The sequence below is a fragment of the Dipteris shenzhenensis genome, chromosome 24 (genome assembly GCF_047967505.1).
Source record: "Dipteris shenzhenensis isolate YYH24624 ecotype China chromosome 24, Dip_SZ_1.0, whole genome shotgun sequence".
Lineage (NCBI taxonomy): Eukaryota > Viridiplantae > Streptophyta > Polypodiopsida > Gleicheniales > Dipteridaceae > Dipteris > Dipteris shenzhenensis.
In genome coordinates this window covers 50,441,006-50,513,094 of record NC_141619.1, presented here as the reverse complement: position 1 = coordinate 50,513,094, position 72,089 = coordinate 50,441,006, and the positions used below count along the sequence as shown (strand labels likewise).

Here is a 72,089-nt window from a genome sequence, read left to right as displayed (position 1 = left end):
TGAGACTAGATGTATCCTTGACACAGCTTGAGGCATTTCCTTGAGGGGGGGTTTGTTGGGATATCTCAAGGTGTATGCCTCAGGCACACCTTATGTTTCTATGTGTGAGTGCTAGAGGCACAGTTAGGTGCCCACAAGCACAGTTAGGTGGTGGAAAAGCCACATAGGATGATTGAGTGAATCTAGGAGCAGATTGAGGAGATGATTGTGGAGCTTTGAGGTCATCAGTGATGTCAGTGACCTTGTATGAGGTGCCTACTTAAGGACCTCTTTCTTCTTCATTCTATAAGCAAGTATTCTGATTTTGTGTCAACTCTACTCTTTCCTTTCAGTGTTCCAACATTAGATAGATTTCAGAAAAAATTGGATAAGTGAAGAAGCTTCTAGGCAAACTTAGCAAGGAGGAGATTGGTACTCAACCCACTGTCTATAGCCTATACCTATTTTTTATCTTTCTTGTTGGTCTCCCTCTAAAACTGGGCTAGTTAAATTTATCAGAATGTGTAGATCATTTTTGTGGGGAGGAAACACAAAATCTCCAAGGTAAGGTGGAGCTACTACATTAAGCCAGGGAAGAAGGGGGGCTAGGTGTTATAGACATTTTAGCTGCTACCAAAAAGCTTTCTGCCACGTGGATAATCAAAGCCTTACTAAATCCAAAAGATGACTGGGCTCAGCTCTTATTGAGAAACATGAATCACATCAGACCTTGCAGGGCTCCTAAATGGAGAAATTATCCTCATGTTTCAGCTAAATTCAATCTTGAACCCTGCAAGACCAAAGGAAGCTCACTATGGAAATCTGTTTGGGGTGCATTTGAAGAGATAAAGCCTTTCTTCAATTCTTTGGTAAAGGTTCCTTCATGGCCATTGACTCGGTTTGGGTTTCAATTATATTCAGAAGTCCTATACTGACAAAGGAACAATTTACTTTGGCATCTTGTCTTTTTAAAAAGGGGTTATAATCTTGGGGGCAGTTATGGAACAGAGAGCTTTTCAGATGAAATACATGGGGCAAGAAATTAGAAGGGAATTCTCTCTCACCAACCAGAGTTAGGGACTTGTCATGGGGAGGCTGGAATTATGGAAGGGAGAAATAATTTGGAAATTAGAACCCTTAATGTCAGATGGAAACTAAAGAATATTATGAGGCAAAGTAGAAATTTTGGTGCATCTACCAAAGCTGCTTGTATGAAGAACCTACATGTCGAAAGTGGCCCCAAACTTGGAGAATCTTGATTTTTTTGTGTGAAAGTGAGTGCATACACATTTGTCAAATCCAAGAGAGTGCCCATGAGTGGATCAAACACAAGAAAAGCACTAAAAATGCTAGACCCACACCCACATCTATGGGAAGGGGAGGGAGGAAGAGCATAAGAGTAACATTTTGGGACTTCTCACTCATTTTTAGTAAGTTTAAGGAGCAAAAATGTGTGACTAGGTCATTTGTAAATGATTGGTCACTATGATTTAATGAAGGCTAGTTGCTAGGGTACACTAGGTCTAACCTTAGTAAAGGTTCCATAGAGGGCCTAAAAGGCATAGTCCAAAGATGGACACATGGCACCACAAGATTAAAGGTGGTATGCAGTGGGTCTAGGGGAGCTACAAAAGACTCTAGACTATGAAAAGGCTCGAAAGAGATATTTTGACATATGTTACTTTGAAGCCAACGGTAGCTAGAGTTGAAAGGTGTATTTGAAGAGCCTTTGAGCCTTCGAATAGTTTACAGGAGAATATTACATTGGACTTGAGAGGAGCTACTCTGGGAGCCTTTGAAATGATACGTGCCATTGTGCATTGCATTGATGGTATGATAGCATGTATGGGTAAAGACCTTGAATGACTATTGTGTAGTCATGGTAGCTATAGCGTGCAAATAGCCAACAACCTCCTCGTTCAAGCTACCCCCTGTATTCACACCCCTTTTCAAGGCTAGTGTAGTCCTTTTGGGTGATGCTAGGATGCCATGAAAATGCATTTGCCATGTGGCCAACAAGAGTCTACACGAGCTTCATATTCCAAAGTGTGAGGCTAATTATGTGATGAAGCTTATGAGATTTTTTTTGGGGTGACATAAACATACTATATATATAAATAGAAGTTGAGACACCTACAAAGGTATCCTACACTCATCGACTTTGCAGCTTACAACCAGAGTATTGTCCGACCTCAAGAGTATTTTCCAAGAGTTGGAAGTCTCGTTGAGATTAATGGCTTTTAAGTGCATGAACTGTGTGAGTTTCCCTCCCATTTGGGCACTAGCACAAACCATAGGTTGCAAGCCATAGTCTACATGAACCATAGTTGAGAAGTATGGATGCAAATGCAGATAAGCCTCCAAAGGTGGCGGACGAAGAGAGAGAGAGAACGATTTGACTGGGGATAGAAATGGAAGCTCAGGAAGGAGGGGCAACAATTGGATGAGAGACGGGGAAGGAAATCAATCTAGCAAGCGATCTCCAGGAGCTCTTTGATGAGGAGGAGGCAAAGAAAGGGAGAGAGAGAGAAAGAGACGACGTAGCACATCGCAAGCGAGCTTGACGACAGAGCGAGAGCGAGAGCGAGAGAGAGAAAGAGAGAGAGAGAGGATCAGCAGCACATAGCAAGACTCGAGTGAATCTTAAGGAGCACCCATTGTAGATAGGAAAGCGAAGAAGCAGCTCACTGAGAGTGAGAGTGTGCGAGAAACACAATTGAACATGGAGTGAAGACACCGACCGCAGCATCACAGCATGGCCCTCTCCACTCTCGATGTACGCCTCCCATTGCCCCTTTCCTCGAGTCGTCAGCTCCCCCGCTCGCACGTCATTGCACCCAACCTATCCAGGTTTCTGCTTCCCGTAAAGTCCGTGGCTCTCAGCAGTAATTCACTTCGGGGGGGTAAACGGGCGATTGTAGTCTGCGGCCTGGAGGACTTCATCGGTGGCGATCTTCTAGGATTCGACCTTGGCAAATGGGAGGACGATGTCGAGAAGTATGGAGCTCTAGCGATGTATGCTCCTGCCGAAGGTGGATACGAGGGTCGCTATGCTACACGTCTCAAGGCGAGGGGATACCGATTCCTCAACATGACAGCAAGGGGCTTGGGCGATGTGGAGTCTACGCTCTCGAAAATTCATGCTGTTAGACCTGTAAGAATTGTTTTCCATAGAAATTTGCAGTCTCTTTTGCATCATCGATGGATTTGTTTGTGGAGTATGCTTGCATTCGATGGGGCTCCTGTTCTCGATCTTGTAGGAATCCCTGCTTGCCTAGTTTGAAGTCGTAAGTTTGGTGATGCGCAGCCCCATTTGGGAAAGCAGAGCATTTCTCGATGGTATTTTCCCCCCGAGGTAGACTACAGGCTCTCTATCCTTCCTGAAAAAAGCAAAGGGTTGGTGTTGTGGCTCATCGAAGCGAAGGTTAGTCTCTCTTTCCTCGCCGGGGATCATTTGGTGGATCAAGTGAGGGCAACCAATTACAATGTAGGATGGTCGATTTACAATGTAGGATGGTCGATTTGGGAAGAAGGAAGCTAAGACAAGTAGTGTTCTTCTCGGCAGGTACTCTCCAAAAGTGAGCTGCAGTATCTAGCTCTTCTACCCACTTTACAACCGAGACTAAAAGTGGTCGCAGAATGTGGAACATGGTAAACTTTGGCCTGGCGTTTGATTTCAGAATAGAATTTCACTATACAGTACAACTATGTCTATCTGGCTTTGATTGGCTATGCTGAATTTTGGGAACGGAGTTCTGAGTATTGGAATATGTACATTGTACTTCAGTTTACTTATGCCTGCAACTTCTCTTCTATGTACATTTTACCTAGCTTACTTATGCCTTCGAGTTCTCTTCTGAACAGGAGGAAAGTCAGATGGAAGCCTTTGAGGGAGATAGCAGGCCTCGAAGCAGCCCCCATTGTGCAGTGATGCTAGCAAACTTTTAACTGATTTGGGAAAATCAACCAACAGATGGAATCAAGTCTCGCTTGAAAAAATACCATTGTATAATACAGATGAGATGAGATGAGATGGAGATGTATAATAGAGATGAGATGGAGATGTATCATCGCAACTGGAATGCTTTTCTTTTTAAATAAAAATGTTAATTGAATCTTGTCCGTCACCTCAAACAATGGGACGCATGCTAGTATTGAAATGGTGTAGGGTCTAGAAACATAATGAGTAGCCATAGTTAATGCCTATTCTTTAAAATGTGTAAAGGGAGTGGGAACATGTGTGTTGAAGCTTGCAATTTTTTGGAACTTAATTGAGCAAAATTAAGGCCTGCATAGGTTGTCTAGGATTCCCTTTTTTGCGGATAAGTGCCGGTTGGTGAGACCCAAAAAGACAAAGATAAACAAGGTGAATGCTCATAAATGATTCATAAGGCCGGCCTGAGAAGTGCAACGTGGAAAAGAGGACAGAAAGCTGAGCGAGAGAGGGAGAGAGAGCAACGAGGAAAAGAGGACAGAAAGCTGAGCGAGAGAGGGAGAGAGAGCGAGAGAGGGTTATGTCCAAGTTAGACTGTAGTTGCATTGGAATATGTCTAAATGTGGACTAAGTTAAAGAATTTTTCAAAATGAAAATTCATAATTTCACTTCTCAAAAGATGAGTTTCATTACTAAGGCTACCTTTTGAGGGAGGCCAATAAAGGGAAATTCTCCCAATGGAAGAGTGCTAAGCATTAGACTTTCCTACAAAGACCCAAATGCAAAGGCCAACCCAGGTCTTGAAACTTGCCAATTAAAAATTACAGAGTCGAGTAGGAAGATTATATGGTTTCAATCGCATAAACCTTAATGGCTTGTCTTCCACGGGCAACTTGAGTTCTGACAATGCAAACTGAATTTTAGCAAAGCTCCCCTAATCGTTGCCAAATTAGGGACATGCTCGAGCTCAAGCAGAAGGTATTACCGAGTCTCAAGCAAGGCATACCACATACTTATGAACGTTTAATAGCCCCCAAAAGGATGAATAACACTTCAATGGCACGTTTTCAAATTGGGCAACTAACAAACAGTTTAGTGGCATGTTTTTCAATTAGGCAGCTAACAGTTTAGCGGCATGTTTCCGAATTGGGCAACTAACACTTATGTCACTGAAGTAGTTTCGCCATAATGAAAAACGCTCTGTAGCTTGGGAGCTCCGTCTCACTCGTCCTTTTTTTATGAGCATGATCCAGTGGGCCCCATGCACTTGTTACACAACCTATCTGCTTGCTCAGACTAGCCAAATCTGTCAGGTTCACCAGTTACTCGCATCCCGCTCTACTGAATAGTGTTAATGTGATTCCATGAGAGTGAAGAGGGAAACAGGAAAAAAGAGGAGAGGGGAGAGGGGAGAGAGGAGGGGATGTGAAAGAGAAGGCAAGAGTCAAAACTTTTTGCTATTTATGCAATCCACCTTTTGAAGGGAAGGCTAGTCCTTGTACTGTGTTTCACCTCTCTCACTCTCTTTTTACAAGCGCCATACGGCTCCAAGGTGGTTAGCATATAACCTTCCTCACATCCTCTCCTACTTCTCCGCTTCATCATTACTATCACTTGGCGCTTGCATGAACTGTTAACCATTGCAGTTAACATGCCTCCCTTCCTGTTCACAATCCACCCCTACATTGTGTGCAGTGCATGATGATCTCACCCACATGAGAATGAAGAGAATGAGAGAGCTTGTATTCCAAAAGTTTGCAAATACACAATGAAGACCAAAGTCAAAACTTTTTGCTATTTATGCAATCCACCTTTTGAAGGGAAGGCTAATGCTTGTACTGTGTTTCACCTCTCTCACTCTCTTTCTACAAGCGCCATACGACTCCAAGGCGGTTAGCATATAACCTTTGTCACATCCTCTCCTACTTCTCCGCTTCATCATTGCAATCACTTGGCGCTTGCATGAACTGTTAACCATTGCGGTTAACATGCCTCCCTTCCTGTTCACAATCCACCCCTAGATTGTGTGCGATGCATGATGTTTGATTTCATGGCATTGTTCATGATGCGATGCCTGTCAAACAATCTGTGGGAGATTCGGTAGAATGGATGGAGAGGTTTCCAAAAATGTGTCTCGAACATATCTTTGAAGGTCTATATGTGGTGACCATGAAGATTCTGGAAATGTATGTAAAGCCACATAATTTGAGGAAATAGGGGTCCGGTGTTGAGGTCGAACACAAGTTTGGAGCAGAGTTTTGATGATTTTCCTCTGTCGTTGGCTCGAGCATAGGCATGTCCCTTAACAAAATGATGAGCAATTGGGAAAAATGCATTGTGTCCATGATTGCAGGATTTGCTGGAAGCAAGGCGAAGGTAGTATTAAACTTGCGGCTATGGAATAAGAGGAGTCTGCTAAATCGAAAGTTGTATGGAATATTGGGATCCGAGGCTCGCATCTTCTCAAAATCTGGCCAACTCCATCTTTGACATAGTGGCATATAAGTTGATTCGAGACATCGGTCGATGCAAACGGAGAAATAAGTCCTCCAAAATGCTTCATGCTTCAAAAATGTGATACGCAATTGAGGTTGAAGACCTTGGGCACTTTAGTATGGTCTGGACTCTTGTAGCCTCCTCTTATCATTATGGGATTCTTCCTCCGGCATTTCTGGAAGCTTCTCTGGATCAGCTCTGTGAGGGCCCGATATATTTTCTATTGAGGTGGAACCGTTGGAGCTTACCCTTCCATCTATTGACATCGGGATTCGGCCACATCCTCAACAGCCCTGAAGGATGTAATAACCTCATACTAGGTATCGTTAATTCCTGCGACGGCGGCTGCTCTTCCTCCTCATGCAAATGCTAACTGACCTCCTCCTATTCTTCCTCCTCATACTGACTTCGACATCCGAAAAGGGACATGGGCTTAAGAATTTTATACCAAGTGTTGGTACTCATGTCTTTTGGATCCTGTGGCCCCAGTGACTGCTCTTGTGTATCCGTGGTGGGTGGTGTTGTGGTGTGTTGTGGTGTGGAGGGTTGTGATGGATCAACGGCATTAGTGACAGTGGATGTGGAATCAGGATTAGGTGCTATGTTGGGATTACTAGTAGGTGGAAGTTGTGGGGGAGCAGTGTTAAAGAGAGTCCATGTAGTATCGACATCTACTTCACGTTGAGCCGTTGGGTAAGCTACGTGGGAATCATCAAACTGGCTAATGTTGGTTTGAATCCTGTTCTAGATAGCTTCCAAGACATTGTTATACATGACAAATATGTCGTTAGGGGGATATGGCTCGCTGTTAATTAGCAAAAAGGCGATTGAATGCAAATTCGGCATCCCCACGACCATACACTTGCAACCATTGGAGGCTTCTATCCAATATTTCTAGGTTGCAAGGCAGGCCTGTAGGTCATTGGGCTTAAGCAATTCTAGCATAGGGATCTCGTTGGAAAAAGTGGTGGAGTCTTGGATGACTTGCACCCATGCCATACAGTTATATACAATGGGGTGGTTTGTGAGGGTGAGGATATGTAGTGAGGGTGAGGATATCTACATCATCTTGGAGGACTATGTCCTCGTGAAAATATGCCATGGCAATAATGGGATGAGCCATTCGATTGTTATGGCATAGAAGTGTTTCTAAGCTGTGGGCTCTGAGTGCGTGCTCAAAGTGGATATCGTGCCAAATAGCGGAGGCAAAGATGGTGTGGAAGAAATAGTTGAAGGTGTCTTCAACTGTGTGGTAAGTGAAACATAGTGATGAGGCGCGTGTAGCACCTGCTCGTGGACATTGTCAAGGTCTTGCAAAGGAGGGGTAGATGTGTGGGTTGTTTGAAGACCTTGCTTCTAATGCTAGCTTCTCCTCTTATACCCGTGTGTACTGCTGTTGATCCAAATTAGCTTGTCGTCGCTAAAGAGCATCATAGTCAGCTTGGAGGGTATCGTTGCGGGAGTGTTCAGTCGTCTCGTAAGGGCCTCCTCCATCTATTACAGCTTGACTTCAGTTGCTGGCCTATCTCCACTACCTTTTGGCCACTTTCTTCCACCATGAGACTGTCCACCTTTTCTTTTTGAAGTGTCGCATCTGTAAGTTGGAGTTTGCTGTGGGCCTGGTTTGCAGTGGCAAGGGTTTGCTGGGCTATGTATTCTTGTCTCCTTGCTAGCATTTGACGTGCTGCCACCGCCATGGTTGTAAGTGATGCCATGAAGACTATTCCTTTTGTGGGGCTTGCCTATCCTCTTGCATAAGCCTAGCGAGGCTCTTTGCCGTGTTGTATGTGTCAGAGGTACAATGTTCAATTGCTTGGTAGGCATTTGGCCGGTGAGGCTGCTGTGGTTTTTGTTGGCCTTGTCCCTATGTTTCAACTTGCGTTCTTGTGGCTGGGGCTTCTTTTACCTGCTCCTAGGTTAGACTTTGGGTTCAGCCACCTATTGGGCTCTAAGGAGGGGTCATCCACCTGGCTCCTGAGTAATGTTAATGAGATTTACACTCTCTTGGATTGGCTTCTTGAGGGCATGTTCTTGCCGGAGCTTTTCCACAGCCTTTTCTTCCCTCTTGCGGGTTTTTTCTTCCTGCTATCTATTGAGCTCAGCTTGTTGCTACTGTAGGAGAGCCTCCTGCTCTCCTATTGCTCTCCTATTGTCTCTTTGTCGTGGCTTCTTCTTCTGCTTGCTTGCTGGTCTGCTCCTCTCTTCTCTTTTTCAGGGATGGCTTAGTGGGAGTAGACCATGGAATTGGTGCTAAGAGTAGGGCACTATTTTTGGTGGCATCTCTGTATCCGTGGGGGATAGGATCATTCGATAGATAAAGAATAATCTGCATGATAAACATTGGGTTTTGATTTTCTCCTTTGAGTGTGTGCACACATTGAGTATCTCCTTGTAGAAGTGATCCGCCCAATTTGTTTCTTCCGGCTTATGGAGGCATGCCAACAAATTCGGCAAAATCACACTATGATGCTCAGTGTGCTGAATCTATGCAAGGAGGGTCACTACCCGAGCTGAGCTTAGCGGTGGCTTCATTCTGGAGCAAGCTAATAGGGACTCCCCCCTATGAATCTTTGTGTTGTCAACCGGACCCACGAGCCGTTCATCCATACATCGAAGTGTCGCAGAAGGCTTGGAGACATGAGGAAGCCCATAAGCCAGGCAGATAATTTCGGATGCAAAATAAAAAATTGATATTCTCCATCAGCATGGAGCCACCCAGTGGACTCGGAAGAGTTGTTGTACCTGTCGTCGACAAAGTCAACCACTTGTCGTAGGTTCAAGTGGCAGGAGAATCGATTCGCTACTGTATGACGGCCTTTGCCTGAATATATGGAACAACTTCTAGGTTTTGGAGTGGTTGATAGGTGGCTACCATACCTACATTATGGTAATAGAGCCAGAAGTCTTCCTGGTAATGCAACGAGCCTTACTGGCACTATTAGCACAATGACTGGCATTATCAACTTTATTAGCGGAACGGGATAGTGTTAACCTTAAAGCATAGTCGTGTCATGTTAACACTAAAGTAGCGATCATTGGCATTATATAATAGCAAGTCAGCGTTATTAGCGCAACGGGTCTGCAGTTGCTGCATTAGGCTTATCCCAGTGAGACTGAGGCATTAGCAGTCACTGCATTAGCAATCACTATGTTAGCTTTAAAGCAGCAACTTGGCTTCATGTGACTTGTTCTGGAATTTGACTAACATGATGACCTTCCTAGACTTCACCTAGGTGCTTGTGAGTGCATGTGTGGTGATGTTGACGCTTCTACATTGGAGTATGGACATTACAGTTGTGCTGTCTCAGACTGTGCACTTGTGATTGACCTTGGAATGGAATTTTTGCAAATTCATGGACCCTAATCACCTAATTTTTTATGTTGAGCTAACATCCACAGAGGGAACCACAAGTTGGTGGAAGGGTTCTATTTCCACCTAAGGGTAAACTAGACTTGGAGACTTCCTATTTTCACCTATGTTGTAGACTACCTATTCTCACCTAGACTCAATGTATGAACAATGAAATCAAGAGTATTGTGATTTGGCGTACCTGGCTTCTTTCCAAGCCACATACTTGCTGAGGGAACCTATAAAGAGAGTGGAGAGTTGCACCTAGGAATTATGGATGAACGGCGTTATCAGCTTGTCGGTGTTGAATCACATAGGTCGGTGGGCACCATCATTGGTAGCAATACGGCTTGAAGGTCTACATAGACTTGAGAAACTCTCGGCTCTCTGGGGTGCTTGTGGGAATTGTGGTGCCTAAAGCTGGTACTTGCGGCCTAGTAGTAGCGATGGTAGGTACTTGTGTAACTGCTCCGTTTTTAGGATCAAGTTCTTGTGTGACTATCATGCCCATGCAGATGTTGACGTAGAGTTGGAGGCTGCCTCCAGTGGTTGGATCTTGGGGATCCTTCAGGCCTCACATTTCAGGTTCTTGTGTGGTTGTCCCATTTCCATTTTTAGGGGCAGGTTCTTTGGCATTGCTACGGTCATTGGCGAGGTCTTCCCTTGTAACATAAGCACTTGGGGGTAGAAGGGAGTTGCCTGTGGTTTCACCTTAGCAATATATGACCCTAAGACACTAGCAGAGGTTCTTGTTGAGGCTCTCCATTTTTAGGAATGGTTCCTGTGGTGCTACTGCTGTCATACCCATGAATGACGCCGAAGGTTGCTTGGTATTAGTAGGAAACTTACAAGGGGGCAGAATTGTCATAGACTTGACCTTAGGCACCCAGATGTAGTCGTTGCTATCGTAGAAGCCTTGAGACTGTAGTAGCCACTTTAGGATCCATCTAGGTTGGTTCTTCCATTTTTTACTTGTTGTCTTGTGTCTCCTCCTCAGAGATTTCTTTGGCTTAGTAGCTTGTATTTCCGTTGGTGTGGGAAGTAAAGGGCAAAACGAAGCTGCGCAATGACTCTGACCTTTCATAGGCTGAAGAGTTGAGATCTCGGAGGTGTACCTTTGGAATCCAATGCGGTCCTTTCTGGGTTGGGATCCCTCTGGGTTGGCTCTTCCATTTTTTACTTGTTGTCTTGTGCCTCCTCATCCGTAGCTTGTATTCCCATTGGTGTAGGAAGTAAAGGGCAAAATGAAGCTGCGCGATGACTCTGACCTTTCATAAGCTGAAGAGTTGATCTTGGAGGTGTACCTTTGGAATCCAATGGGGTCCTTTCTCTTTTGGATTAGGAGCCATTGGTGTGGTCGGCAAAGCTGCTATTGATCCATTTGTCTTCCCTTTTGGTGTTGCGAGGGAATCATCACGCAAGGATATGGGTATTGTTGTGGAGTTAGCAGAGGTGGATGGGGAAGCTATAGCTGTACATAAGGGACTTGGGGCCTTCTTGTGGATTGTGACTGGCCAAATTGCTGGTCTTATGGATCACAGGATGCACCGGGTTTAAGGTCCTTGTATTGATTGAAATGAATGAGGTGCAACCATTTTTTGTTAATGTGGCAGTGCATTCCCCCACCAATTAATTTGGTAGTTAACTACCCATCACCAAGTTCTTCTGAGGATCGCATGTTCATCCATAGCACCTGCAGGTACAACATAACATCTATTAGACACACTATGGTTATTAAGGCAATTCCACACAACCTATTGTGGGAGAGATGTGTCCTTCACTGTGCATACCATGACTGGAGTTGGTTCAATTATTATCTCATATGTCAGGATCTGGGTGCACACCTCATAGGATATCAGGTTATGACTTGCCCCGAGGTACACAAAGTCTTCTGCAGAGCAAATAGTCTCTCTGCATAGTTAAAAGTCCACCTATACCCTAGCCGAAGCAATAGTGATATCATTCATGGGGTTTAACCCTTCCACGGATGCCTTGCAAATCGTCACTAGCCCTGAGTTTTTTGCTTTGGCCTGCCCAAATCTAGCTTCCTCTATCGCTTGCTGCTTCATATACAATGCGACCTCTCTCTTCAGCTCTCTTTCCCAATGGATGGCTTGTAGTGTTTGGAGTAGTAGAGGGCCATAATAGTGTTTTAGCTTACTACCGTTGATGTAACCATCCATCTCAACTCCATCAAGGGTCACAATTCGGCATGACCCTTGTGGTATAATTTCCACAACTCGATATGGGCCCATACCACAATATTTTAACTTACGCTTCATATTCCTTATGGTATATAATAATGCAAGGTCTCCTTCTTTTAGGTCCTTATTCCAAAGGTTGCAGTCGAACCACTTTTTGTGGCGGAGTTTCTCAACGTTAATACCATATGCTGCCCTCAATTTTATCTCATCGAGTTTCTCAAGCTCTACTAGCCTTTTTTTATTCTCCTCCTTTGATAATCTATCTCTAATTGCAACTCTGAGGCTTGGGACTATGAGTTCCATAGGCATAATTGCTTCAACCCCAAACACTAGGCTAAAGGGCATCCAATTGTTGGCAGTGATCTTATATGTGATCTTATATGTCATCCGATATGTCCAAAGTGTTGTGGTGAGTTTATGTTCCCAATCATTACAACAGCTGGCCTTCACACTGCATGCCATTGTGTGGCAACAATAAGGTCAAATTGGAGCTCTCGGGTTGTCCCTTGGCTTGTGGGTAGTAAGGTGTGGATTTCCTATGGATGATGAGGAACTCGCTCATCAGTATGCAAATTGTATCACTAACAAAGTGTGTCTCTCGATTACACAATTTCTAGCAGGAGGCCAAATCGTGAAACTCTGTTCTTCTATAAGAACTTAGTGGTCATCCTCACATTTGATTTCCTGGTGGCATTGGCTTTTGCCCAATTGTAAAATAATAATGGGCCATGATAATGCATTGGGCTTGAGTTCCTTTAGCTACTACTGAACTGATGGGTCCCATAAAATTGATACCCCATTTTTCACATGGTTGATCTGTAAGGGGCATGTAGTCTTAGCTGTGAGATATCGAGACTCGTTGGAAAGTATCGCACCGCTTAGCAAATTCAACAGCATCCGCAAGGAGCGTGGGCCATCATAATCTTCCTTGTAGGACTTGGCGGGCCATAAGCTCTCCAGCAAAATGACAACTGACAATGCCCGAATGGACTTCATCCAAGACCTCCACAGATTCATCCTCACGGAGGCACTGATGCATTATGCCAACTTTCCCCATTTGATAGAGTTGTCCGACTATCAATTGATATGGATCCGCATCCTTGATGAGTTTCCCGGCCCTATCCTTACAGAGGGCCTTATCTTGAGGGAATCCATTGGCTAAAAGTGTCTAATTTCCTGAGCCCATTCTGGAATTAGATCCATTAAGAATAGAGGGGCATCTAGAAGATCATTCTCCACTCCTGTCACCGGTTCTCCATTGGGAATATGGGACATGTGATCAGACATAAAGTGGGTGTGTCCCTTCTACACGGCTACGGTGAAATCAAACTCTAGAAGAATAAGCATCTACCACGTGATGCACCCTATCATGCATGGTTTATTAACTAGATAGAGGAGGGCTTGGTGATTTACAAAGAAGACAAACTTTTTTGCCTAAACTTTTTTACAGTGTACACCATGGCAAGTCCTTTCCGCTCAGTTGTGGTACAATTCATTTCTATGTCATTCAATTGGCAGCTTGCAAAATATATTAGGTAATCTAAATAAACTCACCTGGTTGTGCCAACGCACACCCTATTGCAAACTTGGAGGCATCAATGTGGACATGGAATATGAAGTCCCAGTTTGGTGCTCGTAAGATCGAGGTGGAATCCAAAACAAGCTTGACGGTTTCATGGGAGATTTGGCATTGCTCTGTTAAAGGAAAAATGATCAACAACTTATAGGGGGAGTGATATTGACATAGTTGTAGATAAATCTACGATAGTAACATGTATGCCTAGTAAATCTCTGTGCACCCTTCATATTAGTGGGGGGCAGTAGGTCCAAAATGAGTTTGATTTTATTATAATCCATGGAGATCCCATTCTTGGACACAACATGTGGTGAGCCCAAAGAGCATCACCTTGGAAGCATAAACTCCGCATTACATGGCATAATGTGGTTTTGTGTTGATCCTCTAGTGGTATGGAGACTTGACTATATCCAAAGAATCTTTCTATGAAGTTATAAGCCTCCTTTCTAGCGACTCTCTCTAAAACATGCTCTGTAAAGAAAGCAGGGTAGGGGTTCGTTCGAGTCATAGCATTTACCTTTTTGAGATCTATGCATACTCATATCTTGCCATTATTTTTTAGCACTATGATGATGGGGGATACCCAGTCTGTATGTTTGATCTCATAGATGAATCTTGCATCAATTAACTTATGTATTTCTTCTCTTACAAGCGTCGCATACTTTGGATTCATCGGATAGGGTCTCTGCTGCAATGGTCTAATATCATCCATCATAGGGATGGTGTGTTGCACAACCTTGGGTGGCACGCCCTTCATATCAGTATAATTCCAAGCGAAGTAGTCTTGATACTCATGTAGGAGGGCAAGTAAGGCCTATACCTGCTCAAGGTTGAGGTCATTTGCTATGTGGACCAGTTTAGGGTCTTCACCTTCTATGGCAAGGTCTACTTCTTTGACCTTAGCTGGACCATCATAAGAGCATCATAACCATGTTGATTTCCTTGCTCTACTGTCCATTAGCTTGCTTAAGAAGTGTTTTGCGATCCTAGACCATATAAGCCTTAAATTCTTGGGGACCTGACATAAATTACTCTCCTTTTCTTCATCATCTTGAGGTAGGTTACTTGGCTAGAGGGGCTTCCTCTACTTTAATGGGATCCTAGAGGGGGCTTGATTCTATCCAATCTGGCTCCCCAATTAGAAGAGAATGCATGGTGTGTGTTAAAGGCATTCACATATCTCAACCAGTGAAGACCCATCTTCACTTCTTGCACCCCTTGGCTTGTCAAAAACATAATGAAGGAGGAGAGAGCTAGAGCCACAACGTGGGATGAGGAATAAGAGATACTACAAGACTAAATTGAGCCAAAGCACAAAGAGTCTTCATTGGCTATCATCCTCACAATATAAGGCTCCTTGTGATCCACACTAGAACAACAATGGACCACCTATCATATAGGCACCCAAGCCTCTATCATCCAATCTAAATCCTATCCACCAACCAATCAAGCTGATGGAGACTTCCACCCCTCTAGACACCTTGATGTAATAATTTCAACACTACAAGATAGAAGTAGAGAAAGAATCCTTTTGGCAGCAGCCAAGAGCTTCAATGTATATTGGAGGATATTCAAAACTTAAAATGGTGACTCACAGTAGAGGCTTTAAGACTTCCACACAAAAAACCATGATAGACCTTCATAAAGCTCCAGTCACCATCATAGATACAAGCGTGGGCATGTAGATAGGCAGTGACTCTTGAAGAGCATGACAATAATAGGAACCAAAAAGAGTTGTAGTTACAATATGGCAAGAGAGAAGATCTAGGGAGAAAGCCAAGCTCTGATACCATGTCAAGAAACATGATGAAGGAGGAGAGATCTAGAACCACAGCGTGGGATGAGGAATAAGAGATGGAGAACCACAATACTAAAGTGAGCCAAAGCACAAAGAGTACACATTGACTATTAGCCTCACAATACAAGGCTCCTTGTGATCCATACTAGGTACCACCTATGCACCCAAGCCTCTATCATCCAATCCAAATCCTATCCAATATCTTTACCAACCAAACAAGCTGATGGACACTTCCACCCCTCTAGACACCTTGATGTAATAATCTCAAGATTGCCATCCTTTGGCGCCTTCAAGATATTGATCATGTTTAGGGGAACTATTGTTCCAAACACCTTGGAATCATAGGCCACCATTTTCATTCCAGTCTTCTTGACTGCATCTATGGTCATGCAAGGACATGCATCCAATTCTGTGAGAACTCGGTTTATGGAAACAGAGTGTACCAATGTTCCCCGGTCCTCTCCCATGTCTTTTTCGATACATGCTTGAAACACATTTATGGATGCACTCCTTTGTGTAGTATCAGACTCAACTGTGAATAAGGTGCCGGTCATTGGGTGGGCTTTCCATGTCTGGAGGTTGACCCTCATGATATATTTGCCCTCGCATAGATAGATTCTATTAGAGTCTGAGTCATGGACTAGACTTGCTACGCACATGAAGGGTCTTCCTAGAATGACATCATAGCCAATGCAAGTGAAGGAAAGTGTGATCCCATCAGAGTTAGAGATGTTGCACCATCGTTGCCTCAACTCCCATACTCATGTCGGTAGACTCAAACGCTTCTCCGATGCATGCACCATTGGCGATGTCGTTGCCCTCTATGCAATAACTTTAGGTCTTACATTTTCAAAGTGAATAGCGGGATGTTAGTCAGATTTTGGGTGAAGAGGGATGAAAGCAAAGGGGATTCGTTGTTGTTATGTGTGTGAAGAGCAATGAAAGCAAAGGGAATTCATTGTTGTTTGGGTGTGGTATGCTTTGTTCCTCTAGTCGAAGGGTCTTATTCGATGGTGGACAGTTTTGAATGGTCTCACTTCATATTGGATTGCTATACTTGACATGAAAGGAGAGGGTGTTAATGATTTTTTGCATGCGTGTATTATCTAAAGGCATGTATTGTTTCTAGTGTGCTGTGTGTTCAAGGGTTCGCTAAGATGCTTGTTGATAGTCATGAGGGGTCTGTTGAATGGTCGAAAGTCATGCACATCCTGGTGAATAATCATGAGCATAGAATTAAGAAAGGAGTTGAGTTAGTCCATGTGTCTAAGATATAAAGGTTGAAATAGAGGGGTGACAAGAGGAACTCAGACATATGGGTTCTTAGATGGTGAGACGTGATACAGAGGGTTGACGGGACATACAGTTTTGTAGATGGGTGTAGTGTAGAGGAAAGGGTGTGGGGTTTGGGTGTAGAGGACCTATCCACCATGAGGTTTGTTGCATGCTTGTCTCTGCAATTGCATGTATTGTGTGTGCATTTCTTGGTTGCTTTGTAGATAGCAGCCTTCTACTTGGTTATTCCATAATGTTGCTTTGTGTTTTCTATATTTATTTTGTTGCATTGTATGTGCTTGTTTGTGTGAACTAGTGATGAGTACAGTGGCATATAGGCTATGTATTCCCCCTCATTTTTTGGCCTTGCAAAGACAAAAGAAAATCTGAAATATCCAATGAGTTGCTGCAATCTTTGAAACTTATTTAAAGCATGGCCAAAATGAATGAATTGTTCTAATTTTTGAAATGAAATAAGCTTATAGATATTGAATGATTAGAAAAACAATGTGTCTGCATGGTTTGCCTTGGTTTGAAAATGGAACCATTTTCGTACCCCATCCACCATTTACGCCTTGCTAATACTCTTATAGCTCCTTTCTTTTTGTAGCCACTTCACATTTGTGCACTTTTTGCCATCTTTATATTGTCCCTCGTATGGGTGCTCCAAATGATCTAGTACTCCTCTATGTCTTGCTCCCTTTCCCGAACTGCATCCTTGCACTACTATCTTTTACTAGTTAGCTCTTCTATGCCCTCTACTACATTTTAGAAGTGTTGGATCATGGCTAAGCAACAAGATGGGAGTGGGACAACCAAAACAACTCTAGTACTTTATTCATGAGAGAAGGCCAATATATAGGCACTTGATACATACATGAGAGCCAAGCTCCACTAATTTCTCCATTGATTTCTCAATCAGCATCTCTCAATCACACCATACTCCTAGATTCACTCATTCACACCTACTAACTCACATTTTTGGTTTGCATGAGCCTTTCATATATGGCGTTTCTCCTTTGATTTTAAAAATGAAAACAACTTAGCTATGGGAAATCTGAGCAATCCAAGAAAAGGGAATTCTATGATTGAAGAGTTTGAGAATGGATGCATGTGCATATAGGACACCCCCCACATTCTTGGTGTACCTGAGCCTTTCATATATGGCAATTCATTTTAAAATGAAAACATCTTCCAAACAAGAGTTGAAAAATCCCAACAAATGTTGTATTTTAAGGAAGACATGCAAATGTAGATGCATGATTTTAATTGAGCTTTCCTTTGGATCCCCTTGCAAGCAAATAAAAAATGATAATGACAAAAGCCAACAATGATAATAAAGAACCCTTGTCACTTGCATCCGTTTCATCCTAGTTTTATAGATTGGGGTAGCTTGCTTGAAATATCTTGTTGATTCAAAAGATGCCTCATTTTCAATGGTTTATATGTATTGGAACTAAATTCTAGCATGCTAACTTTCAATGAAATAGATGTTGTTAATCCACAAATAAAGAGAGATAAAATTCTTGCAACTGACATCTCCCCTTTGAGCATTCATGTTGCTAGTCCTTCTCTTGTAGGTGGGGTTGCATCCCTTCTAAGTTGTTCACCCCCCATTGTGAAAGCACCCGTGACCTCAAAGGTATCTCCTAAGAGGAGGTTCTATGAAATAGATCCTTCTGATGAGAGGAAGGTCAAAGTAGTTGAAGTAAAAGAGGAGGTGCGGTCTAGAAATAGAGCCAGTTCTTAAAGTCCTTCAAGTTTCTAAAATTGATCTCACAATCAAGACCTATGTCTTCAATGGAAAAGTCCTAAATAAATATGGAACTTTTATGATAAGACTAATGTGAACTATCAAAGATGCCTAAAATTCATTCTGGTTGATAGGGTCGGCCTTGGTTTTATAACCTTGCACATTGATGAACTCTATTATAGAGAGTTTGTCAAGTTCTTGAACATAGGTGACTTGCATTAGGATAAGCAACTTCTCTACTTGCTCTAAAAACCCTAGGAATGATGGAGGCACCACTGACTATAGCATGACTTTTGATCCTTCAACTAGGGTTGATAGGATAGAGCCATTTAGTGTGGTACAAAAAATTTACCATGAAGGATCCATCTGCAAATGTAAAGAGAAGTGTAAACAAGGGTGAGGGAAATCAATTGCCTTTAGCCACTCTAGCTGTGACAAGCAACATGAGGAGCTCATCATGGGAGATGGGGACCTCCCTGAAGATCTCATAATAGCAGTAAGACCTCCACACTAGTAGCTTTGGGCTCGATGAGTATTGTTTGTTCTTTCTTGACATCTATTTAAATCATGTTGTCACCGATTTGAAACTATGCATACATTTCACTTTTTGGAGCAACCGGCATTACATATTTCTTAGATCACCGAGAAATTTAAGGTTTTTGGAGAAGACCAGTTTGTATTACACAATGTCAATTGCAAGAAGAACAACCAACCCATTGTACTAAATATTCTAGACATCACCATAATTGTGCCTGTTTAGGACTCATCACTCGGAGCCTATCGATCGCATGTGTTCAATGCCCACATCCACCATATCGGCTATGGCAATCAGGTTTTTTAATCCATGTAAAGCTTGTAATCTAAGTAGTTTCACTATTGAATGTATGAGAGAATATCGCTAAGACCATTCAAATACTTTGTAGGTAATTGTGACTTTGACAGTGATGGGTGTTAACTCAGCTTTGTACGAGAATGCATGTGGCATATGTAAGGGCAACAAATGAATAAGTGGAGACTTTAGATCCATAAACTTCCTCTTTGGTAGATATCATCCAAAAAAAGGAAAAGGGAAGGATTTCTATTGACAATAACTTTAGCTCTAGCAAGTTTGTGCAGATGTTTGGAACTTGCTTGCCCCTGGTGGGAAAATATATAAACACATTAAATACACACCATCATATGACTTCTTTTCATGCAAGAAATGTTTTTCAAGAAACAAAGTTCTTATCTTAGCAAAATAGCATTCGAATGGGTGCAAAGCAAAAGAGAATATCCAAACGTTGAATTCATAGAAAAACACCATAGCATATGCCATGAATGTAACAAAGCAATCAAAGGGAATGTTATCCCTAAAGGCTTCATGCCAATAAATATATCATTGAATACCCCGTTGTTTTCCCATATGCATGCTAAATGATGTGGAGGAGCGGTTGGTGGCACCTAGGCTTGCTTTTGCATAGATAAGGGAAATGGCTTTCAACAGGCAACTGGGCATTACTGGAAGTATTGTTAATGTGTTGACTGACACAAACAAAATACATTGTGTGTTGCCACACTTATTGGATGATGATCACACAATAATTGTTGGAACCAAAAGAAGAATGCAATACAAATTGACTTTTGCAATAGGCAAGGTTTAGCCATACACCCTCATGAAAGCATTGAAGATACTAGTTATACAAAGCTAATGACATTATTATAAAAAACGATTGGTGAAAGACGTACTTGCAACAAGCCCAACAGAAATCTATTCTTTTGAAGAAGAGTATGGAAATATTGAGAATCCCATAAACTAAGATGAGGTACAGACCAACACATTGATACATAATCTCGTTAGTGCAGAGCAAGTCATAGACTTTGAAACACAAGCTATCTACATGGCACCTTCAAAAACCAAAAACCACTAGGTATTTTCAAAGATGCCCATAGCAAGGAATTGAATAGTACCAAATCAAACCTATTGGCTCAAAACCTAGCTATTAGCATTTTGTCATCCAACCGCTTGCCCTGCTCTCGGTTATAGAGATCACCTCGGACTCTTACACTCTTCTTGTTGAGTCGAAGAGATCCTTTCAGGTCTTCATCACTCACCTGTGAGTTTGGCCAGATGAAGGGAAACTGGCTTGGCTATAAAAAGTACCCATCTTCTTGAGAAGCCCTTCCATGTGATATACGGTCATGTAGACTCCCAGGCCTACCACATTACCTTCCAGAGTTCCAAGCCTTTAGCAACATAGAGTTCTTTGCCTAGGAGTGCCACCCCAAAAGGTATCAGCTTCCAATGTTTGCATCTTTTGAACCTGACTTTGTTTATGTTGCAGAGGATCAACGTGGCCCTAGTTCTAGCAAAGCTTTGATTATCCACTTATTCATGAATCTCACTGATGACTTCTCAACGTCCACAATCCCTAGCCCTCCTGTCTCTTTGGGAATTGCCAACACAGTAGTTGTAATATCAGGGCTACAACTAGTATCTTCATGAGCATCTGGAATGCTCTTTCTTGCTCAGACATCCAATGCTCATGATACTTTTCAAACACATAAATATTACCTATTTAAGTGAGTGTGCAAAGTATCATGTCCATCTGATATGGTTTGCATGGTTGAAGACACATTATACCGTGTATCCATAGCATGATATGTGCATGCAAGGAGCTATGGTTCTGAATCTTGTATAAGATTAGGTGGTGTTTGACTCAATTGTGCATTCTAGATGGGTTCAAGATGTGACTAGCAATAGAATAAGACTACTTACTTGACACCGCATGAGCTTCTAGTTTGGGCATTCAAACATCATAAGGTACCAGTGGACCACTGGAGTTTTCATGATGTTAAATGCAAGCACATCTTTCTTGGATCGAGATAGCTTAGTTTGGTTCATACAACGTGGCCCACTCTCAGATCCAAGATATCAACATGGGTTATCTAAGAGGGACCATTTATCAAATAAACCATTCTTTGTGCTTTGCTTGTTGACCTTGAATTCTTTCATGAACTTTCTCAACTTTGTGTACGAAGGAAATCCCTTGATGTATCCACTTGGCTCCTCACCAACATTGTTGGCCATCTTCATTTGTGTTGTTAATAGAAGTAGTAAGCCATTGGCTTGTTTCATGATGTCATATTTCTTCCACTTGTGATTTGTAGAGGTCAAATAATTGTAACATGATAGTCAGTCTGTTAATCAATGCCAATCAATGTGTAACTATATGTTGCGATGGTACAATAGCATGTCATGCATTTTGTATCGGGTTTGAGCCCAGATCTCTCATGATTAATCAAAGGTCTTATCAATATAGTCATTCTGCATGCATTGAAGCAACGTTAGATTATGTTTTTCCTTTTGATATGGCATTTAATTTTTTAAATAAAATGTTGGGTTGGATGTTTGTACTTCTGATGTCTAGAATTAGACTTGTTGGAAGTTGGATCTTTGTACTTCTAATGTCTAGAATTGCACCTATTGGAAGTCATCCGATGCCATTTCTCCTAAGATAGATGCAGAGGTTCCACTATTGTTTTGTGACTCTAGAGATGGCATGACATATGCTATGCCAGGTGTGACTCTTCTTGAATTACCGAGGAATTACCACCCTGTATTTGGTTGAGATTGTGCAGCCTTGTACCTTATGGCTTGTGATGGCATATGCGAGTGTGATGGGAAACATTGTCTTGTGGTACCATCATCATTTCATGGGTTTTCCCTAGTGCTCGGTCTTGTGCAACATGATTAGTTGTGATGTCATGTGGATGATTGCATAGCAAGCTCTGATGTCACTCCCATCCAGTGAATGCTTGATGCTATTCACAGTGGTGGCTACACCATTGGATGCTTTTATTATCAAGACAATGTTCTCCATGATCTATATGTCATCTCCTTTCATTATCTCATTGAGCTCAAGGAATTTCTCATCATCTAACCATTCTTGCACACTTGCACTTGTTGTCAATGTAACTGATTCTATCTCAGATAGAGGTAAAATCTTGTGCAAGGCCCCTTGTATACATTGGCATCAAGGCGATGGGAACAAATGATGGTCATGTGCTCATCCACGTATTCTTCTACCTATCGATGATGCCATCGATGCACCGATGCATCTCATACACCGTCATCTTTTGTGTCCTTGTTTGCGATATTCAAGAACTCAAGGAAGTCTAGGAAAGGAAGCTCATTTTGGAGCCTTTTAGCCCATAAGGAAAATAGCCATCCACCAATCAAAGGAGGGCCAACATAACATTAAAAAAAAGGAAAAAAGGAAAAAAAAACAAGAAAATACTGTCGAGTTTGAATTCAATGAGGACACTTGAGATACTTTATTATATTTGACGTACGGTGCAGAATTTGGTATTTCTGACATCATTGGCACATTTGGAGTGTGTCAAAACCCTCGAAAAGACTTTTGAAATGCCAAAAACGGGCACCCAAAGGCCAAAAAGGCCCAGAAACAACATGTCAAATTGCTTTCATCTGTACAGGTGGCTTTTCGAGCCTTTTTGGCCTTTTTCGAGCCTCCGGTGGCCCATTTTTGGTGCTTCAAAAGTCTTTAGGGAGGTTTTGGCATGCCCCAGACGTGCCAGTGATGTCAGAAATACCAAAATCTGCACTTTATATCAATGGGGTTATGTCATAAAATATATTTTATTATTTTAGAGGAAAGAAAAATAAAGAAATCGTGAATTCGTCTCAGGGCCCCAAAATGAGCTCCCTTTTTTCCTAATGATGGCATGGCATACAAAGTGTTGCATATTGTACATTATGCTTTTGCAACGTGATGAGTTGCTGGTGTGGCAAGTTTAGTAGAAGTTGGCTTGGTGGTGGCATATCATGCCAGTAGTTGTGCAAGCTCTCCAAATAGTTAAACGAGTGGTTTGAGGATGAACTACAATGTGATAAGTTGCTGATGTGGCAAGTTTAGTAGAAGTCAACTTGATGGTGGCATATCACACTAGTAGTTGTGCAAGCTCTCCAAAAAGAAAAACAACTGGTTTGAGGATGAACTACAATGTGCCATTTTGCCAAAGTGATGAGTTTTTGATGTGGCAAGTTTTGTAGTCCTTTTGGTAGTAGCATTCACACTAGTAGTTGTGCAAGATCTCCAAAGAGCAAAATGAGTGGTTTGAGAACGAACTCCAATGTGACCACGCACAACTTTTGATGTGGCAAGTTTAGCAGTTCACTTGGTACTAGCATCACCCTAGTAGTTATGCACGATCTCGAAAGAGAAAAACGAGTGGTTTGAGGATGAACTACAATGTGACCACGCACAGCTATTGTATGTTGAGATTAAACATCCCTCTTGTCATCATGGATATTTCTTTGATGAGATGACATTGCATTCTATTAACACATGATGTCATTTGTCTATCAAATTGGTAGTGGGTAGTCATGGATGGGGATATAGTGCAGGAACATTATTGCTACACCTATGGACGTTAGTATCACAAACTTATAGCACTTGACAAGCTAGTATGAGATGTTCCAATCAAGAACGTTTTCCCTACACTAGGCATGCCACAAATGATGTGAAGTTCTTTCCCTTTTGTGATATGATCGCATCGTATATCCATCACTGCAACCCTAGGATTAGTATGAATCCTATATCTCATGGAACCCTTATAGTAGTTCCAATGGGTGTGTACAGTTGTGCAATCGGTTTATGTTGTCTATCTCATTGACTTTTGGGGATGTTATACTATCGACTCTTAGCAATGATCTCTTCTACAACACCATGTTCACTCATGATTTGCTATATTTTGTCTTCTACTAGTAGTTGGCACTGCTTGTACTCGGATGGATATACATCGCTAGGTCCTCGTCTATCTTGATGAATCCCCAAATGTGGCACTCGTCAGAGTAGGACTATCTTTGTTCTTTTTCAATATGAGAAATGACTCAGTCATGCATATTATGTAACAGAGAAAGTTGTTGAAGAAGAAACCCTCTGTATGATGTCTTGGGTGGTATTACATGAAGGGGAACATGCTCTTGGATTGGTATATGAATTTGAGTGTTTCTTGCCTATGTTCTTCGACCAATTCCTCTCGCACTTCTCAATCATGTAATTTATGTGGTACTCTCATAGGATGTGATTGCTTCTAGTACCTCGGCCATGACAGTACAAATTGAGTGGATGCACGATAGTAATGCCATATGCCATGATAATCTTCTATCGTGGTGCAAGTAGTGACAAATCTACATAGTGGACCCCTTCAATGTGCTCGATGATAACTAGTTCAAGGAGGCCATGATAGGTGTGTTGGATTGTATTGATGGAGTTGGAGATCCCGTTCTAACCAGATCCATGTTATTTAGCCCCAGGTGTCTTGCCTCATTCGACCTAAGGTTTGCACCATCAGATCAATCTTCATAGCATACTTTAGTGCAAGATGCCAAAGTTAGTAATGTGATGGATGTTCATGTGCACCGCCTAAGATTAGTAGCACACCCGAGTGGTAGGGAAAAATGTTTCTATGCTCATGCCTAGTCAGTAGTAGAACTATTGTTATGTCTTCTCTCATCACAACCATCACGAAGTGGTTCGACTATGTATCAAGGGAGAAGTTGTACTTGCATGCACTTTTGGCTTCTTGATTGCCCATGAAATTATTTTTGATAGATGTGGATTGTTTTGTTGCTACCAGGTCATGCAAGTGGGAGTTCATTGGGTCTGAGCTTTGTAGATGTTTGTTGTCATTGCTTGATATATGAGTGAAATCTCTTTGTCAATCCTAGCGGCCCCTATCTAGGTCTAGATACACTTTGACCATGCTCTTGATGTAGTCTATATGAGCCACGTGTCTTGTGACCTACCAACCTCCATTGGAGAGGATGTAGATCCCACCCAAGACTCTGACACATATCAATGGTTTAGGATACCGGCTGTCATAGATCTTGCTCCAGAACCCATAATATGATGGCAAGTGCTACAAGATGAGATCTCACCTCACATGTGAACGCTATGGGACATCTTACAAGGCTTGAGACATAGTGGATATCACAGTGTTTTTCACATGCCATAAGAGATGGGCCACAAAAGATGCATGAGGTGATCAATTCTTTTTTAGGAGAGGATCCCACTATTCAATGGGGCCTTTTCTCCAAGGGTAAGCCACCCAACCCCATCACAGTTCTAGGCATTTGGCACACAGATGCATCCTCACTCTATGACATTTTGATCCAGGCAGCACTTTACATGTCCTCTCTGTGTAAGCTACCATTACGTCGACTCCACAACAGGACCGTGAGTTGCACATGGACATGAGATTTTGGCTCCAATCTTGGTGCATATGTTCAACCATGCAGTATGCCATAGCTTCCCCTTACTTGGAGTACCACCAACATTGTGTCAATACATAAAGCAGGGCACCCCATGGACACTGGTACCACAGCCTCATGATTGGCTACACATTGGCCAAGATCTATGGATTGGTACTAGAGAGAGAGAGAGATCGGCTCTTTACACTAAGGGGCATGGGCAGCAAGCTTTGAGACAGGTTGGTTTCAGAGGCAACACTCCACTCTTGACCATATCTTCAACCTATGGGCTCACTGAGGATGCAGGATCAAGATCCTAGAAATTATGTCCTTACTTTCAGAAGAGATTTAACACAAGATCCCACACACTTAGAAGACTCCAAAAGATGAAGATCCCAGGGGATATGATTTGGGGAGTGATGAGCCTATCTGAGCTAGTCAAAGGGAGAGCACAGGCTATTGGAGGCCTATTAGATTGGATTGAGAGCATGATCAAATTGAAGCAAGGATGCCCCTCTCATCAACACTCTTTGGGCCATGCTTTTCATCGATTACCTGGAGTGGAGGGTTCCTTTCTTGTTGATCTAATGATACAAATGTTGCTATATGTAGATGACATATAGCATACCTACAGAGACACCTAGAGGCCCCATCTCGTCATCAGTAGCATACCTACAGAGACACCTAGAGGCCCTAGAGGTATTTTGTAAGAGAGGGACCTGACAGTTACCCTTGGAAAGACCAAGGTTATGATCTTAAACACTTCATGGGTAGTACTTCAATGATAGATATCCGCTTACCAAGGGGAGCCAGTTGAGATTATTCAGTCATACACTTACTTGGGGGTAGTCTTTGTGGGGCTAGTTTTCACAATGACTCATCTAGCCAGAACTCGACTCACACAATGATAAGGATCTTTGGCTTGACCTGAGTGACAGTGCTTTCAAGCACACTTCCAGGACCCCCCAATGAAGGGGTGGCAACACACTGTGGTGAGGTTGACATCCATGTATGTAGAGCCCTTCTAGGGAAGCAACCTATCGGTGACCTAGTGGTGGAGATCTGAGAGGCTACAAGTGACTATGGATGCCAAGATGGTTTGGAGTAAGCCCTTGGTCCCATATCAAAGCACACAGGTAGAGTTCGGTATGGCATTGCTTCAACTTGATGCCATCTTCCAGAGAGTGACATATCTTCATAGCATATGGGCCTTGCCTAGTTGGAGGCTACCGAGTTTGGCATTAGAGTCATCAAGATGAGTAGCAAAGAGTGAGGTTTGCTCAGCCTAGTATGCATGAATAGAAAGGGGATCAAATAGTTAGGGTATTTAGATAGACCATCTTCCCCCCTTTCAATACTGCTTGGATGCGCCATCCCTCTAATAACATAAGATGAGATTAACCGCATTGGATCTACTCTAGCTCCATACATCACAAACTTGGGGTGGGAAGTAGGAGTTCCAACAGCAGGCAGGATCTAGTTCTACCATGATCACTTCTTGAGAGTATCAACAGATGGAGTGATTACCAGGACCTAATATCTAGAGAATAGGCATGTCTCACATGGATAGATTTGGGCCTGATCCCATTAGTTGAGGATTGAGGTAGGGAGAGCCACAAGAACACCTAGAGAGCAATGGATTTACAGGCTATGCACATAAATAGAGGTGGAGACAAAGGAGCACTTATGATGGACTTGCCCTGTGTACTATGAGATCCGAGGATGGTACCACTATCTTTTTCAGGAAGGACATGGGTATGGGCCATTGTTGCACTGATCCACTTCCATGACCAAGTCTATTTTAGCCTCTTTTTTATCGATACATGGCAACATAGAGACTTTATTGCAGCGAATTAGGTAGCTAGAGATGGCAATACCATAGGAGATAGATTGGATATGGTGACACATCATTTCTTTGAGTAATCCCCAGGACACACAAAGGTAGAGGAGGAGGAGGTAGACAACATAAGGGCATCATGGATTAGTGAGAAGAGACGACATAGAGCAGATGAGCCAACGACACAGAGGTTGACCAAAGCACACCATAGAGGTCCCCAGCCCATCACTTCTCTAATCAAGCGAGACTGCTCTTGACCCATGGTGTCACCCTTGATATCATTCATCAAATATAGATATTATCGCACCCCCTGAGAGCTTGAAAAATGTAGATATGCACCCGAATGTGTATTTGGAGTACTAGCTTTACATGTCTGAGTTTTGAGTTTATGTTATTAGCTTAGCACTCAGCAAGGGCCTTAGTGAGCCCTTTGATTCAGCCCTTAGTGGCTTGCATAAATTATCTTATTGATTGTACTTTGTCTCATAGGCATGTGAGGCCTTCCAAAGACGTTAATACAACTCCCTCCTTCCCTCTTGACATCTCACTCCCCGTCTCACAGCACCACCACTATACCGCCTATCATGACATACACTTTGATCACAAACTCTCCCCCAAATCTTTAGCACAACTCTACACATGCTCACATACATTGATCACATACATTGCTCACATACATTGATCACACACCCCTTCTAGAGGACCGCATTGCTTTGATCAGTTGCTCAATGCATGAGAGTGCCCTTCATCCCTTCCCCTACCCACATGTTTCACTCACCCACCGCCCCTTGGTTTTGTGCTTGGAAATAGCTGGTATGATGAAGAGTGTGAGGCTCTTCACCACCGCCAACTTTGATTCAAGACCAAACATGCCCTTTCAAGAAAACCCGATACAATATGTGCTTAGCATCGACTAGTATGGTAGAAGAAACATGCCGTTGTCTGCCAAAATGAGGAGGAATTACTCAACATTCTATTTAACAACACAAGGACTTTTTGTGGAAGTTCCTTGAGCGATGGTCCCCATCACACCTCACAGATACTCAGATCTGGCACACTTATGCACGCACATTATATGACATCCCTCATCATCCAATTTCTAACCTTTTGCACTCACCACATCCTGCATCTTGCACCCTATTCACCAAGGGTGGTGTAAAGGACATAGCACCGAAGCTTCATAAAGGCTGCACAAAAGATCATGAGGAATTATGCACTAATTTTGTTGCATATGGGATAGACATCCTAGCCCTAATCTTAGCAAATCTTTTTAATGAAATAGTCTATCTTGGTTTTCCACACCATCACACCCATTCACATGAGCCCAGAGAACTATAGGACCATCATGCTCAGGCATGTCATATCTAAGTTATAGGCCTCAGTACTTGACACAGAGCCCAGAGAACTATAGGACCATCATGCTCAGGCATGTCATGTCTAAGTTATAGGCCTCAGTACTTGACACAGAGGTCAGCCATTTTGCAGATATGCAAGGGTTTAGAACAGAGGGGCAGGCATAATTCCAACCCCATATCCTATAAAGACTGTATAACAAAATCCCACTTCAGCCTATCATAATCTAGGCTTATCAAAGTCTACCTTGATGAAGAAAACATCTTAGAAAGTGTCCTTGGCATATTCACAATATTCCCACACATTTATAATTTCTTTTCATAGATGTCTTCTCTTTATAAAACCTTTTTTTCCTATAGAATCCGTGTGTCCATTCTTTTCTGAATCCTCAGAGCCAAAGCCTTAGCAAATGTCTTGTAATTGCAATTTAGCAGAGGTCTCTAGTTCTCGATCAAAACTTTTTGCCCTCTTTAGATATCACTTTAATAACTTCATCATTGATATGTGAGGGGAGCTAATGGTTATGTATGCTACTGGTGGCAAGTTGGTCTTTTCCATCATCACATTAACAACCTCCTTGAGGTCCTAAAGAGATAGAGGTTCTTCTACATAGAAGTTGCCAAATTTTGTACAAATGTATTTCTAGCCAGCTATCATACTCTTCCTGCTTCCATGACCTCTTCATTAACTTGAATTGTAGAGGATAGGAGATTCCTAAAGTGTTGTGTTATGAAGCTTTTATTTTTCTCCTCTAACTCAGCACCTATTTTATGAAATGAGGAGGAAAATAAAAGTGTTGGAACCTATTTTAAGAAGAGAAATCTCTTCATTAACTTTCTTCCTTCTACTAATGATTCTGAAGACTATTTTTGTAGGCCTGTCCATTTTCCTACCCACCACCAATTTCTAAACTATAGTTTAACATCCTACATCTTAGCTTGTTCCTATTTCTTTTTGCAAGAAGAGGGTTCTCTTGTGCATGCACACACTGTACTTCCAAATTCTCAATCTCCTTTGAAATTTTATGCATTCTCATGCCTCTACTTTTAGCTCTATTTCTTCTGGATGATATTAGGATGTATTGACTCTAGAAATCATAGCTCTTTGCCAAAAATCCACTGCACTTTCATCTATAGAACGTGTGGAAGTCCAGACCTCTAAGATTTGCTTCTAGACTAATTTAAAATTGAAAATACTCGAATGCACCTTGAACCAAGATGGTGATTTACTACCCATGCCAAAATCACAAACCATCATTAGAGGCTTGTAGTTAAATATGGCAAGGGAAGAGTATATCTGAGTGTTCATGTTGATAGTTTTACCCGGCAACTCCTAGGATAAATAGACTCTATCTAGCCTTGCCTCTCTTCTACATTAGCCCCTTTTCCTGTTGGACCATGTGAAACCTGCAAACATATTAGGCTCCACCAGTTGTAAAGTCTCTTTAAGTGACTCTAAAGCATGCACTTCAATACCATTGACAACAATGCCTTTCCCAAGCCATCTATCCTCCCTTCTTTTCAACATATTGAAATCTATGAGAATTACCGCATGTTGAAATATTTAATAATACCACATCCCCATTTAGTCCTTCCAAAGGCTACCACGTTCTCATCCTGTCCTGTCTTCCAGTAGGGCCATACAAAAAAACCCTTGTAAAATGACAGCCTTTAATCATGCACTATAAAGCAATCCACCTATTGTCTATTTATGCAAACTCTTCAATGAAACTTTGCTTGTAATGAGACAAAATCCCAATCGTAGTTCCTCCTTTGCCCTCAGCATGATTCATGTAATTCAAAATTTTGATATTCATTTCAAATCTTCAATCTAAGTGAATACTACAGGTTACATAGTAGAGGACAAGAACATTTGAGTCTCCCTCTGTACCCTTGACCATCCTGACACCTTGCTTTGAACTCCTCTTATGAATCCAAAATCACATTGCTCACTTCGCTTATCCTATCAAATGTATATAAAAGTGTGTAGAACAAGGATTAGACAAACTTATCTACTTGCTCACCCATATGCGATTTATGTTTCCCCAAACACCACAGGCGGTGTTATTGCAATATGTCAATTCAATTTCCCAAAGTAGAGAATATAATTACCTTTAAACTACAATTTATTATAGTGGACTTTGGCCCTGGGTCAACTTACATCCTAGTTAGCATATTTTTCAATGCCTCAATGCACTATCAAAAAGTGTCACACTTTCAACAAACCTCCTTTCCTTTGTTTGTCTTCCTTTTCTTTAATTTATTTGGACCAAATTGTCACCCTTCTTTCAATATCAAACTTTGCTTGGGTTGTGCTTCCTCTTCACACTGTGACTTCTATAGATTGATGCAAAACTCTTTAGAATCTCAATTCCTATGCTTGGAATCAATCCAAGGCCCTTCTGCAGGCATTTAGCTCCTCTATAGTTTCTGTGAACTCCTTCTCCACGTGCTTTTCTGTATCCCTTGAGAATTCTTCATAGGTTGTGAACCTCTCATTATTGTATATTAATTCTTCCTTTAGTTGGCTCAAGTCGCTTTAGCTCAAAAGGCTTCTTTGTACTCTTGTGCCTTAAGCTTTTGTTCATTGCATTGCTCCCTTGTTTAATGATCCTACGTACTATGAAATGAGCATGCCTTGCACAGCTTTTTGATGTAATCTTGGCAGGCCCAACCTAATCTATGTGTCACCCTTTGTGATGAGCAACCAAGTATTGTTCATAAGAGACGTTCCAAGATCAAGTGCCAATTGATTCTCTTTATTGAACATCCTCGTAGCTCTATGAATATTTTCCAAGAAGTCCTCCGTTGGTCCTTTGAGTGGGTTTCCATAATTGTTCGTCAACTTGCACCTATCTAGCTCATCTGTTTCTACCTTTCACCCTGTCTAGTAAAAGCTAGTAGCATCTCAACTTCTTATCTTTGTGGGGGCTTTGTTGAAGAATCACCTAAAGTAATAATAGGCAAGGTTGGGACCCATCATTTGACCAAGGCATTGAGGGGATATTTGATCTAAAATTACTAGATGGTTGAAAGGATGATCTCCCTAAATTCTCTTCATTGGTCATTAGATCCTTACCCTTTCCTTTGGCATCCCGCAAGGCATCATCTTGTTGTGGTCCCTGAGCTTGAGGCCACTCCTTGTTGGAAGTCAACGCTTTGGTGAATTTGGGGTACGTTCCACCAGTTGAGGGTGACCAATAGACACCTGCCTGTATCTCATTGGGTTGATTGTGTTTAAGTACCTAAAAATGGCTAATGAATATGAACTCATCAAAATTGATTGGACTTTCTTCTTCTAGACTAATAGGAGCTTTACGCAGCACTTCAATATGAGGACCCAAGTATCCTTCATAAGAGAACTTCCCAAATCAAGTGCCAATTGATTCTCTTTACTGAAAATCTTGGTAGTTCTATGAATATTTTCCAAGAACTCCTCCATTGGTCCTTTGAGTGGGTCTTCAACTAAAGTTTCTTCATTAGACAATTTGTCACATAATTGTTCATAAATTTTTCCCTATCTAGCTCATCCATTTCGGCCCTTTCATCCCTTTCACCCTATCTAGTAAAAGTTAGTAGCATTACAACTTCTTCTCTTTGTGGGACTTTGTTGAAGAATTATCTAAATCAGTAATAGATAGTGTTGGGGCCCTATCTTTTGACCAAGGCAGTGAGGGGATATCTAATCTAAAATTACTAGATGGCTCAAAGGATGATCTCCCTAAATATTAACATCAAAGGATGATCTCCCTAAAGACAGATCATCGAAGGCATCTTTATTTGTCCGTACTCATCTCTTTGCAACCTACAAGAAATCCTCGCAAAGATGCATACTGCAAAAGTGTTGTCGTTTGTCAAAATGATTATTCACAAATTTAGTTACTAGAAACACATGCGACCTATACGCAATCCTCTCAAGAAATGCATATTGTAGAAGTCATGTCATTGCTAGAATATTTATTCATGAATTTGATCGATGACTACTCTGTCTACCATAAGTGTCAGGAGACTTGTGACTCAGTAAAGTTCTAAGTTATTAGGTATGTCATCGTTGCACCTTTGAAATGAAGAATATGGGAGCTTGTTGTTCTTGATTCCTCAAACCCTTTTTTTAAACTAACATGGTCTTTCTCTATAGTATTGCTGTTATCTTAGCTCTGTGTTAAGTGGTATCAACCATAAGACCATGACGAGCCAATGCACAAAGACTACTTTGAAGATAACTCCTTGAAAAACTATTCAACGAGCCTGATTGTATTCTTCATTTTGAAGGAAAATTTGGCATTTGTCTTGGCCAAATGCAATACAATATATGAGACATGCTTCAAGGAAAAAATAAGTTGATCTTTCAAATATATTGAACTTGTTCCAACATAAATCTTTCCAAATTATATAGTAGAATTGGCCTTAGTCCGCATCCTATAGGACCATAAAAACCTTGAGGCACCAAGAGATATGCCATTTTATTTGGATCTTGTATCATATAAATAAGTTTGTACATTCTAGAACTTATCCACTAGCTCTAAATCTATTTATCAATTATAACTTGAGTGTCAAATTTAGCACTTGGTACTCTCCCCAAATTTGCCAAATTACGATCTCCCATGACCTTTAGATGGTGATTCCAATTTTGATCACTAACATAAATCTCATAATCAAAGCTCCCCACTCACTCATATGGCAAGTGTGCCCATGCCCCATCATAGCTCCCATCGTCATGTGTCCTAACAACATCTAGAGCACTACTCTAATTGATGCTTCATTATTCAATCCTCTACATACTCCGTTAAATTCCAAAGTGTCCTCATATCATGATACACCCAATGGTTAGCACATAACTTGATCAAACAATTGAACCTACCAACATTTTCATTTCGTGTACACACAACATCCCATAGTCAAACATACGCTCTAGTATAGTTAGGCTTCATTTTGTCAATATTATATTAGTTTGGATTGGAAACTAACTTCTTGAGAGTTTCGCTAAGTGATCCATGTTATTTCGACCTATGTGAGATTATGAAAGTAACAAAATCATTAGGAGCAGAGAGGTTGTATTCAATGAAAGTATTATCTATAAAGATCACTTGCAGAAAAGGAAGAACGAAAATGCAAACATAGAATACACAACTCTTGATGAAATCACAGGAGATGAAATTCCAAAAGTTGTAAAAAATGAGAAGGTATAGTAGTATAAAGAACCTCAAATTCCCCCAGATGCACTTAGAAGGTCTATGAGCTCTTCTAAGTCAAAATCTAGGGCCAGTTTGTCATGATATATTATTTTTGTTATTTTTTCCTTGAGAGATCATTCAAGTAGGCTCTTTTCCAATGTTTGCCTAATGAAGAGATCTAGAAAATCCTCTATTTGGTTGCCTCATATTCTCCCCCTCCAATTTATGTGCTAGTCCTATACAAAGCAGTAGAATCTTGGTAGTATGCATTTAGTGCCATTCACTAGGAAATATAAAGTATAACCTAGGCCTTTCTTATATGCCAAATTGTATACCCACATTTCCTGTGGGATTTTTTGATCCCTGTCCAAGTGCCTAGCATTAAGTGTCTTTTAACTATGAGAGTCATTTGACTATCCCTTTTAAGTCCAGTCGATGCACAAGTGAGGGTCATTTAACTATCCCTTTGAACAATTTGTTTATAAAATGTGTCCCTTGACTGGTGACTAGCTCCATGTGTCCACAAAATTGAGATACTATGTGATCAAGAAAGAATTTTTCGATAACAATGGCATCGCTCTTAGTTGTGGCCACCACTTCTAACCATTTTGTAAAATAGTTAGTCCACTACTAGAAAATACCTCTTCCCTGATGAAGAGACAGGGGCAATAGGCCCCACAAAACTTGTTCACCCACTTTTCAAAAGGGATGAGGTTCAATATGAGTGTGAGCCTTCAATTTTATTTACTCACCCTTTTAGCTCGTTGAAAAGTGATCCATGTCTTGCCATGCTCATGATAGTCTTTCACAAGGATGGAGGACTAATACCAAGCCAATAGGATCTTTTCAAATGTCATCTACCTAGCAAAGTGTTGTCCACAACACGACTCGTGGAGTCCCTATAAAATTAGAGGGATCTCATTTTCCATTATGAAACATTGATAGACTCCTTTGAGGCCTCTTTGATCTAGTGTGCCCATAATGACATTGCAACAAGGTGCTTGTATCATCAATTTGTGCTTCTTACTTCGATTATACCCAATTGGGATCTCCCTAGGCTATCGTTGAATACCAATGAGGAGACATATCAATCCTGAATAGATTTTTACATGGCCAACCTAGTTCTTCATTGCTTGTATGGTCCAAACCCTCTAGGTACTCATATCCATTGATTGCAGGATCATCTCCAATTGGCCAGCACTCTAATACTAATTGTAACTTGGGTGGCATCATTTGAATCTTGTGGTGAAACTCCTCTAGGATGATAACTCCTCTGGGATGATTATCCATTTCATTAATCTATCTAGAGGTTTAACTTATTCATCATCAGCTTTAAGGCTTGGCTTTTAACAAAGAAAACCATTTTCATTTTCAATATATGATGTCTCTCATTTTTTGAGTTGAATACATGATTGCTAAAATTGCCTCTCTGCTCAAGTGTATTATGACTATATATTTTACTACAGAAAGAATCTGTGATATGTCTTTTGGTCATCGTGTTGGGCCAAATAGCATGCAATGGTCTGAGGCCCTTTTGTAGTGGACACACAAAAGTTCTTTCTGTAATCTAGTCAGGAGCTTTTTCTAGTAAAAGCTTAAGCTGTTTGAATGATTGATCTTGGTCTTTATCCCAATCAAACGCTTTGTCTTTTTTCAACAACTGAGTGTTAAGGTCTGAGCAACTTAATCTTTAATAGAACACCTATAATACCCCACCTCCTTCAAGAAAACTCTAGAGATGAGGACATTCTGTGGGACAAGATTCCTGATTCTCTTCACCCTTTTTGGATCTACTATGATCACTGAATGCTCATAACATGTCCAAGCAACACCCCATAGGGGATTCCAAGAATAGACTTTTTGGGGTTGAGTATAATCGAGTGGTTATGATAGTTATCCAACACCTTCCTTAGTCCTTCGATGTGACTTGAGGGTGTTGTTCACAATGCATGACTTTCTATGAAGATTTTCAAATTGTCTAAAGGAATATCTCCAAACAAATCATTCATGAAATGCTGATAAGTTCTTGTTGCATTACATGACCCAAAAGGCATTATCTGACTACCACCAAACCCTAAACATTTGCACAAAGGTGGTTTTTAGCTTGTCTGGCACTACTACTATTTGGTTATCATGAAGTTATATAGCTCCTATCTTCCTATTTGATCAAATATCTTATCAATGAAAGGAAGTGGATATGAATCAAGAATTGTCACCTTGTTTAAACCCTTACAGACGACAGACTCATACTATTATTGACTTCTTTATAGGAATACCACTACAGGTGAGCACCACTCAGACACTTATACTATAAAAATCAGATCAGCTTACAGCAATTTAATAATTTTGGCATAATATACTGATTGAAGCTTGTCTATCAGTCTTCAAGAGGGTTTTCGAACTGTCTTTGCTCCAAATCTGAGTGGACCACTTCAATCGTTCTTTATATGTCCATGCAACCATATCAACAATTCTTTGCACAAGTGCATCAACTCCATTTTGCAACTAAGATGAGCTTCTCCCTAGATATTCTTGATTTCTTCATACGAAACAAAATCGATGGTTTGGACATCTGCCTCTCGTAAGATTGGCTCTTTGTCATTAGGGGTGTTAAAGATTGTATCTTCCATTTCATTTTGGAAGACAAAGCTGTTTGAATGATTGATCTTGGTCTTTATCCCAATCAAACGCTTTGTCTTTTTTCAACAACTTAGTGAGTGTTAAGGTCTGAGCAACTTAATCTTTAATAGAACGCCTATAATACCCCAACTCCTTCAAGAAAACTCTAGAGATGAGGACATTCTGTGGGACAAGATTCCTGATCCTCTTCACCCTTTTTGGATCTACTATGATCACTTGAATGCTCATAACATGTCCAGGCAACACCCCATAGGGGATTCCAAGAATAGACTTTTTGGGGTTGAGTGTAATCGAGTGGTTACAATAGTTATCCAACACCTTCCTTAGTCCTTCGATGTGACTTGAGGGTGTTGTTAACAATGCAGGACTTTCTATGAAGATTTTTAAATTGTCTAAAGAAATATCTCCAAACAAATCATTCATGAAATGCTGATAAGTTCTTGTTGCATTACATGACCCAAAAGGCATTATCTAACTACCACCAAACCCTAAACATTTGCACAAAGGTGGTTTTTAGCTTGTTTGACACTACTACTATTTGGTTATCATGAAGTTATATAGCTCCTATCTTCCTATTTGATCAAATATCTGATCAATGAAAGGAAGTGGATATGAATCAAGAATTGTCACCTTGTTTAAACCCTTACAGACGACAGACACATACTATTATTGACCTCTTTATAGGAATACCACTACAGGTGAGCACCACTCAGACACTTATACTATAAAAATCAGATCAGCTTACAGCAATTTAATAATTTTGGCATAATATACTGATTGAAGCTTGTCTATCAGTCTTCAAGAGGGTTTTCGGACTGTCTTTGCTCCAAATCTGAGTGGACCACTTCAATCGTTCTTTATATGTCCATGCAACCACATCAACAATTCTTTGCACAAGTGCATCAACTCCATTTTGCAACTAAGATGAGCTTCTCCCTAGATATTCTTGATTTCTTCATACGAAACAAAATCGATGGTTCGAACATCTGCCTCTCGTAAGATTGGCTCTTTGTCATAAGGGGTGTTAAAGATTGTATCTTCCATTTCATTTTGGAAGATTTGATACAGCCCTACCAAGCCACATTCACTTGTTATCAATTATGAGTCATCATCTGTGGTCGAGGTATTGTCTGTTTTGGATATCTCTACTCATTCTAAGAGTGAAGCTTTACCATAGGCATCAACTATGATTCTATTTTTTCCTCTCCCTTGGATCAAATTCCCCTCAAGAATATCAATCTAGAGTCATACCTCATAATCCTAGGTCTTCCTAAGAGCACTAAGTATTGTGATTAACCTTCCGCTGTCCAAAGGACTTGGAAATCGTACATTGTACTAACTCAAGCGAGTCCTATTAGAACCTGATATAGCATAGATTTAGATATGACACTCAAATTGTTTGCTCTTCAGAAGATTTGAAAAGCCTACCCAAAATTAAAAAGTCTCAAAATTCATTACATTCATACACACACACACACATACACGCAAATTTGAGTGGAATGACCCACCGCAGCACCTATGGTCTATCCCTTGATTTCAATACAAATCTAAAGGAAGTTTTGCTATGTTGTCATCAAGGAAATTGTAGTGTAACTTTCAATACAATGTTACTGTGTTTGTGTTGTTCAATGAATGTCTACAAATAGCATCATCACCAGAAGCATAGTCATTGACACAGGCAACTTGGCCAAATCTTGGGTGATATCATAAGGTTTAAAATATTGTTAGAGTTTCCTCACATACACGAAGTGGCTATCATTTTATTTTGCGTTCATCCTATGGATTGACCTCCTAGATCTATTTCTTATTGTAAAAGCCCCAAAGTCTTTTCCATTCAAGGGCGGCTCATTTGATTCTGAAGTAGCCTACTTTTCCTCTATGACAATAGCTGTTCTACTCGAGACCTCTACCGACTTTGCATCAAACAAAACCTCTTTACATTCTACTTTTTAGTTTTAGATCGTGTCATGACATAAACCTGCTTACTAGGGGTCGGTATGACAAGTTCACATCCCACAAAGATGATAGGCGTCTACTTTAAAGTAGATGTCCATCATTTGACTTTCCTTTGGATGTTCGGGTTTGATCCTATTCGGTCCTGGTTTGCTTTTTGTTGTGTCCTATGCCTTCTTTTTCACAGGTCTCCGGTCTCCTCTTTGTGATCTAGTTTTATGCAACAGCCGGATCTTATATTGGGGCATTCATATGAATTGCTCGTTTACCTTAGGTCAACACAACACCCACATTAGGAATATCAGGCCTTCGCCAATTTTATTGTGTTATGCACTTTATTCATTGTATTATCATAAGTTGGAATTGGGTATGTCAGATCAGAGGATTCACACTTGTAAACGGTGTCGGTGTAAGAGAACCGGTCTGTGAGAGCACCCACTTCACTAGGCCGCTCTCCCACTCCCATTGTTAAATTATAATGCCTCTATTCAACCACCATATTGGCAATAGCATCGGATAATATTTGTGGATTCTCCCTCCAAACAAACATGTATATTTGCCTCTTCAATCTAAGGATGAAGAGCTCTGTAACTATGGCTGCATTGAGTGTACTTTATCCAGCACTCTGGCGGACGAACTCTTGAACTTTGTGGGGATAGTCTTCCACACTTTCAGTAGGCCACTGCTCCAGAGAAGGGAGTCAGATACAAACTGCAGCAAATCCAGTAATGGAAAGAAGAAAAAAGCGATAGCAGGAACACATTAACATAACTGTGAACTCAAATTAGCACAGCTTCAGCTTACTACCAAAAAGACTCGTCTCACCATTCTGTCTAGCTAAAGTCGTGGATAAAGCTTCCACACCATTCAGGTTCTTGAAATATATTTCAACAATATCACCCCAGATTTTAGGGGGCAAATTTCAAAAGCAAAAGGATGCAGACGCAAACCACAACAATCTCTACAAATGGACTAGCAAGAAGGCAGTCCTAAGTATCAGAAATGGCATTGCTTTGCTAGTTATAAATCCAGTAAGGCACTGTGATCGTGCCCCGCAGTGTGACCTCCATGATCTTCCATGAGTAAGGTGAAAAGCTGTATTTTTTTAAAGGCTGTTGTCCCTGCTGTATAGTTACTATAACCACAATCATGCACCACTGGTAATGCATTGACTTCTTCGTTCGCCACTGCAAGGCGACACAATATACACAACAGACAGTAATGGTGATCGTATAAAAAATCAATGTCAGCCTCATCGTCACTCTTGATTCAGCACTAATCTGAAAGCACCTCTATTTGATCCTCATTTCCCCTGGATGGAGAGCCCCCGCCTGATTTCTCATCTGCTGTTTGGTCCTGCATAACCTAAAATCAGGTGAGGAGCCATGGAAAATTCAATTCAATATATCTAAAGACAGTAAAAATCTAAGATGCAAGGTAGTGATTAAAAAGTTCATACCTGCATTTCAACATCAGTAGACATGGCTTCTCCTTCGTTTCCCTTTTCCAATGCAGAGGAATCATCCACTTTTCCCACCATTTCCCTTGAACCTCCTCCACTTTGTCCTTCTTGACCTCTTTCATCCAAAGGTGAACCTTTAGGCTTTAAAGCGACATTTGTATCTGTTTCCTACAGCAAACAATTAAAAAACCAAAATGTAAGATAAAGCCCATTTGCTGCTACGGATAATTACAGAATAACCCAGCTTCGAAATTGACAACAAACCTTCTTATCACCAGAATCCATTGGATCTGGACCTGATACTTCAACTGCAGAGTCTCCAGCAGTGCTTGAAGTTTGCTGAGCTGCAAGAGCTGCTTGTGCTGCTGCCTCAGCCTCTTCTGCAGCTCTTCTGGCAGCCTCCTTTCTCTGGGCCAAAATTACCGAAACCTGAAAGTCAAATATCAAAAAAGAATTAAGGAAGCAGTTTGGTTCTCAAATTTGACAAGCAGCAAGTTTGACAGAGGATGTAAACAATACTTAATCAAATGCAGATAGTGTCGCCCACTTCAGATGTTTGAAGGACAGACATGAAAGGATGCTCACAAACATAAAAGCATTGTGGAGTAGCTTTGTAAAGACAAAATAAACATCACTCACTCCCATTACACTTAGTGTTGCAAGAAACGTTTCTAGAATTTTACAGGCGTTTCGTCTAGAAACGCCTATAAATATGTATTTTATATAAAATATATTATTCTATATACATATATTACATAAACACAGTGCACACAAGGAGCTGCAGCAGAAAAACTGAGCAGATTTTGCGCAAAAAAATACGCAGAAATGTCCCGTCGCATCACATTTGGTGCCCAAACGTTTCGCCCTAGTCGCTGTGTTTTGCACGTTTCGTAGAAACATTTCTTCTCGGTGCCCCAAAACGCATTTTCTGGTCACACTGATTACACTCAGTCTCAAAGTCAGTTTTACAAGACAAAACTGCAAAGGACAGCTTATTTCCTTTTTCATTCTTGGAAAACAAAAGTACGTGTTATCAGACACCCATGTCTTATTCAAAAGCTTAAGATGTTATAGCAAGCATAGATGCGTAGCTTGAATTCAACATACTTCTTGGCACTTAACCCAAAACATTCTCTAATTTGCTTTCATTGGGTCTTACACATGAAGAGAGTAAGGAATGTGTGTTTTCAGTTAGTAGTTACAATTACCAAATGCAAGAAGTTATCTCACGACATGGCAAACGTCTTTTGTGTTTGATGAATTTTCACTGGAAATAGTCATGGTTTTGTAACAATGCACCTTTGCAATACATAGTCGGGAACTTCTCTTCAAATATCCTAGTGGCCACATGGTACACGGCCTTCAATAGCTAGAGAAGAGTAAGGAGCAAGACAGAACACCAGGGCCCATAAATAAGAGTTGGACCCCCCCCCCCCGAAGGTCTTTATTGCAATAAAATAATCTTTGTACAACTAGCTCTTGAAAGAGCATAGAACTGAGTACAATTCTGAATGAATCTAGGAGGCCTAGGGCCTTTCTTTTATAGACTTGGCCTAGCAAACAACTAGGCCTTGCTTTCTAAAAGCTAACACATAAATGTCATGACAAGAGAAATGATTATTTAGTTGATTAATAGTCATTAGAACCTTATTATTGTTAGGTGCCAATTTGATGGTGTGGTTATATGTTTGTATTTATGATCGATCAAGCGGTGTAAATAGTACCACCAAAACTATGTAACATTGGCCAATGATTAGTAATAAAGATGTGCACACACGTGTCTAGGTCCTAGGAGCAATAGGAAAGGGAAAGGGTGCATTAGAGTGCATTGAATGGTAGGTGCATGGGTCATAGGATAAGGGTAGGTGTAAATGGGAAGATGGAACTTGAGTGATCTCAAGGGACATTAATGAAAGAGTATCACCCTTTCATTGTGAATCTCACGTAGCATTCTCTCTACCACATTGCATTCATCCGCCATCTCTCTCCCACCTTGCATGTAGGTCGAAATAGAAACAAGTACTCTCACGAGGGCGCTCTTCCCCATTAGAGGGCCAATTGGCATTCAAATTCTACATGCATTGCACACATTTGCATTCTCGAAAAGTCTGGTTTTTCACATTTGGTATCAGAGCGGTGACGGTCCGCGACCGGGACGAGAAGACGAGAAGAGGGCGAGAGAGGAATGTGCAGAATTGTGAGGGACGTGGCAGAAGCACTAGTGGGAGGTACGGTCAGCGACAGCCACGGACGACGGAAGAAAAGCACAACGGGTGTTGGGAGCAAGCACGAAAGCCACACAAGAAACCGCAATAGAAGGCACGACCAGGGAACGTTACGCAGCAAAAGAAGGCGCGCACGACCAAGGAACACAGTCCACCCTCCACACAACATGCTTTGCGGGTTACATGCCTAAGTATGCGGGTATGCGGATTACATGCCTGGCCAACCCTGAATTCTTGAGGTTTTGAAGCAAGGGATTTTTTTGAAATTTTTTTGTCTTGAACGGTGAACAGGGTGTCCTAACGGGGTGAACCCCCCCCCCCAGCGTGTGAATGTACCCTTAAAATCCTAAAACCGTGAGGAAAAGGGACCCCCCCGTTCTCCCCAACGGAAAGTCGGATCGGAATAAGATTTTGAGGGGGTGATCCATCCATCAAGTACCCCCTATAACGGTATCTAGAGCTCCAATCCGCTCAAAACAAGTAGCCCAAATGGAGCATATCAATTTACAGCAGAAATACAAGAAGAAAAGCTTAAAAGAGAAGGAAGAAGAGGTCATTTTAAGTGTCTTCTCAACACAAACGAAGCGGGAGTCGGATAAGCAAAAGAGAAGGAAGAAAAGGTCATTTTGAGTGTCTTCTCAACACAAACGAAGCAGAAGTCGGATAAGCACCACCAACTCTACAACACTTGACTTTTACTGTAAAATAAACCCCTTTTTTGAAATTACAGCAAGTCATTTTCTCTCTTGTATTACTAAAAGGAAAGAATGGAAGGGGAAAGGAGATATAACAATGAACTTATTCCTTTTCCTCCATTACCCCAAGGAGAGAGAGAGAAAGAACACCTTCACCCCCTCTTGAAGAGAATGGATTAGGTGAGAGTTACACACATCTTGAGTATGATAACCCACAAATAGATTTACAGCAGTCTCTCCTTCAAGAACCTCTTGATAGGGAGTTGTCCTTTCGTAATGAAAGAAGAAATGAGACCAGCCAAGAATAAGGTGATGAGTTTACGCCTTCAACTCAAAACCCAGCACACATGGATTATAATCCAAGTGCAAGAGGAAGAGAGGAGACTCCTGTTGATAAGCTGATTTTCCAGCTTAGTAATATGATTGAGGAGTCCATTATGACAAGATTAGGGACTAAGAGGACTTTAAACTTTGGGGATGAAGAGTTGAGTACCCCTTCTAAGAGGTCCAAATTCCAACCGCGAGAGAGAATTGAGTTCCCCAAATATGATGGGGTAAGGGGGGCTGACAAAATCCTCAATTGGATTCGCCATTTTGAGCTATACTTTACCCATCAAGACAAGACCGAGCAAGAGAAGCTTGCTCTTGCCACATTGCATCTGCAAAAGGATGCTCTAATGTGGTGGTCTTTGTCACAAACAAGGAAAAGAGCCTATTCATGAATGGGCTAAGTTCGTGGAGCAACTGAAAGCCACTTTCATGCCACCGAGGCATGAAGAGAACCTAACCTTTCGTTGGGAGAGGTTTAGGCAGTTCGATAATCAGAGTAATGCAGATTTTACAGCCAGATTTTGAAAACCCTCTCTAGAGTTACCCGAAAAGAGTGAGGAAGATAGGAGAAAGAAGTATTTAGCAGCCTTAAGCCCAAAAGGTACGAGGTTGAAATGTTTAACCCGACCCGACCACGCTTAAGGATCTCACTAAGCTGGCTGAAATAGCCGAGAGGAAATTGAATCCTTGTAAACCCTTTAATAGAGGGTGGGTCATCATCTAAGACCAACAATATACCCACTTTTAGGAACCCAAACCGGTTTACGAATAATGAAGGTAAGGGTAAAGCTCTTGTAAAGAATGTGAACGGCCAATCACGTCCTGGATGGGTGTCATTTCCTTCTATGACGGACAAAGAGAAGAGGAAGTTGATTAAGGAAGGAAAATGTTTCGGATGTAAGAAACATAAGCTAGGGCACGTATGGCATAAGTGTCCCGTTCTCTTGGCTAAGATTGCCAAGACAAATTCAGTAAAAGGAAAAGCCAAGGCATCCAAGCAAGAGGGTGAGGCTTCTACCTTGTCACCCTCAAAATCTACCGTGACTATTGAGCCAATAGTGAATGCTATCCATTCAGCCAATACCTTTGGGCCTCGTGATCTTTTTAAGGTGTATGGATTCGTAAATGGACAGAGAATAGTGGTTCTTCTAGATGATGGATGTAATTATGACTTAGTGAGTGATAGATTAGAACCTATAAAAAACATGTCGCTCTCAGGAGCTTTTAAGGGACACAATGAACAAGGCACATCCATAGTACGGAATATTCCTTTTTGTATACAAAAATATAGAGATCGAAGGGATTTTCTAGTTGCTCCTTTACAAAACGTTGACATGATTCTAGGTAAACCATGGCGGTATGATTTTAACCCTGCTATTCATCCTCATACTCATCATTGTTGCTTTGTACATAAGGATCGTAGGGAATCGAGACGTGTATACAATTCCATTGATTACTCCTACCCAAGCGAAAAGATTAGTAAAAAGAGGGGTAGATTGTAATCTTGTGTATATACGAGATTCACAAGATCTTCATATCTCAAAAGAAGATTGGAAGAGAAATGACTTCCTTAGAGCTTATGAGGATCGATTTTCAAGAGATGACTCATTCAAATTGCCTATGGAGAGAGAAGATGATCGTGCCATAGACTTAGAGCCAAGAGCTTCTCCTCCATGTAAAGCCCCATACAGGATGAACAGGATAGAAATGGAGGAGGTAGAAAAACAAATTGAAGATCTATTGCAAAAAGGCCTGATTCGACAGCATTAAAAGCTGTCCTCAATTTTTCTCCCTACCTAAAAACTACATTTCTCTTGGTCAAGTCTATGAACAAAAATGAGAGCAAGAGTAAACAACAGAGTGAGCTACGTAAGTCTGCTAAATAGTGGACTGAAATGAAGTGAGTACAAAAAGGGAAGTGAAGGGTTTTGTCTAAGTGAAAAAACCCTACTAACCGTAATTAGGGATTAGACTGTGGTTAAGGGAAAAAACCTCAATGAGGAAAAAGTGTCCCTAACCCACTTATTACATTACATTGGCCACTGCCTAGAATATAATAATAACTCTAACACCCCCCTGTAGTGCGAATGTGGTGTATAAGGTAGTGATCAATCACCAAAAGGAGATAAGTTTAGGGCTGTCTACAACATTGTCATGTGTTGACACATAGATCATACTGATCTCCCCTGCATGCAACTTCTCTCTGACATAATGATAATGAACCTCAATGTGCTTCGTGCGAGCATGAAACACAGGATTCTTTGCCACTGCTATAGCACTCTAACTATCAGTGAGAACCCTCCAATAAGAGACGAAGATCAACGAACAAACGTCGCAACCAAACACATTCAACTGTCGCTGTGAAAGCTGCCCTGTACTCAGCTTCACATGAGGAAGTAGCCACTGTAGATTGCTTCTTGCTCAACCAAGAAATGCAAGCTTTGCCTAAAAAGAAACAATTACCACTAGTGGATTGCCTGGTATCATAGTCTCCAACCCAATCTAAATCACTGTAAGCATGCACCTGCAAGTCACCCCCCTGGGAAACATCAAGCCATAAGACTTTGTGCCTTGCAAATAACGAAAGATGTTTTTTACAGCCTGCCAATGTGTTGTCTTTGGGCTGTGCATATATCTGCTCACCTGAGATACTACAAACTGAATATCGGGCTGTGTATTGCACAAATAGATAAGGCATCCAACAGCCTGGCTATAAAGTGTGACATCCACTGATTCACCTGCATCATACATAGTAAGCTTCAGCCCCAGCTCCATGGGAGTGGCTATAGACTTACAATCATGCATGTTGAACCTATCCGAGAGCTTCTGCACATCCTTGGATTGAGACATAACGATGCCACGCTTGTCTTCGAAGCAAAACCTGTGAGGCAACTTTTTACTAGTAAGCATGCATCTATCCATCTCCATAAGAGTGCGATTCTTGCGCTCAGCTTTACCATTTTGCTGAGGTGTAAGCCTCACTGTAAGCTGATGTGTGATGCCTTTCTCCTTCAAAAATGCCTCAAACTCATAAGACATATACTCCCCCCCTCTATCTGTGCGAAGTGTCTGCACTTTGAGTCCTTTCTCATTCTCAACCATAGCCACAAAGTGTTTGAAATGCATAAACACTTCTGATTTTGCCTTAAGACCATAGACCCAAGTGTAGTTGGTGAAGTCATCTATGAATGTAACATAATAGAGATAACCACCAAAAGCATGTGTCCTCATGGGACCACAAACATCACTGTGTATGAGTTGTAATTTATGTGTAGCTCTTGCTGCACCATCCTTCTTAAGGGAAATCTATGCATCTTGCCAAGGATGCAACCCTCACATGCATTAGGAGGAGGTGACTCCAAAGAAGGCAATGCATCAACCATAGCATGCTTCTGAAGTGTCATTAAGTTGCCATAGCTCATGTGCCCATACCTTGCATGCCATAACTCCGCATTCTGCATCACAGCAGTGGAAGTGCTTACTAAAAGTGCAAGATCGGATCTTTTCTCATATATATCAAGCTGAAAAAGACCCCGATACAAAGTGCGAGACAACATCAAAGCATAATCATTCTCTTTGTCTCTGACTACACACTTAGCATCATCAAATACAACCTGAAATCCTCCTCTATTGAGAGAGGACACTGAAAGCAAATTCTTCTTTATACCTGGCACATAGAGAACATCTGAAATTCTGAAATATGTACCATCAATGGATGTGAGGATAATGTCCCCCACTCCACACACTGAATAAGAAGAATTATTTGCACAAGTCACCTTCTTTTTAGTAGGTGGAGGATGCAGAGATGCAAAAAGGCTCTTCTTAGAAGTGATGTGCTTAGAAGCACCACTATCAAAATACCAAGTATTCAATGTCTCGTTGACACTGAGAGAGCATGCATCCTTTGAAGGATCATAACTGCAAGTCAAGAAAGCATAAGCATCATCCTTAATAGTGGCTGTAGCATCTAAACTACCCACTGAAGAATCTAAAATGCAAGACAAAAAGGCATAGTGCTCTTCCACAAAGTTGGCTGTAACATCTCCCCCATCATGTGCATGAGGAGCTGATGCATCTGACACAGCCATACCTGAATCCCTTTTCTTTTCTTTAGCTATGCACTTCTTGCATTCACCAATATAATGACCTGGCTTCTTGCAATAGTGAGAAATGCCCTTCTTTTTAGGCTTATCTGCATCACCTTTAGCCTTATAAGAGGGCTGTCCTGAATCAGCTTTATGCTGATGTGCGGGCTATATTGCATGTTGCTTTTGCTGCCCTTTTCCCTTGGGCTTAAACTTAGAAAGCATGGCATGCTCGCCAGCCCGTGTTGCCATATTTCTTCGTGCCTGCTCTTCCTGCAACAGAAGTCCTACCAACTCGTGAAAAGAGGGAGCATTGCTGCCCTCCCTCAATGACAAATTCCGCAAGGTGTGGAAACCAAGATAGGACTCAGGAAGAGAATTCAGAGTGGTGGTAATCATCTTTGAATCCGAAAAAACTTCATCAAAATTTAGCAACTGCTCCCTCAAATCCTGAAGCTTTGTGAGGTGAGTATTCATGGAATCTTCCTCATCCATATGCATATAAGATAGCTCTCTCTTCAGGAAGGAAACTCTGGCATCATTTCTTGCTGCAAACATACTCTCTAATATCTCCCAAGCTGCCTTTGAGGTCTTGCATGACCGAATGTGAGGAATAATGAACCTCTTGACAGAAAGAGAAATCACTGATAGAGCTTGGGCATCCCTAGAATCCCATCTTTTCTGCTCTGCTGTGGGAGCCACTGGAGCAATAGCTCCAATTACTTGTGCTGCATTTTGACCTCTACCCCTGCCTCCAGCTATAGGAGTGACAGGTGTAGCCATAGAATCTGGCCTTGCTTCATCTCCATTGACATAATCCCAAAGATGTCTGCCAACCAAGATGTTGCAAACCAAAAAACTCCACAAGGAGTAGTTGGTGCCATCCAACTTATCCTCCTGTGTGAGGACTCCAAACACCTCATTGGGGTTGTTCTAAGCCATTTTTGCCACATAAACTCAAAAAACACAGCAAATTGAACGAGTAGAATCCCTTCCTGAGATGTAAAATGCACAACCAAAATCTGCCCACAATGACAAATATTGTCACAGCCTATCAAAGGCTCCAAATGCTCCACAATGCTCTAAAAATCTGCAAAGAAAGTCTGCAAAAAATGGCAAAAGGCTGCAAATTGACTCACACTGAGTCCAAAACTGCTTACAAACCTCGCAAATGGCCTTTCAACTGCCAAATTGCATCCGAATGCCAAAAGCCCCAAATTTCTGCAAGAAATTGCACCTAAAAGGGGCAAATCAAACAAAAGCCCCAAATTTTGCAATTATCTACAAAAACTACTAAAGCCCCAAATTTTGCCTGCAAGATTGCAAGCAAAACCAAAGAGCCCCAAATTTTTGGAGCAAGTTCTCCAACCTGACTGCAATGCCTGCAACAAAACAACATGCCCCAAATGCGCTCCCAGAATACAAGCCAAACAATGGCTATCTGCACGAATGCCTACCAAAGAACACCTGCAAGAATGCCTGCAGAGAAAAGAACCTGCACAGGAGGCCTTTTTCCACAACTCTTGCAAATGCACGGAGATGTGTACGGACAGCAAACAGGCATGTGCTGAAGAACAGAAAGCAAGTACGGCGAACACCTGTACGGAAGGACAGTTTGTACGGACAGATCATACGTTGTACGGGCAGAAGCAGCGGCGCTTGTACGGACAAGAGCAGTGTTACGCTCTAGCCGAGGTAGCATGACCTCGGAAGAATCAGTCGACATTTCCCTTATAGGATCTATCTCTGTAATATATGTGTTTGCGCTTCATGTAAATGATCGGGAGGGATTTAATGTCAAGGTCCTAGGTGAGGGCTGATAGCACCAGACTAGATAGATCCGAGACCAAGGGCCTAGTGCAAAGATTGTGCCTAGGGGCAAGGAATTAAATGCATCCCAAGAGAGGGGTGAAATGTTGCATTAGGAAGGCCCTATATGGATGACATGTGGCATCTAGATCTATCTAGGGATTTGGGGTTTGCTAAGGCTAGAGAGAGAAGAGAAGGATTTGATTCACATGAATTTCAACGTAGATCTCTGGCTTGCTTTGGGCCTTAGCAGAATAGGCTGGGAGGAGAATCATGGTGCTACTCCTGTGATCTGGAGAAGAGAGGCTAGTATAGAGTATAGGAGGGTGACAGTTGGTATCAGAGCGCAAGGCTTGGAATTAGAGAAGGGACGAACACGGGTTTACGTAGCTGTCGTAGAGCGGAAAGTCCAAGGGGAGACGTGACCTTGGAAGAGCGTAGCGGGAGCGTCCACGAAGAAAAGAAGGTGGAGCGCTGGTGACGACGAGAAGGCTGCAGAACATCTGACGTGCGTCGAAGGAAATTCAGCGCTGCCGACGAGGTCCGTGAGGAGCGGCGCTCACGTGGAGGGTCCTGAACAGGTGAAGCGATACGTTGATTGCGACGACGTCGTGCAACACATGGACCCACGAACGGGCTGATGCAGTGATTCGACGAAGATAGCTCGTGGGGTGAAGCAGGTTCTCTGCTCATGGACTCGATGGATGGGGTTAGCTGATAGGTTGGCGCAGAACGACGGAGCGTAGGATAACGTGGTGGTCTACGGTCGACGAGGATCGTTAGCGCAAGTGATTAGTCCGTGGGCTGGGAGATATTCATCGACAGGAACGGAGAGCAAGGTTCCCATAACCCTGACGGAACAGGGACCTCTGGAAGGCACGGCGCCGATCAGTTAACTCAGGGATTTGAACGATCGAGGCGGAATTCATCAGACAGATTTAGACCAGGGAGCTTTCGCCAACTCTGTGTTTTTTTTTCCTGATTAGTTTCGTTGATGCTCCGCTTACTTGAGCAGGGTCTCGTAAGTGATAAGTATGCATAAAGTTTGATGCTGTAGCAAGGACAGATTGTGCTTGAGACTATGCCTATATACTTGAGTCTGAGTTATTTGCAGAAATTTCCCTAGTATAGGGAAAGGCGGGATTTGAATATATGCCTGTGTCAAATGCGTAGTTAGTGTGCATGTCAGATTGCAGGTATTCCCTAGTATAGGGAATTATGTTCAGAGTGTTAGTACACTGAATTGTGTCAGCCTTTGATTACAGTGTTCTAAGGGTGTTTTAAAAATTTATATTTATTTATTTTTATTTAAAAAAAAAAAAAAACAAGCCCCAAAACAGAACACCTACTGAACTAAATGGAAGCAGAAGAAGGGGCTTCCAGGAGGGACCCTGGTGAATCAGGAGTCCGGCCGACCCAGCAGGGATCGCGCCCAGTAGCTCACACTTTATCTGGTAGGATTGCATTGCTGGAGGATGCCTTGCAACAGTTGTTAGCGCAACAGTTACAAGCCAACGCAGGGCAATCTGAACTTAGGAGAGTGTTACAGAGTATGTCTGCCAGACCTTCTCGAGAAGAGAAGGGAAAGGCTCCAATGGAACTGGAGTCTAGTGTCCATACGGTCGAGCCTAGGAAGGCTAAAGTGCCAAATATTGACAATTACAGACCGGAAAAGTATTCTGGTCGGATGAACGACTATAGCTCCGATGTCATTGAGACCTGGTTACACAAATGGGACGAGGCGTTCGCCATTTGTGAGATCAGAAATGACATCAAAAAGATCCGCGAGGCCACCCATATGTTTAGTGAGGCTGCGGATCGGTGGTGGATTAAACAACAAAAAGATGGCATAGCATCCACTACCTGGGAGGGGTTTAAAAGAGAGTTCAGGAAACACTTCTTACCTTCTGACGAGGCATCCCGAGCTTGGGATCAATATAGGAACCTTCGTCAGAGAAATTTATCAGTAGCAGAATACACTGATAAGTTTCGAGAGAGTGTAATGAAGGTTGACGAACCCCTACCTCAATCAATCCAAGTGAAAGATTTCATATTTGGATTGAATGATCAAATAAAAATGGAAGTTCGGGCTAAGTACGCGAACACTCTAGATGATGCAATAGCTATAGCCCTGAACTACGAGGATGCCAAGGGCAGCAAGCCAAGTGGGTTTGCACAGGTCGGAACCCAGTATGGGTATCCGAAGAAATCTGGGTTTAAGAAGAAGTGGGCTAGTAGAGGGAGTGGTTCGCAGCCGAGTGGTCAAGCCAAGCAGGCGAGACCGGCTGAAACTCCTAAACCAAGTACCACCATTGGAGTGAAGAGGAAAGTGACCCCAATGGCAGCCCGGGCTTGGTCTAAATCTCCCTTGAACCCAGAACAGCGGGAAAAAGCGAGGAGAGAAGGCTTATGTTTTGGTTGCCTTCAACCTCATCAGTGGAGAGATTGTCCACGTAATAAAGATCGTCGGATGGCTGAGATGGTGATCTCAGAGTGCGACGTGGAGATGCAGGGAAGTCCCAGAGCGGAAGAGATGCAGATTCAGCTAGCGGGATCTTCTCAGAGGTTAGTACCTTGTTTGTTCTGTGTGTCTGTTACTAAGTTAGTGACGAGTGCACTTGATAACATCCTATCTAAGCCCGCAGCAACGGGGTATACAGCCTTTAATGATACAGAGTTAATCAAAATGAAAGGGCAAGTGGCCAGTCATGATGTCATTGTGTTGTTTGACTCGGCGTCAACTCACAATGTGATTAACTCCAAGCTCGTGAAGAGGCTGAAATTAAAGACAAGTCCATCTGACTATGCGTATACAGTCAGGATGGCCGATGGAAGTTCAACTGAAGTATGGGACCAAAGGGTTACCTAGTTAGAGCTTCGGATTCAGGACTATGCTGAGAAGCTTGATTTTGAAATAACCAAGCTTGCTCATGCGGATATAGCCCTGGGAATGGCGTGGCATTCTAGGAAGAATCCAACCATTGATTGGAAAAAGCACGTATATCAATTCAAGATGAATGATGTGCTTTATGTCTTGCGAGGTGAAAGAGATATACCTCAGGGACCGTTGGTTTCCGTGATGGAAATCAGGAAGGCTCAAGTGGAGTTTTTATACCTTTGCACAGCATCGGTAGAGTCGGTGGATGAGTCTTCGGCTAGCACTGATGTTACGCAAAGTGATGAGATGGCCAAGCTGGCTAATCTTATAACAGAGGAGTTCTCTGAATGTTTTAGGGATGAACTACCTTATGGGTTACCTCCAGAGCGGAAAGTTCAGCATAAGATTGAACTGATCCCGGGGGCAGAACCTGTAAATAGACCTCCCTATAGAATGAGTTTTACTGAAGAAGCGGAGGTGCGTAGGCAACTAGAAGAATACCTCAAGTTGGGGCAGATTCAACCAAGTTTCTCACCTTTTGCTTCACCAGTGATATTAAAGAGGAAAAAGGATGATACGTTTCGCCTCTGTATAGATTACAGAGCATTAAATAATATCACTGTTAAGCACAGGTATCCGATGGCTCGGATTGATGATTTGCTAGATGCATTACATGGAGCCGTGATTTTCAGCAAGATAGATCTTAAGTGCGGCTATCATCAGATCCGGATTAGAGCCGAGGATGTGCATAAAACCGCTTATAGAAGCAGGTTTGGTCATTATGAGTTTTTGGTAATGCTCTTTGGACTTACCAATGCTCCAGCGACCTTCGTCATGCTTATGAACGATTTACTACGTCCGTATATCGGAAAGTTCGTAGTACATTTTATTGACGATATCTTGATATTCAGTAAAAGTGTTACTGAGCATCGTGAACACTTAAGAATAGTGTTCAGTACTTTGAGGAAAGCCAGTCTTTACGTGAATAAAAAGAAAACTATACTGTGTATGGTTAGGCTTGAGTACTTAGGGCTCATAATTACTCCACAGGGGGTAGAAATGGATCCGAAGAAAGTGGCTGCGATACTAACTTGGCCAATCCCTCAGAGTCTGACCGCGTTGCGATCATTCTTGGGATTTGTCCAGTTTTATAGAAGGCATATCAAAGGATATTCCGGAATAGTATCGCCATTGACTGATCTGACCTCAGATAAAGTACCTTTTATTTGGGGACAGAATCAACAAGAAAGTTTTAACACCCTAAAACAAGCTGTGGTCTCAGGACCGGTGTTAAAAATAGTTGATCCCCAGAAACCGTTGTTCCTAGAAACCGATGCAAGTGGCATTGCGGTAGGAGCAGTCCTCCTTCAAGAGGGAAGGCCAGTAGCCTTTGAAAGCAAGAAGCTTTCTCCCTCTCAAAGGAATTGGCCAACTCATGAATTGGAGTTGTATGCTGTTATCCATGCTTTGAAAACATGGAGGCATTATCTGTATGGTTCAGAGTTTTATGTGGATGTGGATCATGATACTCTGAAACATTTCTGTAAACAGCCTGACTTGAGGGGCCGCCAAGCTAGGTGGGCAGAGCTCATGCAGGAGTTTAATCTTACGATTCGGTACCGAAGAGGAAAAGACAATAAGGTTGCTGATGCGCTGTCTCGCATTATGCACAACCTGAGTTTCACGGTATTAGAGAGTGCTCTAATGACCGAGATCAGAGAAACTCAGAAGGTAGACGAGTTTGTCCAGAGCTTATGGCCTAAGGCTCATGTGTTAAAACCCGGGGAAAATGAAAAGGATGACCTGGCATCCAGAAAAGGCCAAACTTATGCAAGATATACCATAAGGGATGGTATGCTAGTTAGAAATGGCAAGGTTGTAGTACCTGGTCAGAATGATCTCAGGCAGAGAGTCATTCGACAATGCCATGATAGCCCGTGTGCGGGACATCCAGGAGTCGAGAAGACATATGATCTCGTGAAGCGAGATTTCTTTTGGCCAAAGATGAAAAAGCATATTCATGAGTATGTGACACGGTGTTTCTCGTGTCAGGTAAGTAAGGCCGAGCGGGTGAAGCCACCCGGACTTTTATAGCCCTTGGAAATACCACTAAGTAAGTAGGAGAGCATTTCCATGGATTTTATTGTAGGGCTACCTGCAACACAAGGAGGGTATAATTCTATCCTTGTGGTGGTTGATCGTCTAACCAAGATGGCTCACTTCATTCCGACTAGAGAGTCTATTAGTGCCCCGCAAGTAGCGGATTTGTTTATTAGACATATATTTCGTCTGCATGGATTGCCTAGATCCATAGTGTCAGACAGAGATGTCAGGTTTACCGGTCACTTTTGGACAGCGGTATTTGAGACACTAAGGACTGAGTTGGGAATGAGTAGTGGGGATCATCCTGAGACGGATGGTCAGACGGAGAGAGTCAACCAGACTTTAGAGGATATGCTGAGCGCATATGTGTCATTGAGGCAACATACATGGGACAAGTGGTTGCCATTGTTGGAGTTTGCCTACAATGATAGGAAACATTCATCTACTGGGTTCAGTCCGTTTGAGCTGAACTATGGTTATAGGCCAGCCAATCCAACTATAGTTGGAGTACCTCAGAAAGTGCCTAGTGCCGCGAACTTTGTAGTTCAGATGCGGGAGATGCTAGCACTTGCGAGAGCTAATATCCGTCAGGCTATGGATAGAGCCAAGGTGTATGCGGATGAAAATCGGTCTATAAGAGTATTTGAAGAAGGAGAAAAAGTTTTTCTCAGAATTCCTTCGCACTCGAAGTCGTTGACTTCAGGAGAGTGTGCTAAGTTATCACCTCGATACTGTGGGCCGTGGTTAATTCTAAAGAGAATAGGCAGTGTAGCCTATAAATTAGAATTGCCACAGGGGTGTAAGGTGCACCCGGTTTTTCATGTTTCACGTTTAAAGAAATTTTTACATACTAGTGACTCACTAATCGAAGGTGTGGTTTTGTTTCAGGAGATAGAGGATATTGCAAGGCGCAAACCAACAAGAATCCTGAACCGAGGAACAATGCAAATACGAAATCGGAAGATACCCACGGTGTTGGTTGCATGGCATGGTCAGCCTCTATCCGAAGCTACCTGGGAATCCGTATATCAGTTGCGGAGAGTGTTCCCAGACTTTATCATCGAGGACGCTGATGTCTGAAGAGGGAAGGAATGTTACGCTCTAGCCGAGGTAGCATGACCTCGGAAGAATCAGTCGACATTTCCCTTATAGGATCTATCTCTGTAATATATGTGTTTGCGCTTCATGTAAATGATCGGGAGGGATTTAATGTCAAGGTCCTAGGTGAGGGCTGATAGCACCAGACTAGATAGATCCGAGACCAAGGGCCTAGTGCAAAGATTGTGCCTAGGGGCAAGGAATTAAATGCATCCCAAGAGAGGGGTGAAATGTTGCATTAGGAAGGCCCTATATGGATGACATGTGGCATCTAGATCTATCTAGGGATTTGGGGTTTGCTAAGGCTAGAGAGAGAAGAGAAGGATTTGATTCACGTGAATTTCAACCTAGATCTCTGGCTTGCTTTGGGCCTTAGTAGAATAGGCTGGGAGGAGAATCATGGTGCTACTCCTGTGATCTAGAGAAGAGAGGCTAGTATAGAGTATAGGAGGGTGACAAGCAGAAGACTGGCGTGCAGGTTTCGGACTGCTCACGGGAACAGTGTATGGCACCGCTGCAGATCCACGTGTGTACAGCAAATGGAGCTGGTACAGATGTCGAGATTTGGGAGCTGCGGGCTGTGAGCTGTGGGCTTGCACACTAGCTGAGAGAGCTTGGAGCTAGAGAAGGGAGCAGCAGGAGCATGGGCAGGAAAGACCTGCTCTGATACCAAATGTGAACAAAAATGAGAGCAAGAGTAAACAAGAGAGTGAGCTGGATGTAAGTCTACTGAATAGTGGACTGAAATGAAGTGAGTACAAAAAGAGAAGTGAGGGGTTTTGTCTAAGTGACAAAACCCTATCTTATCCACTAACTGTAGTTAGGGATTAGACTGTGGTTAGGGGGAAAAGCCTCAATGAGGGAAAAGTGTCCCTAACCCACTTATTACATTACATTGGCCACTGCCTAGAATATAATATAACTCTAACAACATCATGTATGGGGGCTGCTGTATCAGCAGAGTGTCAGATGAAGGAACAAAGCCTAAGAAAGCTGCGTACTTCATGTACCGAGGAGAGCTCTGGCCATTTTTGTATAGCTTTAATCTTGGCTGGATCCATCATAATCCCTTCCTTGGAAATAATGTGTCCAAGATAATGAATCTCGTCAAGAAAGAATTCACTCTTTTTGGCATTCATAAAAAGTTTACGATTTCTGAGTTTTTGAAACACAGTAGCCAAGTGCTCTTTGTGCTCTTCTTCTGTCTTAGAAAAGACCAAAATATCATCAAAGAAAGTGCATGTAAAGTACCTGTAGGATCTGAAAATTCTGTCCATTATACGATTGAAAGTGGCTGGTGCATTGGTAAGCCCAAAAGGCATCACCAAAAACTCAAAGTCCAAACGTGGTCCGAAAAGCTGTCTTATGGACATCTAGTGGGCGGATCCTTATCTGATGATATCCACTTTTTAAATCAATACGGCTGAAAATCGTGGCCCCTTTCAGTCTGTCCAAAATATCATCTATGAGAGGGATTGGAAACCTGTTCTTGGCTGTCATTTTATTAAGAGCTCTATAATCCACACACATACGATAAGAGCCATCCTTCTTTTGAACTAAGAGCATTGGTGAACAAAAGGGTGAGGAACTGGGCCTGATAAGTCCTTTGGAGAGCAAATCCTGTACATGTGCCATAATTTCTTCAATCTGGGCTGTGCTCACACGATAAGGTGGTCGATTCGGGGGCTCACTTCCTGGAAGGAGCTCTATAACATGATCTTCAAGTCGTTCAAGAGGAAGCTCTCCTGGTAGAGAGTCGAAAAAACAATCTTTGAGAGATTCTAGAAACTGATTTCTTTTTTCTAAGGGACTTATTTACACTTGACGTTCACCCTCTTTCTCTCTAACAAAGATAAAAATTGCAGACTTCATTGATTTAGCAATGGAAATATTTAATACAACTGGAATGGTCTCGCCTTTTCCCTTGGCCAAAATCTTGTGTTGCTTATTCCGATGCACAAAACTGAGGGTTCTTGCTTTAGAATATACCTAGATGAATCCAGGAACATTCCCAAACTCATCCTCTAAAAACACAACATAGTACAGTTTCAATCTCACCCCATCACGCATAGCAGGGACTAGCTACTATGACATCCCCACTAACGTCATCAGCACCCAACAGTGGGTGTAGACCATAGTATAAAAAATATGTCACATATACAAATCCACACACCCACACATACTTGAGCATCCATTTATACAAAGTCTTTGTACTGAGTTTCTGTCGGCACTCCGGAGGTGAAGAGCAAACTCAACCATAACGAAGGCTAGCACTAAAGGAGAAGGCTAATCAAAAAGTCATCCAAATCTCTTCAATCAAGGTACAACTGCTTGTGAAGTCTAAACAATTTCACTTTAGTCTCTCCCAAATGAGCATATAAATCTAGCTGATAGGGCAATGCACCATTTAAGATAGAAAGAATTTTCGCAATACCAGCAGGCCGCAACTTGGATGAAAACTTCACAAGGTGAAATTTGCATGTCCGCTACTACGACAGAAGCATATACCTAGATGAATCCAGGAACATTCCCAAACTCATCCTCTAAAAACACAACATAGTGCAGTTTCAATCTCACGATAGTCACTCATAAGATTGAAAACCATGAACTCCATCACGCATAGCAGGGACTAGCTACCATGACATCCCCACTCACGTCATCAGCGCCCAACAATGGGTGTAGACCATAGTATAAAAATATGCTCTCACATACAAATCCACACACCCACACATGCTTGAGCATGCCATTCATTTATACAAAGTCTTCGTATTGAGTTTTTGTCAGCACTCCGGAGGTGAAGGCAAACTCAGCCATGACGAAGGCTAGCACTAAAGGAGAAGGCTAATTAAAAAGTAGTCCAAATCTCTTCATTCAAGCTACAACTGCTTGTGAAGTCTAAACGATTTCATTTAAGTCTCTCCCAAATGAGCATCTAAATCTAGCTGATAGGGCAACGCACCATTTAAGATACAAAGAATTATCGCAATACCAGCAGACCGCAACTTGGACGAAAACTTCACAAGGTGAAATTTGCATGTCCGCTAATACGACAGAGCATATACCTAGATGAATCCAGGAACATTCCCAAACTCATCCTCTAAAAACACAACATAGTGCAATTTCAATCTCACGATAGTCACTCATAAGATTGAAAACCATAAACTCCATCACGCATAGCAACGACTAGCTGCTATGACATCCCCACTGACGTCATCAACGCCCAACAGTGGGTGTAGACCATAGTATAAAAATATGCTCTCACACATACAAATCCACACACCCACACATACTTGAGCACATTTATACAAAGTCTTCGTACTGAGTTTCTGTCGGCACTCCGGAGGTGAAGGCAAACTCAGCCATGACGAAGGCTAGCACTAAAGGAGAAGGCTAATCAAAAAGTCATCCAAATCTCTTCATTCAAGGTACAACTACTTGTGAAGTCTAAACGATTTCATTTTAGTCTCTCCCAAACGAGCATCTAAATCTAGCTGATAGGGCAACGCACCATTTAAGATAGAAAGAATTATTGCAATACCAACAGGCGGCAACTTGGACGAAAACTTCACAAGGTGAAATTTGCATGTCCGCTAATACAGCAAAAGCATATACCTAGATGAATCCAGGAACATTCCCAAACTCATCCTCTAAAAACACAACATAGCGCAGTTTTAATCTCACGATAGTCACTCATAAGATTATAAACCATAAACTCCATCACGCATAGCAGGGACTAGCTACCATGACATCCCCACTGATGTCATCAGCGCCCAACAGTGGGTGTAGACCATAGTATAAAAATATGATCACATATACAAATCCACACACCCACACATGCTTGAGCATCCATTTATACAAAGTCTTCGTACTGAGTTTCTGTCGGCACTCCGGAGGTGAAGGCAAACTCAGCCATCACGAAAGCTAGCACTAAAGGAGAAGGCTAATGAAAAAGTCATCCAAATCTCTTCATTCAAGGTACAACTACTTGTGAAGTCTAAACGATTTCATTTTAGTCTCTCACAAACGAGCATCTAAATCTAGCTGATAGGGCAACGCACCATTTAAGATAGAAAGAATTATTGCAATACCAACAGGCGGCAACTTGGACGAAAACTTCACAAGGTGAAATTTGCATGTCCGCTAATACAGCAAAAGCATATACCTAGATGAATCCAGGAACATTCCCAAACTCATCCTCTAAAAACACAACATAGTGCAGTTTCAATCTCACGATAGTCACTCATAAGATTAAATATATACCTTTGTAAGACTAGAATAAGTCCAATCATACAAATTTAGAAATTTTGTTGTTCTAAAGATCAAAAATCTACAAAGAAAATAAAAGAGAAAATGAAAGAGAAGAAAAAAGAGGTAAACAAAAACTTTTATGAAAAGCAAGAGGAAGACATACTTAGCAAGCAAAGCAACACTTATGTCGTCATCAGTGCCCAAGCATAAGCAGCTATACTAGGTTTCTAAAGACCCGCGGAGTCTCTTGGGCAAACCCAGTGCTTACTAAAATACGTCAAATAAACAAAAGAGAATGAAAACAAGAAATAAAGAAGAAACGAAGCAGGTGACTTAAGCAAAAATAAACAAGCAAGTCAAGAAACAAAAGACTAGAAACTCTCTCTCTCTCTCTCTCTCTCTCTCTCTCTCTCTCTCTCTCTTATTTAAAACATAAAAAGTTAAATGGCACTTTACACTTATATCTCGTTTCTGCAAAGAGGCAAAAATACATTTCTAACTTAGAAAGCACAAGTATACTAAAAAAAACTCTCTTTTGAAACTAAAAGAAAAACGGACTATTCAGCTCCCTGCTTTTTGTTTTCAGCTTATGTTCAATCATTCTAAACAAACCTAAGGCCGAAACACCATAGATAAAAGACTTCATATCTAAGAATGTGCGAACTTTTTTCATTATTTTCCTTAGATTATACCTTTTGTGTAATAATAGTAAAGTGATCAAATTACTACATTGAGTGATAAAAGACTCCTTAGTTGTACAAAGGCGGGAAAATCTATGGAATTGGGAAGAAATGACTCCATATTTTGCCAAATCAGAAATGTTTGAGTCAATGTGAGCCATTTTTATAATGTGTAAACCACTATATTCAGGTTGTTCACGTTTATCGTCTATATCAACCTCTAATCCTATGGTAGATTGAGAAAGTCTAAGATCTAAGAAAATACAAGAATCCCCTCTTGAAGTGCAGTTCAGTTCACAAGAGTCACGACTCCGAAAGCTCTAGCGTCTTTGTACATAAAGTCTTGAAAGTTAGGAACATCTGGTACAAATAAATCATCTATAAAACGCCTAACTTGACTAAGCTTATGTAAAATGATAGGGCAGGTATTGATAGAAATAAGACGTTGCATAAACTCAAATTCATAAGTGAAAAGATAAAAGTTTGCTAAAAAGACGGCACAATTAGTGCCCATGGGGATTCCTATAACTTGTTGAAACAAAGAATCACCTATTGTGATGTAAAGATTATCTAAAAGAAAATCTATCCAAGAGCAAACATCTTCTACACTTACTACCTTTGTGTATCTTTTCTTTTTAGAACCTATGTCATGATCTTTATTTTTTAGCCACAAAAAGTCAAAGCATAAGGCTGTTTTCTCAACTTTTCGCACTTTGCATCTATCTTTGTCAAATCTCAGCTTGAAAACTTCAGCCACTAGCTTTTTAATTCTAAACTTCAAGTCTTCCAGCTCAATCTTTGTGTAAAGCGTCGTAAAATCATAGGTTTGAAGGAGAATAGGAGACTCTTTTTCCTGAATGCTTCGAGAGGAATTAAAAAATTTTACAACAGGAATTACTCCTACAGAGTCATTTAAAATCCAATTTGAGTTTGAGGGGACATCTGCCTCTTTTAATAAGTCCCTCCAAAGTTCATGGACACTAGGCAACATGGCTTTGAAGCAGTAGCTTAGCCATTTAGAGACATTCGTCAAAGTAGTCTCACAAGCAGCTGCAATAAATCTTGGCTTTTTTGGAGTTTTGTGAAACTTCCAAGCAGCACAAAGAAAAGGTAAGCTTGGATTGCAAACAAACCCAGAAGACTTGCAAAAACTCTGATGTTTTGAGATCAAATCCTTTTGAGAAACTAAGGCAGGGGCGTAAGTTTTGGCAGACGAGTTCACTTCTCTCAAAAGACATTCTAAGTAAAACTTTTTGCAAATAAAAACCAAGTTATTGGAACATTTGTCCACATACGAAATGACAAAATTCCTATGGAATTTTCGAAAAAGAGTTTCATCTTCTTTAAAAAGATGGTTACTTTTCTTTGAGCAAATAACCGAAGGGACTTCTTCTAGTTTCAAAGCAACTTTCTTCAAAATCTTCCCTTTCCATTCTGATAAGATATTTTTAACTCCTAAACATTCTTCTAAATGCAAAACAAACTTTGAGATTCCCTTATCGATAGCTTTCAAAAGGCAAGACTCTTTAAAAGAGTACAATCGAAATTTTGTGCCTTTCATGAAAAGGTCTCTTAGGTTACTAAAAAGCAAAATTGAGGTATCAGTTGTGACCACATGTCCTAAATCAGCATCAATAAAGCTTTGGAATCTCTTACTTTTACAACAACAAGGTTCTTTAATGATAGAAGATTTTGAATGCTCTGAAAGCCTTTTACCTATCTCTCCATAGTTGAAAGCCTTTTGTCCTAAAGTTTTTACATACTTCCAAGCTACTACTGGATGCTTCCAAATTCTTCTCACAAAATGAGGGAGAGAATCCATTACTTCAGGAGACTTCAAAATGGAGTTTAAGCCTATCTTGTCAAGTGAGGGAGAAGTAAAAATACAAATCAAGAGTTCCTTATTTAGATAGACTTCTTTGCTTTGAAATGAAGCTTTTACTTTTAAGAAGCGATCCAACGAAGTTTTAAGTTGTATATAATGGAGCTTATTTATTTATACAAAGTCTTCGTACTGAGTTTCTGTCGGCACTCCAGTAGTGAAGGGCAAACTCAGCCATGACGAAGGCTAGCACTAAAGGAGAAGGCTAATCAAAGAGTCGTGCAAATCTCTTCATTCAAGCTACAACTCCTTGTGAAGTCTAAACAATTTCATTTTAGTCTCTCCCAAACGAGAATCTAAATCTAGCTGATAGGGCACTATGGCAAATCGACATCTGGATGGTTTTTATGCACTCTCTTTGGCACAAACAAATTCCAACACTTTAACCCATTAAAGGTTAGCGAAATGTATGCATTCCTAGTTCTTGGACTAATCCTAGTTCCTTGTGGGCATCCCCACAGTTTTTTTTTACCGATGCAAAGCAAAAGTAAAAGTAGTAAAACTTATTCTAGTGAACCAAAGCCAATTTTCTTTGACCATAGTCAATCTAATAAAGAATCTTCTTTATTTCTTGGGAGAAATACCAATTGGTGACAGGTCCTCAATGGGTATAGAGACCCAATCGGTTGTCGACTCCATTCTCTCTCTACCCTTATCTCCTTTCTCTCTCTATGGTGCATAACGCTAATTCCTTGCTAAAGGTTTAAAGAAGGTCTTGTTGTGATTACACGATCAGATTACCCTTGCATGTTACAAAAACATGTAATTGAAGAAAAACCAATTAAAGTTACTCCATTGATTGGAAAACTCAGACTTCATATTCAGGACTATGTGGACCATGAAGAGTTCTATGTTTCACCCCTCAAAACTGTTGGAGATCGACATCTCTTGATGTCACCTAGAGAGAGAGGGCCTTGGTTGTGGGTGTGCCTGCCTAGTGAGTGAGGCTAGGGTAGATGACTGAGGGCCAGTGTTGTGGGTGTGCCCGCCCCTCTTGTGAGGCTTAGGGTTTGGTACGGTTCATGACATGGGTTGGGGCCCTCTGGGTCTGTTTGGCAGGATACCCTATGCTAGAGGGGTTGCTGCCCATGTACAGGGCTGTTCAAGGCCTTCCTGAGGCCTGTCTTGCTGCCACACGGTAGCCCCTTCTGAGGAACCCCGGATGGGCTTTTGTAGGGGCCAGTTTGGCCACCCTTTTGGGGCAAATAGCCTGACCTACTGGTCGGCTATCTAGCAGAGTTGGCCAACCAAGAGGCCACCCTTTTGCGGCAAATAGCCCGACCTGCTGGTCAACTATCTAGCAGAGGTTGTCTGACCTCTTGGTCAAAGCACAGCCTCTTATAGGGCAAGTGGAGGCCAACCCCTTGATGGCCTGATACAGGGGCCAGGAGGAGCAGTCGGCCATGCAACATATGGGGGTCGCCCCCTCCCCTGGAGCTGAGTCAGCCATCCATAGGCTGTTGGGTCGGCCTTCTAGGGCATGGGGTCGACTGTATGCCCCCCTGCTGGTAGGTTGGTTGAGGCAAGGGCTTATCCTATTTATAGGGGGCCCCTCCCCTCATTTGTTTTCATCTTCTCATGTGGTTTTTGCCTAGTGATATAGAGGGCTTTTCCATGAGATCGCTTGTGTAGTCTCTCTCCCTTTCTCTCCCTCTTTCTCCCTATGTGCATTTCTTTGTTGAGTGCTCTCTTACCCACTGTGTGTGTCCATTCCATGGTCACAACAAAACATGTTTCATTGGAAAAGAAACGTTTCGAAACCTTTCTCACGTTTCGAAACGTGATTGGGGCAACTGAAAATCTTGTGATTTGGGGCTTTTTTCAAAGGTTTCTAGACATTTGTGTCAACCTACTCATCCCGATACTCTTCCGTACGTCCATCGAATTCGTGACCTCCCAGCATAGCGTGACGATCATGGAGCCCTGACAAACCCATACTATTCTGCGGTACAGTGTACGGTTTGTCCGTACAGTGACGTGCAACTTGGCTATGAGCTTCCGTGCGGCAATACAGCCCTAACGTGCATCTTCTGTACAGGGTTCTGAGACCTTTCGATAATGCATGCATGCACAGGTTGCAGCCTCACCGTGAATGGGCTGTTGCAAGCAAAGCTTAGACCTACCTATATCTCTACTTTTGATTGAGTTCTCTCCCGAAAGCTTAGAATCTGCCTATATCTAACAAAGTATTTATCAGATATGTGCAGTGATACTTAAACCTTTCATCTTTTTTGGTGCATTATGCTGGCAGCTCTTTCCTCTTATCAGTTCAATGTTGTCACTCTTAGTGATTGGAGCTATATGCCTATGTCACAACCTCACAGGTTCAGCCTTCTAGGACCTAGGCTATCTAAAATTTCTTTTTCCTTTTTTTTGTAATCTGTGGGTTTATATTAACATGTCAAAAATAGAGGCAGTCGTTTTTACATCAAAAGCTCTCTACCCCATATCAGGGGTAAGTAATACTGCGAGAGGAAGCAGGAGATTTCAACTTTCAAAAGAAGTCGTGCTGAGCTGGGCCAGGCATTAGGTATGTCAGTTCACCTCTTCCTTCAGGACGATGTGAGTAACAACTCTGATAACAGTAGTACCCGGAATATGCATTTAGTTCTAAAATTTCTGATTCACAAGGGAAGAAAATGGGCCATTCAAAAGATCCAATTTGGAAGGAGGTGCTTTTGGGACAAAGAAGTGGAAGTGCAAGCATTGTTGGGGCACCTATCGTGGAAGTGTGCCTCGTGTGAGAGCTCACCTGCTTGGCATCTCTGGAAGGGAGTAAATGGTTGTGCAAGAGATGTCCCAAATGAGGGAGGCGTTCCAAGCTCATCAAAGAGATAGAGACTTGAGGCTCCCCAGGCTATTTCTGTGCATGGATCTCCTCCTGGGAGTCCCATATCAAGTGTTCCATTGAATGCTACATCTAGACCACCACCTATGCTTTCGTCATCGGCCACTACATTACCTACACAGGTTGTATCTACAGACGTGCATGCAGCCCCATCCAATTCAGCAAGGGGGAAAAGCAGAGCAGTAAGGGCAAGTACTTTACACGCTGGTTGGGCTGTAGCTTTATCAAGAAATGCTCGTAGGGCATGTCGCAAGTTCTTCAACGAGTGCGATCTGCGATTTAATATTGCTCGGATTCCTACATTTATGGTGTTTGTGCAAGCAATGGGAGACGCACCATCGTTTAAGCCTCTATCTTCAAAGACACTGCGCACTCGAGACTTGCAAAGCGGTTCGAGGTAGAGAAGGAGCTTCAGCCCATTAAGGTAGCGTGGAGGAGATATGGATGCACTATCATATCTGATGGATGGTCAGATACAAAGAGGAGGCCTCTTATTAACATCCTTGTGTCATGTTGTGTTGGCACTGTGTTTTTGAGGTCCATAGATGCAGCCAATGAGTCTCATACAGGTGATTATATTTATGGTCATATTAAGAGGGCTATTGAGGATGTAGTGCAGGTCATCACTGATAATGCTAGTAATTGTCAAGAGATGGGTGCACTAGTAGAGAGTGAGTACAGCCACATTTTTTGGACACCTTGTGCTGCACACAGTTTGGATCTCCTTATTAAAGAGTTGGTCTTGTTCAGGACTTCTGTTGTGCCAATACTTGAAATAAATGATGTAGCAGCGATAGGCCTTTGAAAAGACTACTCAACACCCGCCTAGTAATAAATGATGTAGCATCGCTAGGCCTTTGAAAAGACTACTCAACAGAAGGGTTTGAAAGTTAGTAAGATAATGACAAGAACCCTTGTATGGGAAAGAAACAAATACCTACAGGCAAGTATCGAACAGGCCGCGTTGTTGGCTCTTCAGCAGTTTCATCTTTGGCGCCTGCATTCAAGCAAATGCACAGTAGGTTTACAGATAACATCCAAACCGGTCGTAGTATTATAGGATTAACGGTTCAACGGAACTTCACATGGCAGAACTAAGGACGGCAGTGCCATAGTCAGTATGTACCTGCCGAAAGAGGGACCCACTTGTAGAGCAGGACCCTGGACGCGACAGGCGACGGATTGGAAGTCGAAATGGGTGCCCAAGTTTTCTTCCAGCGTCTGACTGGGCCACTGAAAACGGATGCAGGGCCGTGCCGCGTGGAAGACCTGCTCCCCATCCGAGTCCCATCCATATCGTTTCGAGTCACAAGCTCCACCCCAAGCTACGAACTGCAAGCATTCAACGTAGAAGATGCCTTGGATTAGCAACAGCCACAACTGCGCATAAGGGCATACGAATTCCAGAGTTTTGGTTGTTAATAACATCATCGCAATGAACAAATCTTCGTGATGGTCCCCTCTAAAAAAATTTGTTTGCATTATTTGTTGAGCCTCATTTCGTGTAATTCAAGGAGAGGTACCTCCTTTAAAAACACGAGTAACCTTACCCGTCTACGACAAGCTAGAGACCTGCTCTACCGGGTCTCAAGATGCTAAAATGTCTTAAACCAACAATATAACAAAAGACACGTTTCAATGCAAGCAACATACTTTAACCAAAAAATTCTCTATGACAGAGTACTTCAAAATATTACATCCGAGAGTGGAGTCACATGTCTGAACATGCTATAGCTACATCAAAGAACTGATTGATATGTCCAAATACACATCCGCAAACAAAGTCATAAATGAACATACAAAATCTACAATAGACACACAAACATCCCTAAGGGAAAAGTCTGCGGCTATGTACTGCAGGGAAAAGCTTGTGGTGCCTATGTACTCCACGTCTGCCACGTCCAAAAAAAGTTCTCTATGATAGAGTACTTCAAAATATTACATCCGAAAGTGGAGTCACATGTTGAACATGCAATAGCTACATCAAAGAACAGATTGATATGTCCACATACACATCTGCAAACAAAGTCATAACTGAACATACAAAATAGATTTACAATAGACACACAAACATCCCTAAGGGAAAAGTTTGTGGCCATGTACTGCAGGGAAAAGCCTACGACGACCATGTACTCCACGTCCGCTACATCCGTCACGTCCGCATTGGCTACGAACATACAGCGAAGTACCAACAATCGTATCTAAACCAGCATCACATAAAAAGATAATTTAGGAACAATGATTATTGAGCCATAAAACTTTTACACATATATGTTGGTAAAACCCAACTCATTCGTTAGAGTACTTACTCAGACGCAAAGAGCTGTCAACAGTGCGGACAAAGGTGTACATATAGTCCCCATTTTGCCCTTGATAGAAAATTCGTGTCCGCACACATTCATAGTATCCTAACCAACGAACAGTGATGGTCTATGGTCCATCATCCCTATGAAGCCGGCAAGCCAAGATAGCATAATATCCCAAGTGGACTCGTCCCTCTAAAGGATTGTGGACGTGGAGATTCATTACAAACCTTGAATCAGGAACAATCCTAAAAGAGAAACAATAGCATGTTTTCCCACTCATATATAATCCAAATAACCTTTTGTTTTAACAAAAATAAAGCAACATACAATGTACACGGTTCTTACCCAAGGTAGCTCTCCAGCTCAAGCAAATCCAATAATAGTTGTGCACTCTACAGAGATCCCCAGCCCGCAGGATCTGCAATTTTCTAAAAGTGAATGACTATACTATTAAACAGGTCGACATAAAATGTGGTTGTCAAGCAACTATGTACCTTGCACCTGTGCTCATGTTTCGGTGACAAACGTGAACTGCCTAGACATCCTATCGCATTGCAAAAAGAAATGCATGTGTCAATCTACATATACAGGAAAAAACAATAGACTTTGAAGAGAAAATAGCCTGTAGTATATTGCAAACCCATAACTCAAATGAAAAATGAAATCCAAACATTATCAAGGACAAAATCATGAAATATTACATCTCACTTCATATTTGTATAAATAGCCAGCATTCCCGAAGACCTATGACAGTTCTTGGATGGAATATTGAAAGAACTTTTAAAAAGCTATACAAAGATTACCGAGAAGATTTGCCACCCATGAAAGTCTAAGGAGGGCTTAAAAGAGCAATGTCATACTCCTAGGCTCTTGCTGTTGCCAATTGCAAAACTTCCTTGTACACAACATTTGTGGTAGAAGTATTATCCGCCTCCTCGCCCCTGGCATCAAACGCACTCTCCGAAATGAAAACCTTAACAGTGTTTGATGCTCGAATACATGTATAACTAGCCATGACTAAATATCGATGTCAAGGTTGGTCGGAATGAATGTTATCCTTTGAATGAATGTTCTATCACCAGCATTCATACCGATAATGATTTCAGCTTCTAACACTTTCGTGTAAAACTCTTTGCATATCAATCGTGTCCCATTGCATAGATCCTGGTGAGGATTCAAATTGCGCAACAAAATTATAGGAGCATTCCTTTTCAAAGCCAATTGATGTGGGGGGTATCCACCACCAAGATCAAGACTATTCAGATACTCGACTGCAAACAAAAAATAATCTCCCCCTGAGTTATCCAATGAGTCTGCCCTTAGGTACTCCCTTTCCTCCCCGGGCATTGCCTTTAATGCCGTTGCATTAATTGCATCAACCTCAATGTTTCAAGGTGCAAGAGCCTCATTTCGTGTAATTCAAGGAGAGGTACCTCCTTTAAAAACACGACTAGCATGACTCGTCTACTATCGGTTATCTCAAGGTTGGGATCCCTAGGCTCCCTTTCATTTCAAGGAATACAACTTAAGACTTTATTTATAAATATTAACATGAGCTTAAGATGGTACCTTTCAATTGGAATCTAAAAATAAGATGCTTGAAGAAGGGGATAAAGACTTGGAAGGGACTTCAACCATTCTAAAAGCTTATCATGACCTAACTCTAGCAATCTTTGAATATAGTTGTTTGAAGTCTTTAGGGAAGGCCCATCCTCTTCAATACATCTTCCCTTGGAAGTCTTTTGTAATATCAAACACTAAATGATCAAGGCTCGTAATCACATGATAAAAAAGAGAGGTGCTCAAGGAAATTCATAGTAATGTTAGGCAATAATGATTATTGAAGAAGTGGATAAACATTATTTCTCTTTCTAAAAGTTTATACACACACACACATGCATGCATGTGTGTGTGTGTGTGTGTGTGTTTTATGTGGTATTTTCATATAAAGTACATATATACGTACACAAACAGATAGCCAATGACTCGATGGTGGAAACTAACTGTGAGTCCTAATGCATCTAAGTGTGTAGAAACTCTCTCTCTCTCTCTCTCTCTCTCTCTCTCTCTCTCGGGGTGGATCCATGCTCTATTTGTGTGTGTGTGTGTGTGTGTGTGTGTGTGTGTCTTATACACATGTGTGTTTTATGTGGTATTTTCATATAAAGTACATACATACGTACACAAACAGATAGCCAATGACTCGATGGTGGAAACTAATTGTGAGTCTTAATGCATCTAAGTGTGTAGAAACTCTCTCTCTCTCTCTCTCTCTCTCTCTCTCGGGGTGGATCCGCCATGCTCTATTTTAGTAGCCAATGAACTGATGAAGACAAAATCCTAGTATGATGAATGATGCAAAATTTTTGTAAACAACCTCCTAAAGCCATTCCATTCGAGCTTGGTATGATATAAATAATTTGAGGCTGATGTATCAACTGCCATGGCTAGCTACTCGGTTCTTGGATAGAAATAATTTAATGGGTAATGTATTCAGCTCTACAACATCTTGATTTATCCATGCATCCCAACATCCCATCTTAGTTCAACATGCTGAATCAGCGTGGGTTTCCTTGTCAGGCAACAAATTTATGGCTAATGCCCAACAACTTTGACAAATAGAATGGCTTTGTAATACCTTGATCTTAGCTCCAATAGAGTGTTCAAGGTTCCTATGAATTTCCAAACCTCGGATGGTTGCATACTCTAGACTTGGGCCACCATCATAGAAAAAAAGCTTTTGTTGCTTGGATTTCTTAATTACTTCAAGCACTTTGTCTCATTTGATCAATGTACCCCTTAGATTCATCTTTGAAGTTCAAGATTTATGAAAATGAAGCTTTTTACTTGCCACTTAATGCCCATGAGACCTACACTCCCTTTTCAATGCATGCATTGTGCCTGGCTTCAATTTCAAGTCAATCTTTTTCTTTGCCCCTTAAGAATCAATGTTTTAGCTACTCCCCAGATTTTGCATAGTGTGTGCATGTTTGTATTTGTGAGTGTTTGCACCCTGGCCCTTGTAGCAATGTATCCTTTTCTTGGAAAATGGAACTCCCCTTTCCTTGGCACATGATAGGATTAAAATAAGAAAATATATAAGATAGAAGAAAACTAAGTGCATGCCTAAATCTACTAAATGGTTTTCAATCTGCACAACGAATTGCTATCCTTATAATAGCCACATCTAAGGATGACGGTTTTATTAGTACAAGAGTGTCTCCTTACATATCATGTGGCCATGGGGCTACCCGAATTCTTGCAAATTGTGAATCTCAAATATTTTTAAGCCCGAGAATTATCACCTCGTCACATATTTTTTGGTGCTATTACTCCTCCCCTTCTCAATCGATGTTTATTTGAGCCTCAAGATTTGTGGCTTTGGGTTTACCTTCAATTTGATTTAGTGAGCATCCTCCTCCTCTCCAGAGTTCTACTCATCTCCCTCCTGATTAATGCTTTGCCAGAGGCATGTCAACTCGAGCTGCATGATTGCGGCAACTTTTAGTTCACCCTCAATTTGATTAAGCAGGCATCCTCAAATAGGTGAAAGAGGAAGTGACCGACTATTGCCACAATCATCCTTTCCCATGGGGATTTGTTGCCTCTGTTTCAATATATACAACGAATTGCTATCCTTGTAATAGCCTCATCTAAGGAATGACAAGTTAATTAGTATAAGAGTGTACCCTTGCATATCATGTGGCCATGAAGCTACCCAACTTCTTGCAAATTGTGAATCTCAAATATTTTTAAGCCTGGGAATTGTCACCTCATCACACATTTTTTGATGCTATTGCGTCTCATCCCCTTCTTGATCGGTGTTTATTCGAGCCTCAAGATTTGTGGAAGCTTTGGGTTCACCTTCAATTCGATTTAGTGAGCATCCTCCTCTTCTCTAGACTCCTACTCATCTCCCTCCTGACTGATGCTTTGCTAGAGGCATGTCAACTCGAGCTTATTGATCGCGGCAGCTTTCTGTTAACCTTCAATTTGATTGAGTAGGCATCCTCAAATGGTGAAAGAGAAAATACAACTAGCTTGCTGCCAAAATCATCCTTTCCCATGGGGATTTGTTGCCTCTATTATCAGACTCTCACCCTTTACCTTCATAATAGGAGGGGTGCCACATGGCAATGCCCTGAGTGCAACCTCACAAATAAGGAATTTAGAGATCGATATATAGAGAAGAGATGATTATATAGTGGTAGATGTTGCCGTTTATCTTTATAAAGGAGGCCTCAAGGAAGGGTGCCACATGGCATTTCCCTTTCAGTGCAACCTCACAAATAAGGAATACAAAGATAGAGATATAGAGAAGTGATTATTTTATATTGGTAGGTGTTGTTCTTTAGTCTTTCTAGCCCTAAGGCATAGACTGTTATGCTAAATGCTAGACACACTTCTAGTCGCATCAAAATGTTATGGAGCAAGAGACAACAACATGGATCACATACCACATGCTTCCATGATACTTGAAGGTGTAAGGTTTTCTCTCCAATTAATGAACAAAATGGATGTTCATCATGTGCTTGCCCTTCCCACTTTGATCCAGCAAAGTGAGTTCAAAGAGAGCTAGCACATCCATCCCGAATGAGAGGTGCCATACCTACCACCATCTGAGTGCCATCATGTGCCTCGTTAGATACCTCTCTCTCTCTCTCTCTCTCTCTCTCTCTATCTATCTATCTATCTATCTATCTGTCTGTCTGTCTATCTATATCTCTCTATTTATTTATTTATATTTACATATCTAATACTAAAATAAAATGAAAAAATGTATGCCTTATCTTATATAGGACATGTAAAATCTCTGGTCAAGGTCCAGTTACCTGCCACTATCCAAACAAACTAGGTGTTAGAAC

At 41.7% G+C, this 72,089-nt stretch overlaps 2 protein-coding genes across 4 annotated transcripts; one reads left to right on the top strand and one right to left on the bottom strand.

The window, feature by feature from the left end:
• The first annotated feature begins 2,220 nt into the window (after window positions 1-2,220).
• Window positions 2,221-4,227, top strand: NDHN (NADH dehydrogenase-like complex N). The gene is made up of 4 exons (XM_087395474.1): window positions 2,221-3,133; window positions 3,287-3,403; window positions 3,545-3,630; window positions 3,844-4,227. The coding sequence occupies exons 1-4, from the start codon at window positions 2,735-2,737 to the stop codon at window positions 3,908-3,910; spliced, it is 669 nt and encodes a 222-aa protein (XP_087251600.1). The 5' UTR covers window positions 2,221-2,734; the 3' UTR covers window positions 3,911-4,227.
• A 34,672-nt stretch (window positions 4,228-38,899) lies between these two features.
• LOC147886730 (uncharacterized) lies at window positions 38,900-66,338 on the bottom strand. Of its 3 annotated transcripts, none has more exons than XR_015543326.1 (6): window positions 66,045-66,338; window positions 65,860-65,915; window positions 40,302-40,466; window positions 40,035-40,205; window positions 39,520-39,940; window positions 38,900-39,018 (listed from the first exon to the last, which is right to left on the bottom strand). XR_015543326.1 is itself a non-coding variant. In XM_087395651.1 (5 exons), exons 1-5 carry the CDS (start codon window positions 66,211-66,213, stop codon window positions 39,851-39,853), a joined length of 651 nt encoding a protein of 216 aa, XP_087251777.1. In that variant the 5' UTR covers window positions 66,214-66,338; the 3' UTR covers window positions 39,072-39,850. The 3 variants fall into 3 exon arrangements, 1 of the variants encoding a protein (XP_087251777.1); XR_015543327.1 differs by having other exon boundaries at window positions 39,520-39,931; XM_087395651.1 differs by lacking the exon at window positions 38,900-39,018 and having other exon boundaries at window positions 39,072-39,940.
• Between the last annotated feature and the right edge of the window lie 5,751 nt (window positions 66,339-72,089).

Excerpts from the sequence above, each read along its gene's own strand:
- NDHN (XM_087395474.1), top strand. The coding sequence starts at position 2,735 with ATGGCCCTCTCCACTCTCGATGTACGCCTCCCATTGCCCCTTTCCTCG. Across the intron at positions 3,134-3,286 it reads AAATTCATGCTGTTAGACCT|CCCCATTTGGGAAAGCAGAG; the intron begins GTAAGAATTGTT and ends GGTGATGCGCAG. Across the intron at positions 3,631-3,843 it reads GTCGCAGAATGTGGAACATG|GAGGAAAGTCAGATGGAAGC; the intron begins GTAAACTTTGGC and ends TCTTCTGAACAG.
- LOC147886730 (XM_087395651.1), bottom strand. The coding sequence starts at position 66,213 with ATGGATGGGACTCGGATGGGGAGCAGGTCTTCCACGCGGCACGGCCCT. Across the intron at positions 65,916-66,044 it reads GTGGGTCCCTCTTTCGGCAG|GCGCCAAAGATGAAACTGCT; the intron begins GTACATACTGAC and ends GCTTGAATGCAG. Across the intron at positions 40,206-40,301 it reads TGGATTCTGGTGATAAGAAG|GAAACAGATACAAATGTCGC; the intron begins GTTTGTTGTCAA and ends TGTTTGCTGTAG.